General features: G+C 37.5%; 2 protein-coding genes and 1 non-coding gene across 6 annotated transcripts; 1 reads left to right on the top strand and 2 right to left on the bottom strand.

The window, feature by feature from the left end:
- Positions 1 to 870: 870 nt before the first annotated feature.
- On the bottom strand, positions 871 to 17,530 carry KLHL41 (kelch like family member 41). The gene is made up of 6 exons (XM_030327224.1): positions 16,343 to 17,530; positions 12,184 to 12,341; positions 11,932 to 12,039; positions 8,460 to 8,645; positions 6,664 to 6,810; positions 871 to 1,607 (listed from the first exon to the last, which is right to left on the bottom strand). Exons 1-6 carry the CDS (start codon positions 17,450 to 17,452, stop codon positions 1,496 to 1,498), a joined length of 1,821 nt encoding a protein of 606 aa, XP_030183084.1. The 5' UTR covers positions 17,453 to 17,530; the 3' UTR covers positions 871 to 1,495.
- Positions 17,531 to 20,024: 2,494 nt separating this feature from the next.
- BBS5 (Bardet-Biedl syndrome 5) lies at positions 20,025 to 44,250 on the bottom strand. Of its 4 annotated transcripts, none has more exons than XM_030325542.1 (12): positions 43,947 to 44,248; positions 41,796 to 41,878; positions 38,281 to 38,346; positions 37,603 to 37,652; positions 37,344 to 37,471; positions 33,381 to 33,516; positions 30,620 to 30,715; positions 28,418 to 28,480; positions 25,550 to 25,684; positions 21,562 to 21,645; positions 20,595 to 20,618; positions 20,025 to 20,440 (listed from the first exon to the last, which is right to left on the bottom strand). In XM_030325542.1, exons 1-12 carry the CDS (start codon positions 44,003 to 44,005, stop codon positions 20,339 to 20,341), a joined length of 1,026 nt encoding a protein of 341 aa, XP_030181402.1. In that variant the 5' UTR covers positions 44,006 to 44,248; the 3' UTR covers positions 20,025 to 20,338. The 4 variants fall into 4 exon arrangements, with proteins under 4 accessions (XP_030181402.1, XP_030181403.1, XP_030181404.1 ...); XM_030325543.1 differs by lacking the exon at positions 43,947 to 44,248 and adding an exon at positions 43,498 to 43,929; XM_030325544.1 differs by lacking the exon at positions 28,418 to 28,480 and having other exon boundaries at positions 43,947 to 44,250.
- Positions 36,094 to 36,200, top strand: LOC115522521. The gene has a single exon (XR_003971427.1). It is a non-coding gene; the product is annotated as a U6 spliceosomal RNA (small nuclear RNA).
- Positions 44,251 to 60,948: the final 16,698 nt, after the last annotated feature.

Genomic DNA, 60,948 nt, shown 5'->3' with positions numbered 1-60,948 from the left:
CCAAATTAGTTCCAAGTCAGATTTCTCAGAAAGTGACATGTGTGAGGCTAGAAGTCGAACATGTCTGCAAAAGCATGTGAAACCCACAAAAGACGATTACTTGGTGACTTGCACAGTTGAATGTGATGGCTGTGGACACACTGAAGAGCCAGCCTAGTGCATATACTAACAACAAACAGCTTGAGTATAGGGTTTCACATCCTAGAAAATGCAATAATACAGTCATCTTTCCGTTTTTTTTTTTTTTTTTCTTTTTCTTTTAAAAGTTTGTTTTTGAGAGAGGGAAAGCATGCACATGCACCTGAGCAGGGACCAAGAAGAGAGAGAATCCCAGGCAGGCTTTGTGCTATTAGTGCAGAGCCCCATGTGAGGCGTGATCTCATGAACTGTGAGATCATGACCTGAGTGGAAATCAAGAATTGGACACTTAACTGACTGAGCTGCCCAGGCACCCCAGTCACCTATCAGAAATTTGCAAATAGGTAGCTCTTTCATGGAATATATAGATAAAACTTAAACCGACAAATACACAAATATACACCTCACTGGCCCCAACTTCTGCCCAGCAATTAAAGAATCAGTTCATTTCCTAAGGACAGTCCCCAACCCTCCTATCACAGACACTGTAGTTAATGGCTTGAAGACTGGTTTACTGGTTTTAACTAAATTTTTTAAAAAAGTTTATTTATTTTGAGAGAGAGAGAGAGAGAGAGAGCAGGAGGGGCAGAGAGAGAACCCCAAGCAGGCTCTGCACTGTCAGCACAGAGCCCAATGCGGGGCTGGAACTCAGGAACTGTGAGATCATGACCTAAGCTGAAACCAAAAGTTGGACGCCTAACTGACTGAGTCACCCAGGTACCCCCCCAAAAAAATTAAATTTGATTTAAATCATAAACAATATACTAGTGTCACAAAAGGAATGGAGAAAAAAAGAAAGACCACTTAAAGTTGACTACTTAGAGGTTTTTTCCCCTTCAAATGAAACCCATTTATTATACTTTTTAAATAGCATTTCCAAAGTTTTCTCATGGTATGTAATCTTTAATATAATGCATAGAATCTTGTCATATCTTGAAGCACGAGGGAAAGTTTTTGACATTTTAAACATTAAAAAATGTAGATGTACATGTTTCATTCTCCAATTTCATTTATAATAGAAAATGAGTGTAAAGTTACCATAACAATGCAAATGAAAGAATTAGTAAACAACTCAAATTTAGAAAATTTCTTTACAATCGAGTGAGACAGATTAACAAAAGGTATAATCTGTTCAACTTAATACTTAATTTCCTACTAGAAAATGGTTTAAAACAATGATCGTTACATTGAAGATTCAATGACTGAGGTTTTGACACCCACTGCTAACCTCATGGACAGTAATTAGTGAATAATTTCTACATCAATCTCTGTATAGGCTTTTGAAAACATAATAAATTAAAGCCCTATTATCCAAACAAACCACATTCCATTCTATTGTGTTTTTTCACCTCCCGGTTTATAGTTTAGACAGTTTGAAGAGGTTTAAACGTGTTGCTAGGCAACTAGCTCCTGAAGCATAACGTATTTCCTTCAACATCCCAGCCCATTCTTTTTTATCATCTTCATACCTGATGGAGAAAAAAAAAGTAATCAATAAGCAGTTTTTAAATAGATAGTTCTGTACGTTTCCTTGTATTAAATATACGAATGTGGGTCTTTGAGAAAAACCTATTGGCTCTTAACTAGAGGAGGACACAGCTGACTGGTACAATATCATTTGAATTCCTCCTCAAATATGCTTTCTCTGAGCATATGTCTGAACTACCGCCATGGTATTTAATCTGGATGTTTAGGCAGTTAATTAAGCCTTCTCTGGGAATCAAAGACTGTGCAGAGATGAAGAGTAATAGTTAATCAATCATTCACATTTGGATTGATAAAGATGGCTGGTCGCTATGAGTCAAAGTCAGCAGACTCTACATTAAGAGTAAGAACTGAAAAGTCAGGGACAGCTGGTCACCTTGATTATACTTTCAATCCTTCCCATACAGTGGTGCCCACCATGGCAGCTGATGCTAGTGATCACTCCAGAAGAATCCATTCCCTTCTGCTTTATTGTCCTGTGTGAGTACTATTAGATTTTGCATTTGATGTTAGGTAAGAACTAACATTAGGTTGTTCCCTCAGGGAATATTCACGGTTATAAAGATACAGGAACTTGAATTGCTTTGAAATATGTGTGCCCCTACTCTGCCTGGTGCCTGGAATGCCTTCTCTGCATGAGGAATTCCTAAACGCTGCCCTCTCTCTGAAGCCTTTTTGTAGCTTTCCCTTGGTTTCTCACATTGTCCTTTATATAGTATCTATTATAGCAGTTACCATTCTATTGAAAATTTTTCCTCATATTTATGTCCTCAACAAGCTCAAGGGTATTTGAGGGCAAATAATATATCTTATTCACCTTAGTATTCTCCCTCCTCCAGAAGCTATTAATACTTGGCACAAAGGAAATACCCCCAAATCATTCTATGATGATGATTTAAAGTAATAATTTTTAAAAGTAGCTCATACTTATGTAAGATATGTCCTATCTGACTTAATTTAACAATAGTCCAAATTTAATTTTCAAGATTTGTACTGTACACCAAGTGATTTTTATATTGAGAAAAGTAGACAAAAAATATTCTACCACTAATAAAGAGAAGAACTTTAATTATCTATGCAAAATTTGGGGCAACAAATTAAAAGAACGGTTTTAAGTGACTTAAAGAAAAAGTGACCACATTTAAGCAATATCAGGTTAAATGAGGCTTAAAAGCATTTGCTTCCTGACAGTTATGTATTTTTTATTTTTATTTATTTTTAATTTTTAAAAATTTAATGTTTATTTATTTTGAGACAGAGAGAGACAGAGTGCAAGCAGGGGAAGGGCAGAGAGAGGGAGACACAGAATCTGAAGGAGGCTCCAGGCTGTGAGCCATCAGCACAGGGCCCGACACGGGGCTCAAACTCACAGCTGTGAGATCGTGACCTGAGCCGAAGTCGGATGCTCAACCGACTGAACCACCCAGCTGCCCCAGTGACAGTTATATTTTTACTTTCAGCTTGGTCAATCCTAAATAATGGAAAGATTTCAGCAAAAAATACGAGAATGGAAAGTTTTTGGGTTTTTTTTTTTTACATATCACACTAAGAGGGTCTATATGTTTAGAATGTGGTATACCGATAGTTCTCATCTCTGCAAATGTGAGTAGAGATTCACCAGGAAGTTGAGGACAAGTGGGCAGCCACCTTTCTGGAAGATCAGTGGCTCTCAACTTTTTTTTTTCTCTTTAATGTTTCAAGTTTTTATTTAAATTCTAGTTAGGTAACATACAGTGTAATATTAGTTTCAGGAGTAGAATTTAAGTGGCCGTCAACTTCAGTGCACATCTGAGTCACCTGGAGGTCTTGCTAGAACACAGATGGCTGGACCCCCCAATCCCAGAGTTTCACATTTGAGGTAAGGCCTGAGAATGTGCATATTTAACAAGTACACAGGTGGTGCTGATGCTGCCTTGGAAACCACAGCAGATCACTGGTTCTCAAACTTGACTTGCACATTTGGAACCACTAGAGACATTAAAAATACTGATGCCTGGGTCCTACCCCCAGAGACTGATTTAACTGGTATGGAGTATGGCCTGGGCAAGAATATTTTTTAAAGGTCCTGACGTGGGGGCGCCTGGGTGGCGCAGTCGGTTAAGCGTCCGACTTCAGCCAGGTCACGATCTCGCGGTCCGTGAGTTCGAGCCCCGCGTCGGGCTCTGGGCTGATGGCTCAGAGCCTGGAGCCTGTTTCCGATTCTGTGTCTCCTCTCTCTCTACCCCTCCCCCGTTCATGCTCTGTCTCTCTCTGTCCCAAAAATAAATAAACGTTGAAAAAAAAATAAAAAAAAAATAAAGTTCCTGACGTGATTCTAATACGCAGCAAGAGTTGAGAATTATTGCTCTAGATTTTATCACCCAAGTGGAAAACACCAGTACCTAAATTTAAAATTTTACAGCCAAGCAGACAGTAATGAATGCATTCTTGCCTTTCCCCAGTCTGGTGGTTCCCAAACTTGTCTGCATATTAGAATCATCCAGGGGTCTTTTGAAAGTTTAAAAGCCCAGACCATACTCTAGAAAATGAAATCATAGTCCATAGAGGTAGGAAAGAGGTGTCAGTACTTTTTGAAGCTCCCTACATGATTCCAGTGAGCAAGCAACTTTGGGAACCACTGTCCTAATTGCAAAATCAAACATAATCAGAGAGGATGCCTCTTTCAGGCTCTCCTCAGCAATGTAAGGGCTACTTTTAGCAGGAGATGCTTTACTTTGCTGCCTACAACATCCTCCTGCTGAAGCAACTTAGCTTTTGACCACCGTTAGGAACCACAGTGGCTCATGTGGGATTCAGCTGATTGACAGCACCATTCCCTAACATCAGTGTTTTTGACCCTGGCTGCATAGTAGAATCACCTGAGAAGGTTTTGGGACCTCACTGCAGAAATCCTGATTTAATTGGCCTGCGTTAAGGTCCAGGCACTGGTATATTTTAAAAGCATCCCAGGTGATTTAAAAATTTTTTTCTTTAATGTTTTTATTTATTTTTGAGACAGAGAGAGACAGAGCATGAGTAGGGGAGGGGCAGAGAGAGAGGGAGACACAGAATCTGAAGCAGGCTGCAGGCTCTGAGCTGTCAGCACAGAGCCCGACGCGGGGCTTGAACTCATGGACTGTGAGATCATGACCTGAGCCGAAGTCGGACGCTCAACTGACTGAGCCACCCAGGCACCCCCATCCCAGGTGATTTTAATGTGCAGCCAGGGTTAAGGATCACTGCCTATTCACTCTTTGTGCTTATCCCTGTTTTCCAAAAACCCTAACCTTCTCAGCCCTCCATTATTTCATTCTTTGTTTCCCTACTGCTTCCAGCCTTTTTCCATCTCAACTTCTCCCTAAGTCTAGCCTCTTTCCTCCCTGGAAATCTCTGGTTTCTTTTTGTTCCTCCTCCTCTTTTGGGGTGGGGAAAGATGAGTAATACTTAACTTCCCTTTATAGTTACTTTTTTTCTTGCCTTCTACATAGCTAGTTACTATTACAACAACACAAGGAAATAATGTTTGATGCATAAAATAATTCCTTGGTTAAGCCACCTGTCTTTCAGCCTTTCAGTTCACCAGGGAATAAGGCATGTGGTGGGTCAGGTATAGAAGCAGTAATATCCACTTTCTACTCTTGGCCTTGGTGGTATGCCTTCACTGATCGCTCTTCCAAAGCTATCCCTACAAATTTATTTATTTATTTTTATTATTTTTTTTAAAAATGAAATTTATTGTCAAATGGGTTTCCATACAACACCCAGTGCTCATCCCAACAGGTGCCCTCCTCAATGCCCATCACCCACTTTCCCCTCCCTCCCACCCCCATCAACCCTCAGTTTATTCTCAGTTTTTAAGAGTCTCTTATGGTTTGCCTCCCTCCCTCCCTAAAAATTTAAATGAGTGAGCAAATCACTTGTTAAAATGAAGATACTGATTAAGTTTGGGGTGAGACCTGGGATTATGCATTTCTAAGAAGCTCTCAGGAGATGCCACCACTGGTGGTCCATAGACCATACTTTGAGTACCAAGGTTCCAGACAATCTGGTGACAGACCAAGGAAGAGCATCCATCCTTGAGAGTGGGGGCTGGCCTTCAGCTGAGAGGGAAAGCATGAATTTGGCAGTTTCTGGATGAGTGTATGGTATCAACTCACTAATGCTTACCTCAAGCAACTGAGATCTGCCTCCTATAAATTTTTATCAGCAAGCACAGTGCCTGGGCTGAAGGCAGCAGGTGCCATTTGACAGACACATGTGGTATCCTAGTGGTAACCAGATATCTGCATACTGTATGCCCTGCCCCAACTATGTGGCTCTCCATGACACAACTTACACTTCTGCTCCTAAGACTTCCTGTATGTGCCTTGGTCTCCAGGGGACATTCACTGCATTAGAAACTATGGTAAAATTCACCACCCCCCACACACTGTATAAATACTACATTCATTTCAAGCCTAACTTCAAAATATTCAACTGACTAACCACTGCAAATGTCATCCTTCAGAGACCTGCCCAGCATCGATCTGAGGGGTAAAATGGATTGCTCCTTTTCACTTGTTTCTTTTTTAAAAAGCTTTTGTAACTGAATCTTCAAAAACTCAAAAATGGTTTAAGTTAGAATCAAAATAGAATTAATGAATTTGTGGAAAACTCAAGAAGTTAACTACATGTTTCTTCAGAACTCTTAGGAAATAAAGTACCCTCTGGTAGAAAGGTTTGGAAGCAGCTCTCACTCTACTGGATGCCTAGTGTAGTACACTTTCAGAGCAGAGTAGAGCTTTATTAAAGAATCAACAGTCCGAATCTCATTTTACTGATTAAGAAAAAGGCCTAGATAAGTTCTTTCCCAAGCACACAGCTAATTAGAGCAGTACTTGATCATCAAGTAAGTGGCACGTGCAAAAGTTCAATTAGGTTTGAAAAGTGTTTAAGCTACTATCAAGAAGAAGCATACATGTTGGGAAAGTCTGGCTTACTCTTTACTGCAAAATTGCTTTATCGGTTATCAGTTATTTGATTTAATCTTTGGTCCAAAAAATTGGAGTCAAAAAAACTTACTTCCATATGTCATTGACTTCAGTGGGTGCAAACTCTTTAGACTCCAGTTGAATCATGGCAAAGCCCCCGATGGCATACAGGGATCCAGCCAGGCTGACCAAACTGATGGAGCTTCTTTCTTGGGGAAATTCAGTCATTACTTCCCATCTAGGAATTATTGAAAATACAGTCAATGTAAAACCTAAGGAAATGCCAAATTTATTTACTGAACAATTATGTGAAATTATAATTTAAAAATTCAAGTTAGCATAGGCATCTAAAATTAGAAGATTAAGTTTTTCTACTGAAAAATAGCTAAATATTTCTTTATTTGAAAGATGTAACCAGATTAAATATGAAGCCCTCAATATGTCAATCTTGGACTATTTCACCTTCATCAATTAGCATGTTCAGCAATGGTTATCAAAATGTGTGCCATAAACTGGGAGGTTGGTGCACTTCTAGGGCTCCTGAGTCTTACTGTGCTGGATTTCATTTGAATGGCAATACAAATTTTTAAAAAGCCTTGTTTCCATCATTTCTCGAGAAATCTCTAAATCCTTTGCAGTAAAGGCATGTAATTAACCTAGTTGAGAAACTAGAGTTAGTAATTTTCTTTTTAATGACTTCATCTTTTTAAATAAAGGATTTAAGGGAACTTTTTAATGTTTAAAGCCATATGAAATAGGACAACTAATGATAAAGTTAATAAAATCAGTTGGAGGTATCAAGAGTCTAGAATGAGGTAGTCATTTTGGCAACTCTCTATTCTATTTCTCTGTCGTTAAAAGTGGACCTTTCTCTAAACATATTATTTGTTTTTCTAACTATAAAAATAGCACATATACATTGTAGACAATCTGGAAATACAAAAAGGTATAGAAGAAAACAAATACCACCATGATCATACCCTCCAGACATAATCATAAGCAACATTTTAGTGTAATTTTGTTTTTTTCAAAAAGCATACAGATTTATAAATATAAATGTCTATACATACACATGAAAAAGCTATGAACATAGAGTGTTTATAGTTCTGTGCGCTGCTTCTTTAACTTCTTATGAGTGTTTACCTATATGATAGTTTTCAAAAACACGATTTTTAATGATCGTTTAAATCCTGTCCCATAAAAGTTCCTTGGTGATTTTCAGATACTAAAGTGTATTTTGTAATCAGGCATACATGGTTCCTTAAAAAAGTAATGACAGTGCTCTGATTTTTCTTCATTGCTAAACTAGGAGTGTAAAAACTATGTATTTATCTAGATGAGTGAACTCAAAAATTTGAAAAAGACTAATTTTACATAAACGATATCTGTCAAATGTCTTTTCATATTAACTTTAAGCCAATAAAAGCTTATAAGTGAAATTTTTAAGAAATTATAAAGAGTATAAAAGAATTAACCATTTGAAGCATTCATGCTCTACAAATATCATAAGCTAAGTGGAGGTCTTTTCATTCTACATATTTCAAATCAAAACACCATACGGAGACATGTATATTCACCCACATGTATATAATTATTCAGAAGTATTACCTTTGCACGACTAAATTCATAACGTTAAGTTAATAACAAATAAGGACAAATTGAACACTCCAACATTAACTTGAGGACTATGTGTTCCAAGTTGCAAACACACGTAATGCATCAAAATGTTAGGCTTTTCACACCCAATAACAGAAGGAACCCACATACTTCATCTTAATCCTTGCCTCCCTGCCCTCCTCTCCCCATGTCCTAATCAGAAAGCTTCATTTTCATCCAAAGTTAAAAAGTAGAATGACTCATATGCTTTGGTAAGATACAGCAACTCACTTATTGGTTATGAGGTCAAAAGCTTCTACTGAAGCTGAAAGGCCATCTTCGGTGACGCCTCCTGCAATCACAATCTTGCCCTTATGTATGGCCACCCCAAACATGGAACGAGGGGTTTTCATTGGAGCCACATCTTTCCAGTCTCCTTTTTTTGGGTTGTAGATAAACACTCTGTTTGTACACTTTCTGTAAACATAAAAGACAACAAAATGGTCCTTTTAGAACCTTCCTTTCTGAAAGAAGCAATTTCACTAATCGTTTAACATTGCTTCCCGTCTCAGATACATAAAGCAGAATTAGAAAAACTCATAAGTATTCTGAATCTGAGCCTATGACACAAGTGAAGGACAATTGCCAATGTGGGCACTAAACCTATTTTATAACTTAAATATACTACTGGATGGTAGAGTACCTTTCCTTTCGGCAATCGCCCAGAGTGGATTTTAATCCTACCTGCTGCTAAATTCAACAGAAGACACAAACAGAGTTAAAAAAAAAAATCATAGACCCTTTTTGTGCCAAGCAACAAAAATGTTAAGTTTATCTTATTGTTTGAATCTCCTAGGAATGACTTAGTTAATTTAAAAAATAATTAGGTATGAAAGTACCTATTTTAATGTTTATTTATTTTTGGGACAGAGAGAGACAGAGCATGAACGGGGGAGGGGCAGAGAGAGAGGGAGACACAGAATCGGAAACAGGCTCCAGGCTCTGAGCCATCAGCCCAGAGCCCGACGCGGGGCTCGAACTCACGGACCGCGAGATCGTGACCTGGCTGAAGTCGGACGCCCAACCGACTGCGCCACCCAGGCGCCCCGAAAGTACCTATTTTAAATTTAACTCCATAATATGACGGCTGGTTTCATTTTAGTATACTACTAATACACCAGTGTATTTTAAGAAATCTGGGACTATAGATTAGACAACTAGTCGTCTGAATAGATGAGTAAGGAGAGCAGTTTTATATGCTAAATGCTACCAGGAAAACCTGTACTCATCTGAATTATTCTTAGTATGTTCCTCAGAGTTCCTTAAGGTTATCCATAATTTACTGATAGGAGTTCAAAATGCTAAATAATAATTCATCAACTGGATATATTTGTGGGCTTTTTTATTTTGTTTTTGCTTTTTTAAAGTAAGCTCTACACCCAATGTGGGGCTTGAACTCGCAGCCCCAAGACCGAGGGTCATATGCTGTAGCAGCTGAGCCAACCAGGTGCCCCTGGATATATTTGGTAAAGCAAAAAAGCCAACAAACAACACTCCCAACGTTTTAGGAGGACAACTTTTTTCTTTAGTCTTATGAAAGACCAGATATCTGGAGTAGAAGCATTTCCTCTAATATTTGACTATGAGTATTATTTTAAAACTTCTTGACAAGGTCATGATACAAAACCATGTTCTTCAAATTCAGTGGTGTTAACTAGTGAGATTTAGTGCTTACTTTTAGATAATGACTCATTTCAAAGTTCTTTGGCATTCATCAAGCAATGCTGTCTTGGTTAATCATACTCTCAAGATTAATATATTCTTACCAACAAGACCTGTATGCTTCTTACTGACATATCAATTTCCTGGTTACTAATACCACTTGAAGGAAACAATTTAAATCATTTGGCAGGGTCACTAGATTTTCAAAGTCAGAACACTGCTTAATACACATTTTCCATCCTATTTACTCAGGAAAAATACCCCAAATAAGATTTTGCACTAAGTTTATAATATGGCCTTCCTTTAAATTATGGGAATGGCTGGGATTAAGGAAAATATTAAAATATCAGAATATGTTATCTTTGAATATGGATAGACTGTATAAAAACCCATTGTTCTTTTTAAACAATTAGTCATTTATTTTTATTTTATTTTATTTTTAATTGAAGTATAACTGACATACCATATCGTATTAGTTTCAGATGTATATCATAGTGATTTGATATTTTTATACATTATGAAATGATCCCCCTAGGTAAGTCTAGTTACCATGTGTCACCATACAAAGTTGTTACAATATTATTGACTACATTCCCTATCCATATATTACATCCCCATGAGTTATTTTATGATTGGAAATTTGTATCTCTCAATCCCCTTTACCTGTCTCACCCGTCCCCAACATCTCCCCGCTCTGGTAACCACCCGTTTGTTTCCTATATCAATGAGTCTGTTTCTTTTCTTTCTTTTTTTTTTTTTCGCTTGTTAGGTTCCCATTGCTTTTTAAAATCACATTTCCTGTGCTATTTGTCATTTTAATTTAATAATAACCATTAATTGTTAACTCAATATAGAGTTCTTTATTTCTAGCACATTTCCATATTCTACTCTCCTTTCCTGCTTTGCCCTTATAATTCTTAATTCTGGTTCCCTTTCCAGGATTATCTCTATTTATTAAGCATCTCGGGCAAATGAGGACAAGCCAAATTAGGCAGAGTTTTCAGAGGCAGGACATTAGTTCTCACTATTTAAACTGAAAATCTTCATTTTACCAGACAGGCTCCTGGCTTAACCGACTGACTTTTGGAGCCCTCTGAAGTCACTTCTCCCTTTGAGTAACAAGATCCTTTTCCTAATTACCTATCCCTTGAGAAGTGCCTAGAAATCAAGTTACATGAACCTTCATCCTGTTTTTCTCACAAGAAACTAGGCAGCAGTGGGTGTACCAGATGCAGCTGTTCTGTTTGATCAGTGCCTCTTTGTGACCAGTTGTTGTTAAATATTTTGACTATCAAAATATTTAAATATTCTTACTCTGTCCAGGAGTAAATCAGTGAAACATTGTTTAGGAAATAACTGCTTTCTTTTCTGTCACCAGGCTCCTCAGTTTCAAACTCACCTATCTAAATTCTTTTATGAAGGTAAAGTACAAATCCATGATATTTTAATGCACTATTGGTTTAGCAGTTATATTTTAGATATAACATTAAAGAGGTACACTTAGTTTTTATCTAGTTGTGGCCAAAAGAATAAGAAAGCCCACTGGCTTTAACGTAGTGAAATATAATGAAAAAGACTTGATTATGCTCCTAAATGCTGCTTTTCAACTGTAAGAATGCTTATGAGGGTGGTATCATGCTAGTTCTTAGCAATATGCTGAATATCTACACATTTACTTTAACGAGTTTTATTTATTTTTTGATACTTTAGCAACTGTTAACTTTTATACAGTTTCCCTTCAGAAATCATTTATAATATCCTCTAATAGCTTTTCAAAATTTTATTTTGAAACTTTTACTTCCAAAATGTTATAAGTGAGAACCAAGTCTCATTTCAGTATGTAGATTCAGATGAAAGGAGGGAAGAACTCTTGCAATAACAAAATCATTTGGAGGGGCTCCCGGCTGGCTCAGTCAGTGAAGCATGCAACTCTTGATCTCAGGTTTGTGAGTTCAAGCGCCACGTTGGGGGTAGAGCTACTTAAAAAAATGTTAAAGTAAATCATTTGGATGTAAACCATAAGGAGATTTTAGGTACTTACTTGTCATCTGTCTTTCCTCCTAGACAATATATCATCCCCTTATGTGAAATCACACTATGGCCATAGACTTTGATAGGCAGTTTTTTAACTTCATTCCATTTTGCAGTCCTGAAATGAGAATATGGTAGAATTTCTATGCTTTGAAACACGTTTTCTATGCTTTCAGTTAATTCTAGGTTCTAAAGCTATGAATATGTAATGGGCATTCATATACCTGAATGCTTACGAAACAGGAATGTCATGGCAACTTACACGGGATCATAGCATAATACTGAATCCAACGAAGCCTCTGTTTGAAGGTCTTTGCCTGCAACTACATAGATTTTGTCATCTACCTCTCCCAGACCGAAGAGACACCTGGCTGATGGCAGAGGTGGAAGTCCAACCCACTCGGATGCTATGTTATCAAGCTGAAAGAAAAATATATAAGGAATTGTACAGCTTGTTAGAAAAGAGTTACAGTCGTTCCAAGAAATATGCTATATTCTATGTGTTGTTTACAATACACTGAGATAGTGGGGCACCTGGGTGGCTCAGCTGGGTAAGCATCTGACTCTTGGTTTTGGCTCAGGTCACTATCTCACAGTTCGTGAAATCAAGCCCTGCATCGGGCTTTGTGCTGACAGCATGGAGCCTGCTTGTGATTCTCTCTCTGCCTCTCTCTCTGTCCCTCCCCTGCTTGTTCTCTCTCTCTCAAAATAAATAAACTTAAAATATATATGTTAAAAAAGAATACACTGAGATAGTCAAAGATGTTGCAGGTAAAATAAAACTGCAATCCAAAAGTATCATATTTTACCTCTGGATTACCAAGAAAAATGAGAAATTCTGCTTGGTTTACCAAAATAGCTAAAAGTAACAAAATCTGGAAAAAGAAATAGAGTCACTAGAGTTTGGTTAGAACTGTGAGGTTTCTTGTCAAAGTTTCTTCCCATGTTGTCTTGTTCAGGTTCGAAAAAAGCATCCTAATACTGTTAGCTCCTTGGGGAAAGAGAAGTTGTGACTGTGGGGAGGGTGTATGTGAGTGACCCCCGAATGCTATATTTAACATGCTCCCCAAGCCAGGACAGCTGGACCTGTCGCTCAGTCCACAGACAACTGGGATGTTTGGCAATATCTTTTTTTCTTTTCTTCAAAACTGTGTAGGTTTCTCTCTGTTTCGCTTTATTATTTCTGACATAGGCAGGGTTCTGGCTATAACCTCCTAGCCTTTTGCTGGAAGTCATTGGAAAAACCCTCGCCTCTGTCTTTTTTTAAAATTGTATTAGGAAGTAACTTGCTTGTGTTTGCTGCTGCTACTTCTGCAAGCCTCAGACAGCTCTCTAGGTGCCCATGCTCTCGGGTAGGTAATTCTGATGTGGCAGGTATCAGTTTCAGCGCTTACTATTGGTAATTTTACGTTTTTCCACTTTGCATTTTAGGACATGAAGGCATGAGAAAATTGCTTTTTGAAGGAGTGCAGTTACAGATTTGTTGTTCTCTGTAGTGCTACATCTGTGTAGCAGAAGAAGGAATAAACCCCAGAATAACTGGATACCAAGAGTAGGTGCAGATAATAAGGGCTGTGGTCAAGGGAGGGTCTTTGTAGAAGCCTATGTATATTTCACCTCGTAACTTTGGTTAAAGCAAGTACTAATTAAGACTAGATAAAATGAGCAGTTTAATCCTCACATATGCATTGTTAGGTCTGCATTCACAAATTTTAACATCTACGTTGTGATCGCTAATTTTTTCATTTTTGGAAAAAAGTCCTTTCATCAAGAAAGTGGTGTGTAGTATAGTAGAAATAATGACGAACATTTATGAAGTTTGGACTCTGTGACAGGCTGCGTACGGAACGCTTTACACGGGTAATCTCATTCAGTCCTCCAGGATTGCCACTTTTATTATCTCTGTTTTACAGAAGAGAAAACTGAGGCACAGAAAGGTTAAATAATTGGTCAAGCATAGAGCTTTTAAGTGATATTCAAAAACAAGCTATATAAATCCACTGTTTTTTAAAAATGGGAACAGCAATTATAATCCCAGACTAAAGAGTTAACTGCCCACACTGTACAGGACTGTCCACATCGCCATCCTCTCCCCAATCAGGGCACTTAGTACAGCAGATGTAACAGTACTGTCTACCAGGCTCTTTTATAGATGATCTGTCAAGCTATTTAACCTGTCTGGCTCCAGTTTCCTCATCCTTAAAATCAGGGTTTGGACCTACATTACTTTAAAATGGGATCCTGTTCAAAGATTTGATGAATCTTTTAATTCTATGAAAAACAAAACAAAACAAACAACCCTCTCTTAGGTAAAAAATTCTCATAATCTATTTATAGTACACAATCAAAGATCATACTACTCCTAACTTAATACATTCTAAACAGACGGGATCAAACAGAAAAATACAATATAAAACATGAAATTCTCATTTATTTTCTTGTGAGTCATAAATAACCCTTCTTACAGTCAGGTGTTTTTATCCTGGCATCTTGTTGCACTATTTGTCCCTTTTAAGAGAAGCAAGTCATGGGCAATGACAGAGAGTTGACCTTTTCAACTTTGTGTAACTGTTTTTGTAGCTATAAAGAACATTGAACAGGTTTCTTGAACCAGAAATGAGAGTAAGAGTAGTCGGTGCCCATAAAAGTAAGAGTAGTCGGTGATCACAAAGAATGAAATTTTGCCATTTGCAACAACGTAGATGAAACTAAAGTGTATTATGCTAAGTGAAATAAGTCAGTCAGAGAAAAACACATATCATATTATTTCACTCTTATGTGGAATTTAAGAAACAAAACAGATGAACATTGGGGAAGGGAAGCAAAAATAAGATAAAAACAGAGAGGGAGACAAACCATAAGAGACTCTTAAAGACAGAGAACAAATTGAGGGTCGCTGGAGGGGTGGGGGTGGGGGGATGGGCTTGTTGGGATGAGCACTGGGTGTTATATGTAAGTGATAACTAAATTCTATTCCTGAAATCATTATTACACCGTATGTTAACTAACTTGGATTTAAATTAAAAAAAAAAAAGTAGTAACAGGATGGAAGAGAATAAAGATAATATTGTTAAGTATTCCTTGATCTATGATTTCTAGATACCTGTGTGTCCATGTGTGTTTTATGCCATTTTTACTTCCTAGATATAATGATTGCCTTTTAAATTCAATTTGGCTTTTCTGAAATTTCACTGATTTTAAAATTAGAGCTTAGGAAAATTTCTGGCATGCATTCAAACACTTAGGATTATAGCTTCTGTTTTATTTTTGTATTTCATAGTTAACATTTTTCAATGGAACTTTGAAAATTAAGAATGATTAACATATATATTACATTTTTCAAGATTAGGAAAACCTGGTTAAAGGTAGTATTTTGTGAAGGCACAGTATGTCACACACTGAGAGCACACAGTGACTGTGGTATGACATTCTACACTTATCTTTGGCCTTTCCAGTTCAAGTGCCCATAAACCTCAGGCCATGAGTAGCTATGATCTAAACAAACTCATCTGAGCTAGCTGTAGGCTACAAAGTAGCTTAAAAATTGGCATTATTAAAGATAAAGGGTAAGCCACTGATTCCTTCATAAATGGATAAAATATAATGTGTTAATAATATGAAACAAACTCACTTCAAACAAACTATAAAGAGTTTAGTTGGGAGTATTTGGTTTCTTGGACACATCTGTGGTTTCACAAAACAGATTAAATTGGAATGATGTTGAAGTACAACTCTGATCCAAATACATGTGGTCACTTGTCATAAATAAAAAATCATCGTAAATAAAAATTTCTAAATATAATTGATGAATTCAAATTAGTGACACCTTTGTAGTTTTTCCCAGAAGGTAACCCAAAGTGTGTAAATTAAGTTATATAAGTTCTCTTCATTTTCAACAAAATTATATTTTAGGCAGTAAACATAAATAACAGATAAAATACCACCCTTAAGAATTTCAAATCAGTTTAAGAAAACCTGGAAAAAGGCTGAAAATCTGACCAATTATAATTTTTGCAATGTGGAAAGTACTACGGTTTAGAGAAATACATTAACCTACTTAATGGGTTAAAAGTTTCAACTTAGGTTTTACTAACACACTGGGTTTTGAAAGATTATAGTCACCATCAGCTATAAACTTAACACTGTGGGTAAAAGAGTGTAAAGAAAATCTGAGTCATCACTTACACATTAATTAGAACCTCATTCTTCACCAAACCTTTTATTAAATATTAACAAGCAATTAAGTTAACTGATCTAAGTACTTCTGTCAGCTCTGTAAGTAGCAAAGGTGCAAGGGACTGCATAGGACATCCAGTAGAATAAAATGCAAGCAGCCTGAATGATTCACACATCAGGTAACTGGGTAGTAAACAGCAGCCTTTCCTTTACGTCTCTACTTTTAGAAAACTAGCCCTTCTTACCTGGAAGAAGTAGGACTGTAGAGGTTGATCTTTATTTTCTTCATCCACATATAGTCCTCCTACCACATACACCTGATTTTGTTGGGTAACAATGCTAGAATGATTTCGGGGAATCTGCTCAGCCAGTGCAGTGAGGTAGCACTCATTTTCTGTGGGATCATAAGCCACGGCAGCTGTGTCATTCACCAAGAGGATGAGGTCTTTGACAAACATTCCATGCCTGGGAATGTCATTCAGGTAACCAGGGAGTAAATCTTCATCACCAACATCACCGTTCACCTCCCCAGCCCCAGACTTCTCTGCATTTTTGCTAGGTTCTGGGAGTTTGCCTGCAAATGCATCTTTGAGAACTTTGATTTTTTTCTGGAGTTCTGGGTTGCTTTTAATTATATCATCTTTCTCAACGTGATCTTTAAAATATTTTTCTGTCATAAGGCGAAAACGAATACAATCAAACACTTCGCTAAGGTTTTTGACCCTGTTTTCCTTGTCTGTTCGCACCCATTTCATCACCGCCTCAAATACCGCTTCTTCCTTCTCCACATTTAGACTGTCATTTGAAATGACTGAGATCAGTTCCTGCGGAGATAGTTGCATAAAGTCCTCTTCCTTACAAATCTGTACAAAACGATCAGACACAAATTCACGGGCAGAGATAGCAAGTCTCGGGCAGTCAAGAAGAAGTCCTAATCTTAAGATGGCTAGACAGTTACCAGGAGCAAGTCTTTTCTGAAGATAGGAAACACAGACAGTGAACACCGAGGGGATCTGAAAGCGGCTGGCCAAGGCAAAAATATCTTGCACGTTTCCATCGTTGAGATCAATACTGGCAGAGTACAGGTACTTGATGATTAAATCCAGTACAGCAGGATCCACATTATCTAATACTACCTCCTTTTTTTTCCCCTCATCAATTTCAGATAAAAAATACTCACGGAAGTAAGGACTACAAGCTGACAAAATCAATCTGTGGCAAGGAAGACTTTTGTCACCTGCTTTTAGGGTGCAATCGATGAATTTTTTTTCATCTAGGAGATCTTTTAGACCATCCTGAAGAAGGGTGGATTGGTAAAGCCGCAGTTCCTCTGTGAGTTCCCGCTGGGAATCCATTTTGTGAGTAACCTGGGTAAGGAAGGGGACACTGAAGGCCTTAGCTCCTCGCAGCACACAGGTCTAGCTGTAAAAAGGCAGATCAGTGTGCTTTGCCCAGCTTGAAGCCTTTGCAATTTAATCCCACCAGCTAAATATAGATACCCACTCTAACAACGGGAATTTAGGAGAGCTGGTTTGGAAAGAAGAGTTGTTCTTGCAGCTGTTATAGATTGAAGGGAACAACTGGAACTTTTAATCACTAAGGAAACAGCTAAGAAACAGGGGATTTAAATGAAGTAGAAAGCTTTAAAATACATAAAGCATTACAGCATATGTCAATAAAGGCATGTTTAAAGAAAATGTTTATTGAACTAACAGAAAACTGACTCATAAAAAATGAGTCAGTCCGCTAAAAATGGTCTAGTGGCAAACTCCTTGGCTGTCTGAATTAATGATGCAAAGGTCAAGAATATGAGGTGAGTTCATCTGAATACTCATAAGCAAAATCCCTTTTCCAATAAGTGTTACATACGAATTTTTATTTTCTATTTAAAACAGTGGGATTTACAATTTTCTTTTAGAAGTATGAAACTTAAAAACTTGTTTATGTACTGTAATTTTATTTTTAAAAACCATCAATAATAATACCCCACCATAATTGAAATAATAAATACAGAGAAATTGCTAGTTTTCTAAGACATTCCGAATTATCTTTATTCTTAAATGGAAAAACCCTAATTTGTACTGAATTAAATGATAAAATTATTTATTCATACCCTGCCTTGCTCTACAAAGGATCTGATGTGGCAAACAAAAATAAAACAAGTAAAATAAAGGCAAAAGGTTAAAAGGAATCATCAAGCTTAGAAATAGAAATAGTTAAAAGTCAACAATAGGGAAAGAAAAAACTCAAATATAATATGATTTACTAAAGATACTCTGTGATTTTAAATGTTGAAGATAACCTTTCATTAAATAAAAAGTTAAAATACAGATATAACTCCATGAAAACAATGTTATCAACAGACTACAGCAGACTGAGGAAGAAGTGCTATATATCACCTGCATAATTTGGAAAACAAGACTATATAAGGAAAAAGAAAAGAATATATAACTGAAATCGTAATTTAAGTTCTCCATTATAATAGAACACCATATTGATTAGGGAATGCAGAAGTCATGATTTGAAAAAAAATTGATCCTTTGTTTATATGCAGATGACATTGTATACCTCTTCATGAACTATTTTATTATAAAATTATATTGTCACAGTTTCCGAACTCAGTGGGGCTATAGAAATACTGTATAATTTCAAATTTTGGTATTCATAAAAATGCTCAAAAGAATATAAGCTCCATGAAGACAGGAAGTTTTTTTGGTTTGCTTTGTTCAATGCTATAGCCCCAGGGCCTTGTGTGCTCCATTAATATTTGTCGAATGAATAAATGCCCCCAGATCAGTGAATTCTGTATTTTTAAACTTCAAGGTTTCTACCATGAGTAAAGATTTTTTCTTTTATTTTACATCACAGTGAAGTCAATGGTACTGTCAGCTGCTAAAACAACAGCTGAAAGAAGAGCTCATTGACTCTTTTTTCCATTTATAGATGTCAGTGAAGGTTTTAACACGCTAGAAAAAATGAACAGCTGCTCCCGTGTTTAAACAATAAATGACTCATTTCTCTCTACAAGTAACAACTAACATTTGAAAAGATTAATGAGTCAGATGCAAACACCATGCTATGACATTTAAGATTCCTTACTAGTAAGCAATTATGAAGTCTGTTTTGCTTGAAAAACTATTTAAATATATTCCTGGCAGCATTTTGTGACCTGTATAAATTTTTCAAACAACCTTTTCTCCCCTTAACATAGGTTGTTTATTCTAACCCCATCCTTTAAAAATGTACAAATCTTTTCCTTTTTAGATAAAGAAACCAATGTATAGCTTTTGTTCACTGATTTTTATTAAACTCAGGTTAGCATTTGGTTGTACTATGTGTTTATGGTTGTACATACCGTTGCATCTCATTTTAATGTTTCTAAAACACTCCTTTCTCTTTAGAGAAAGAGGGCTCCTTCTGCTGATTTCAATGATTTGACAAAGGTTCCTTACAATGTTTCTTTATACCCAAGCAGTGGCAAAAAAACACTGATGCCAGAGAAGTTGCCAAATCTTAGCTAACCAAGAAATCTGAGAATACTCTATTTTTGAAAACTTCAAAGAAGTTTCAATGAGTACAAACAAGGAGAAAGTCAATAAATGAACTATTTATTTACAAACTATTTAAAACTATTTCCTTACTAAATAAATGTATTCTTGTCAAATCTATATTGAAATTACTTATAAAATAGTGCCCAAAACATTACACAGGGGTTGATATACTTCAGAGTTAGCTATAATTTTTAGGTTTTACAGAAATGGTCACCTAAACATGACAAGTTTAAGGGTCATAATTTATATTAGAGTTGGTTTACATTTGGAGCTTTTTGATAATTCATTTACCAGATTTTAAAATTAAAAAAGCAGTATTTTGATAACTCCATAAGAATAATCTTATTCTTTTAAATAATGCTTTCAAAACATTAAATGGTGCTGCATAAGTTCTTTATTAACCCAACAAGATACAGTCTTTTAATATCTGCAGACTAATAATTTACAAGCATTAGATACAAAATAAACATATTTACAAACCAGATATGTGATGATTACAATTTTAAATATAATTTTTAGAAGAGAGGCAATAAAATCTTAGATAAATGAGTTTTTCCTTAATCATTAAAAAAACCCCTCTTTCTTAAAAGCTTTTTCTGTAAATGTAAAAACTATTCCATGCCTTATAGCAGGTGACTAGTATCTTTAATCTTGAGATATCTTTAAATAGAAATCCAGCTCAACTCAAGATCAACTCATCACTTCCCAAAGTCCCTGTAGGGTGAATCCATCCTTCAATTTCTCTATTGCAAGCCCCAGTTCTTCTGAAAATACAGGTTCACGATCTTGTTGCTTTTTGTGAGATAAGAGGATGAGATGGGAATGAAGAAGGTGGGCAAGGAAGAGGAAAAAAAAACAAAAAATAGGATTCACATAAGTTTTGTGAATACTAAATGTCAGAATACAGAAAGTTTTTTTTCATATACTATAGGTAAAATGTCCTTACCTTATTGCCATCAGCAAAATAAGCCTATAAGACAAAGAAAATAATATTTCACATACTCAACATGTAATAGGTGAGTGGACTAAGAAATAGGTAATTCATTTATAAAACAACTGTGTAACTACATATATTTCACATTCTGTTTCATTCTGTCTAATGCTCTTGTCATCTATCTTTACTATGCTAGCAGCAGATTTAACTTGCCAATCATTAGTAGTGACTACAAGCTTTAAGCTCCAAAAAATGTGCTTTGTAATTAGTACATAATTAGCATTGCTAACCTGAAAGGAGATAAAAAGAATGACTTAAAAGCTATAAAATTTTATCCCTACTTTTGGTTTAGAAGAAGATGCTGGCAAAACAAAACAAAGCAATCAGTGCTTCAATGTATCAGCAAATGCATACATTTGAGGTAGTAGTAGTTTATAATTAAATATTTTACATGAATTTCACACTTGTTTAAAAATACTTGTTCCCAGAGAGGTATGCTAGTCAGATTTATACACCACCATATATAGAAAGCATTATTATTATTCTGGCTATGAAAGCTAAATAATACAAATTTGCAACAGAAAAGTTCATTGTTCAAATATCCTTTTTAAGGTAATACGCCAATAAATCAAAGGGAAGTCCATCTCATAAAGACTAATTATGAAAAGTATAGATTTTTAAATTAATTTAATTAACTAGCATGTTCTATTATTCTTAGGTATGAAAAATCTTTTGCAGATCTGAAATCCTCCGAATAATTGTGTTCTCAAACTATTTCCCAGTTTGGTAACTTAAAGGTAATTTCAAAGAACAAGTTCCTAACTTAAAGAAAAAATTGCTTTCCAATTCATATGTAAGATAACTCTCAAAAAGTCTCACGTTCTATGGTGTTTTACATACTTAAGCCATTACTTAATTAAACATGACTCAGATTTTAAAAATCATAAGATTTTCAGTAGCTCGTCTTCATCATGCTCACCACAAAAGCGTCCGTGTGATCATCAGAGTCTATTTCTACATCATCTTGAATCTGTTCAACGGTCAGAGCTTCAAGGGGCTGTGGCTAAAAATCAGCAGTTGTTAAAATGCATCAAAGAGGTAATAGTAATTCAACAAATAATTTTAGTAAAATGTGCTGTGAGAATTGTAAATACTTGTAAAAGGATAAAACAGTTGCAAACTACTCAAATCTTAGAAAAATCACTGCATAGTTTATATTCTGTTTATTTACTTGTGTGTGTGTGTGTGTGAGAGAGAGACAGAGAGAGAGAGAGAGAGGAGAGAGAGCAGGGGAGGGGCAAAGAAAGAGGAAGACAGAAAATCCTAAGCAGCTCTGCACTGCCAGCAGCCTGAAGCATGGCTCAAACTCATGTGCTGTGAGATCATGACCTTAGCCGAAATCAAGAGTCAGAGGCTTAACCAACTGAGCCACCCAGGTACATGATAATTTATATTCTATTAAAATTACCTTGAGTAATCAGTTAAACATCAAGGTTTTAAATATGAAGTCAATATCATCAAAAATATTAAAATGGCAAATTTACACATACTTAATATGATACTTAGAGATATCCTTAAAGAAAAAACCTCTCATTGGACTTTATCTGATTTTCTTTCACATGGTTTAAAAAAAACTAAGTTCGGATAACAGCAAATTTTCAATTTTCCTTAAAACTGAAATGGTCATTAAACAGAATTTGTGAAAAGTAAAAGAACTATGATTTGCACGGACTATTCTAATGGTAAAGCGAAATAAAATATGGTACTGATATTCATTTTTCAAATGTTTTAGTATCTTTGGTGTGTTAGGCACTATGCTAGTACTACCAAGGGTAAAAAGCTCCTGTCCTTACAAAAGGTCTGTAATCTCGTGGGAAGGGAGCAACAGATAAAACACAATTACAAATAATTAAATACTAGGTTGAAACATATGATATTGCCATTTTTACTAGTCAAAAATGGTCAAAGATTAATATCATATGGTTTAACCAATGAAAAGTAGCTGTAACAAATGCAATTTATCTATTATAATAAAAATGTATATAGACAGCACGACTTCTGGCTTGTGAATCCCAGAAATTTTCATGAAGAAAAAAGTGGCATATAAGGTAGGCCTTTTGGGATGAAGACGGCTTCCATATAGGTAGGGTTAGGGGAAAGGGTATTCCTGGCAGAGGGGACCAGCATCAGCAAAGGTGAGAAACCACAGGATGTGGCTGAAGAATGATGAATAATCCAGTATGGTCAGAATATAAGAGTCCCATGAGACAGAAGAAGCTAGCAGGGCTACTGTATTGAGCAACCTCAAAGGAGCATCATTCACACTACACTTACCAGGTTCTTATAGTTGGGCAGTGCACAGGCTGTACAACCAGATACTGTGGCTGTGCAGATAAGGTAGGAAATGTAGACTGGTGTCTACTGAAATTCTTTAATACCAGCCCAAAGAATTTAGACTTTATCTATACTATAGGTAATTGGTGGGAGGGGTGTGTAGGGTAGAAGTGTATTACTTGACAAGAGCGACCTGATTCTTTGAGGACAGCCTGAATGTTTCAACCACATTCACAGTTGTGTAACTGTGTATAAGTAACTTAACCTAGCTAAGCCTCAATCTCCTTAACTGTGAGATAAGGATAATAATACTATACTTCAGAGTACTGTTGGGAGGATTAAATGAAATGATGCATATAAAGTTCTTAGAGCAGTGAATTGGAACAGTAGGTGTTCAATGCAGCCATTCAGCATCTATGAATATTCACTAAGAGCCTATTATGTGTTAGTTCTGATTGCTGGAGATACAGTGGTTAAAGAAAATAGATGAAAATCCCTGACTGCATGGAGATTATTTACAATGAAGACTGATGAGTGGTACCAAAAATAAAAGAAGCAAGCAAGCCAGCAAGCAAGGATAAGAGACAAAAAAGTGACGGAGGCTGCTGTTTTAGATGGTAGTCATGGAAGACCTCCCTGAAGAGGTGGCTTTTGAGTAGGGGCTTAACACAAGATGATAAGAGTGAGTCATTATGGCTGGCTATTATTATGCACTGCAGATCAAAAAAGAAGAAAAGAGAAGAAATGAAAAGCAGAGAATTTGTAGGAGAATTAACATACTGAGTGCCTCTCATATGCTAGGCATTTCATGGACATGATCAATAACTTTGTGAGAGAGATTATCTTCATTTTATAATGAGAAAATTGTACTTCAAATTTGCCTAGAATCACAAATAAATGGTGAGATGGGGATTAAAGTCAGGTTTGCCAGGTTCTAAGGAACATGCTTGTTCCACAACATTATTCTGGAAGGAAAAGTCATAACAGTAATTGTGGTGTGAGTGTAAAGAAAGGGATAGGAAAAGGGAGGAGGCTGTATGATTGACTGAATGCATGAAATAAGACAATCAGAAAAACAAAAAAAGAAATCTCAGCTTTTGAGCACGGCTGACTTTGACTAATGCTAAAAATAAACAAATAGGTCCATCAGTAGGATGGTGCTTTTGAGAAAAATGATAGCATTTTAGGTATGCCAAGTTTGAGGTATTCAATCAAGTCCCAGGGTAGCTTAGAGACTTGGAAAATTATTTATTTACTTAAATTACTCAGATAAACTTTTAAATGAGAAATTCAATTTATGTTATTTGGAACACTCATTTATGTGAATATCTTCATAAATATTTGGAGGCTTGGCAAGATGAGAGAACGTGTCGAGGTCGGAACAAAAGATGTGGGAGTCGTGTACAGCAGTGGACGTGGACGGAACTGGAGGACGGCTGACATTGCTGAGCAATGTACGGAGAAGGCCGAGTGAAAGGGAGAATGCCGAAGGAAGGGCAGAGTGGGAGGAAAACAGAAAATGATGGTTAAGGAGATGAAATACATGAACGTATGTATAATGCAGTCAGCAACCCACAGAGAAGTTTCAGCTGGAAGGGAGGGGGCTATATACAGAGTACTACAGGGAGAGAAAAAACTGCGTGCAAGGAGTGCTACCAGGCAACAAAGGCCTGGCTGAAGTCGGAGGGTGTGGATTTGAACTTAGCTGTCCGGCCCTACTTGATCTTCTCTGCTCACGCACTGTAGTCCAAGAGCAGAAGAGACAGGTAATGTATATGCTTTGTGATATGGCCCAACATGCTGAGTGCCAGCAGGGACACTACTGACAGTGGGTGGCAAGGGCACCAGTAACAGTGTACGGTGAGGGCCTGAGCAAAATAACAGATAGCAAGGGCACCTGTGAGAAGACTAGTCAGTGAGGGCACCAGAGACAGAACCTCTGGCAAGGGTCCCACTGACAGAGCAGACAGTGAGGACATCTCCGATGTAGTGGCTGGTGAGGACACCAGTGACAGACCAGATGACAAGGGTCCTAGTTGGAGAGGCTGAAGAATAAAGCCAAAGGAGAGTTCCTGTACCTGGAGAGCAGGGTGGGTTTGGGGGCAAAAGCCAGAAATCATACAGAAAGCAAAGAGCAGACATTTGGACAGGATACTCAAAATACTTCCTAACTGGTATGTCAGAGGCACTGATGAATAGGGAACGGACCTGGCCCTATTGATGGAGTAGACTCCTGGAGTTGCTATATGGTGGGGCTCTGTGAGAAAAGCATTGTATCTGTAAGGCCCGTAAGGTTTGCCCAAATGCTAAGGGGAGGTAGAAGTGGAATAAAAACCAAACAGCGTGAGAGACTGAAGTCTTTCCACATCATAGAAGCCTTGCACATGGACGCTTCTTTGAATAAACCTCTCACCTAGAAGGGCAGGAATGACGATGGAGCAGCCAGTGGACAGACAGGTGGATAGCTGCAAATTTGTGATGGCTGAGGGGGGTCAGGCTCACTGAGCAGTCTGTACATTCATCGTTTTAAACAAAGTTCAAAATTAAATTGTACACATGTATTTATGTCTGAATTTTATAGATGTGTAAAAGCAATTCAGCATACTCTGTATTTTACATACTGAACTAATTACCTTTTCTTCCATCTCATAATCCACTCCAAATATAGGACTGGCAGAATAGACTTTGTGAAGTGAATTGATTTCCTTAACTGATTCTTGTAGTTTTTCCACAGGATCTATTTTAAAGCCAAGAACATATCCTCCACTCTGTACAAAAAAAAAAAAAAAAAAAAAGAAAAGAAAAGAAAAGAAAAAACAAAAAAGAAAAAACAAGCCTGGGAATGGTAATCACAGTATATGATAAACTATAACTCTAGTCTTATTTCAGAGCACCATAGGTAAGCTGATTTTTTCATTTAAAATTTTTGTAATGAGGGGCGCCTGGGTGGCTCAGTCGGTTAAGTGGCCGACTTCGGCTCAGGTCACGATCTCATGGTCCGTGAGTTCGAGCCCTGCGTCGGGCTTTGTGCTGACAGCTCAGAGCCTGGAGCCTGTTTCAGATTCTGTGTCACCCTCTCTCTGACCCTCCCCTGTTCATGCTCTGTCTCTCCTTGTCTCAAAAATAAATAAAACGTTAAAAAAAAAAATTTAAAATTTTTGTAATGAAAAATTGAAAGCACATACAAAAATAGAAGAAAGAGTACAATAAGCACGTATGTAGCCATCTCTAGTTTTGACAAGTAGCAATGTGTGGCCAACTCTGTTCCATATTTAACCTCCCTCTCCCCCAAATCTCCTCCTCTCACCCCTCAGGATTATTCTGAAGCATAGCCAGATATCACATCATTTCATCTATAAATATCAAAGATGATATTTTAAGATTAAAAAAAAATACGCTGTATATTATGATGGCCAAGGGAACTAAGCTTTTCTTGAGCTAGACCTTGAAAAACAATAAACCGTATTAAAAGAAGAAAGGGAATGGCCTAGCTGAGGCTCTCTCCTTGAAGAATTAGGAAAGGAACCTGATCACGACAGATTGTTGTTGAAGAGTGTTAAAGAATTAAGTAGTGGTGGGGGGCGAAGGGTGGTGACTGTCTGGCTCAGTCAGAGGAGCATGTGACTCTTGATCTTGGGGTTGGTTCAAGCCCCAAATGGGGTGTAGGGATTACTTTAAAAAAAATCTTAGGGGCGCCTGGGTGGCGCAGTCGGTTAAGCGTCCGACTTCAGCCAGGTCACGATCTCACGGTCCGTGAGTTCGAGCCCCGTGTCGGGCTCTGGGCTGATGGCTCAGAGCCTGGAGCCTGTTTCCGATTCTGTGTCTCGCTCTCTCTCTCTGCCCCTCCCCCGTTCATGCTCTGTCTCTCTCTGTTCCAAAAATAAATAAACGTTTAAAAAAAAAAAATCTTAAAAAACAATTAAGTAGCATACTGTAAAAGGTGAGAGCATATACTTTTGGGTTCAAATTCTGTGTTTTACAACAAATTTACTATCTGATGCTGGGAAACATTTTCCTTAATCTTTTAAGCCTCAGCTTTCTTTTTTTTTAAAAAAAATTTTTTTTTTTTATTTTTATTTTTTTATTTTTATTTTTTTTTTTTAATTTTTTTTTTTCAACGTTTATTTATTTTTGGGACAGAGAGAGACAGAGCATGAACGGGGGAGGAGCAGAGAGAGAGGGAGACACAGAATCGGAAACAGGCTCCAGGCTCTGAGCCATCAGCCCAGAGCCTGACGCGGGGCTCGAACTCCCGGACCGTGAGATCGTGACCTGGCTGAAGTCGGACGCTTAACCGACTGCGCCACCCAGGCGCCCCAAATTTTTTTTTTTTTAACGTTTATTGATTTTTGAGACAGAGAGAGAGACAGAGCATGAACGGGGGAGGGGCAGAGAGAGGGAGACACAGAATCCGAAACAGGCTACAGGCTCGGAGCTGTCAGCACAGGGCCCGACGCGGGGCTCGAACTCACGGACCGCGAGATCATGACCCGAGCGAAGTCAGACGCCCAACTGACTGAGCCACCCAGGCGCCCCTAAGCCTCAGCTTTCTAACCATAAAACAGTTATCTAATTGTATTAAATAAAATAATGTACACATGACATTTGATACAGTTCCTGGAACATAGCAAGCACTCAGTAAATGGAAGCTACTAATCTGCAGGCCAAGGGGAAGGAGTGAGTAGACATTCATATTCAAACTTCGAATTTAGAAGAGCAGTGATTTTACAAGTAAATGTTTTATTTAAATGTATTTCTGCAAAGAACGGGCCTAATGGGACACAGCAATTATAATTAGATACCGTATAATCTCAGGGTGCATGTGTGTGTCTATTTGTATATATCTGTGTTTTCCAAGGACACTCTTGTGAATCAGTCAGACCTGAATCAAAATCTATCCCCACCACTTACTAGTTGTGAGACTATGGGCAAGGTTCCTAACTTCTCTAAGCCTCGGATTCCTTGAGTGTAAAATGGGGAAAAAATAGTAACTGTATCATAGGGTAGAGATTGAGGTAATACATGAAAAGTACAGTGACTTAACTCCGTCATTAAGAATGATAATCATGGGGCACCTGGGTGGCTCAGTCAGTTGAGGGTCCAACTCTTGATTTTGGCTCAGGTCATGATCTCACGGTTTGCGAGATGGAGCTCTGTGTTGGGCTCAATGCTGACAGCTCAGAGCCTGCTTGGGGCTCTCTCTCCCTCTCTCTCTGCCCCTCCCACACACACTCTCTCTCAAAATAAATAAATAAACATTAAAAAATGATAATCATAATGATGATAATGGTTATGTCTGCCCAACAAAGAAACAAACATAAGCAAGGTTCTTCCTATGTGGACAATTACTGCATGATTTTAAACTTTTCATATAACTTCATGTTATAGCTAATATTCTTCTTGGATGTAAACTGGTTACTAGAGAAATAAAACTAAAAATATAGACAGTCATATAGTTTAAAAAATCTATTAAAGATTAATACAAATAGAAAATATCTTACCTGCTGAGAGCTTTCTATGACAAGAGCTAAACCAAATTTTGAATCTCTAATCTTTATTGAACGCTAGATGTAAAATGAAAAAAAAAAAATGCACGTTTTTACTATCTGATAGTAGTGATTCTTTAACACAAGTTTTTCAACTTCTACACAGTAACCACTTTTCATAATCTAAAGAACAGAATTCTCCCTCTTTCCTGCATCACACTCCCACTGAGATCAAGTAAAATGAAACTGTTCATACTAGAAACAGGCAGCAAACTTGTTAGGTAATCAAAAGAGGAAATCTCTGAAATGTGCACAAAATTATCTGATTCAAATATCCCCACCCATCCCCCCAATCAGGGAGTCCACAACTTTTCTGAGTATTTGAAACCAAAGGCCAGCAACCTTTTAGTACTGGAGAGCCAGCATCTTTTGTGGTTTTTAAGGCTGGGTTAGTTTTTAAAAGTCACATGGATATGACTGTCCTAGTGACAGAGTGTGATGATATCAGATTGCAAGTTGTTTGGACCAGGCTGAATTCATTCCAAAGGCCATTTTTGGTAACTGTATTCTTAAATAACAAAAACTATCGTATTTGAAGAACAAAAAGCACAAGGTTGTTTACTACTCAGTAATTTTTTAGTATAATACAGATTAGGTCAGGCAAGCTAGAACATACATAAACGCATATAAAACAGCCATCAACAATACAAACACCAGTTTATCAAATACCTATGCAGATTCTGTCATATCTTCCCAGCCATGGTTATTAAATTCTTATACATCTTTAGATGGCCAGAAATCATTTTCTTCCTATCAGTTTTTACGATTTTCTGTTTAATGTGTTGGTTTTCTCCACCAGACTGACAACTCTTTGAAGGCAGGAACTGTGTGCTGCTTCATGGTGTTCATGACTATCTCTCTAGCACCTAGCACAGAGTGGGTGCTAAATATTTGTCACATTAACAATCAGATATTTTTAAGTAACTCAGAAATCAAACGATTTGGCAAAAGATAGGCTTGGGAACAGTTTACAAAGAACCATCCTTGTAAACTCAGAAGTCTTAAAAAATGACATTTTCCAGACATCACATACATTGTGTCTATTCAATAAATAGTTGTTAATGAAACTGCCTAGTCTTAAGACTTCTTCTATCCCACAATAAGGGTGATTACCATAGAGAAATCACACAGGATTTTCATTAACTATTTTTACGTTCCATCTAATTTGCACTAGAGTCCTATATGTACTTTCCTTATGTAAATGAAATTCTTCAGTTTATTGGAATTTACTATCTGTTTCACTGAATCACATACTTAGCAGAAGATATAAAAAGAACCGCCTTTACTCTCAAAACGACTGGTCTCAGATGTAGTTAGTTGTTATTCTGGATTTTAACAGCTTTAATTGAACGTAAGCTAAAATCGTTATCACTAAAAACCATCTTGATTCCTTTCACCAAACCTGTAGTATGAATCTAGCTGTATTAATGCTGTTTCTGTAAACAGTGAAAACAGTTCATGCACAGAATTAAAGACTTCATTCTGCCTTTAAAAGCAGAAAGTGTGAAGAGAGCCAAAACAAAGTGTGTGAAGCAGTATGCTTAAGACTTGCAAAGAAACACTATACATCTACCTCATGAAAAGGTTATGGAGAACTTTAGTAGCTAACACTCTGACTGGAACCTAAGAAAGACACGTCTTAAAAAAAAAAAAAAGAAAGAAAGAAAGACACATCTTAATCTGTATGGTAACTACTAAAAATTTGAAAATCCTGCATATTTCTCTCTTAATAGCAAGTTGATAATGCTGGGGTTTCCCTTGAATGTAAGTACTGTTGCGTCTTTTCTATGCGGAAATTGTAAATTCTCAACATTTTAAAAGTCTGCTCTTAGCTACACTGTTGCCACTTAAAGAGAGGGAGATAGAGGGGCACCTGGGCGGCTCAGTTGGTTAAAGCCCTTGACTCTTGGTTTCAGCTCAGGTCATGATCTCACGGTTCGAGCCCCACGTCAGGCTCTGCACTGATAGTGTGGAGCCTGCTTGGGATTCTCTCTCTTTCCCTCTCTCTCTGCCTCTCCTCTGTGCACTCTCTCTTTCTCTCAAAATAAATAAAGTTGGGGGGGGGGGGGAAGAGAGAGATAGAATTCATCTAATCCTGAAAGTTCCATTAACTACTGAACAGACATTAAAACAAGGTCACAAAATGCATGCACTTACAATTTGCAGATATGGTATGCTGACGTTAAAACTGTCATTCATATTTGCATGCCACACAATTCTCACATTGGTAATAAAAAAGGTTCCTAAATTTCCCTGTGAAAGATGAGAGATACATCAATGATCATTTCTTTGAATACTTACTCTTTATTTTCTAAACACCAGAGTAATTCTGATTATCACAGTAGCAGAGAATACCAGAATTGAGTATCATGGAGTATTAACGACTTCATTATTCACTGAATCGAAGTACAACTAGATGACTGAAAGCCTGGATTCTGGAGTTAGGCTCTAATCATTATGCCATCAGCACCTACCAGTTGCCCGAGCACGGGCAGATTTGTTCTTGGTGCATTGTATCAAATGTAAAATGGAGATTTGATTAAATAACCCCTATAAAGTCCTTATCACAACGTATAGCACATAGTAAGCATTCTACAAGTGTTACATCTTATTAGGACTGTTGTTCAAAACCTGGAGTAAGTTAAGACAAGGGAACTGTGGTAAGAGAGACAAAACACATGTGATAACCCCCATTAGTCCATAAGAGTTATTTTATAGCTCTTCAATGCTAACTATAAATCAAGCTGTTTTCCAATTACATGGCCCTTCAACAAAATTACTTCAGGACGATAGCTAAAAAAATCTTTAATACCTAATAGCATGGCACCAAAATTAGCTGCCTCTACCATTTATCTATATCATTATCCACCTTTACCTTTACCTTCTCTCCACCATATACTGCCAGAGGAATTTATTTTATACTTTGAGGTTGGGCATAAAACATTAACTCACAAATCCAAAATCTAAAAAGCCCTCTTCTGGGATAAGCAGGTTTGAAACATCAGAAAAGGCCACTTATTGGGACACCTGGGTGGCTCATTCGGTCAAGTGTCTGACTCTTGGTTTCGGCTCAGGTCGTGATCTCACCACTTCATGGGTTCAAGCTCTGCATCAGGATCTGCTCTGGCATCACAGAGCCTGCTTGGGATTCTCTCTATCCCTCTCTCTCTGCCCCTCCTCCCACACACACTGTCTCTGTCTCTCTCAAAATAAATAAATTAATTAAAAAAAAAGACCACTTATTTCTCAGTTATCATTGTTAATAAACATATATATAAGTATATATATTTCCCTCATCCACTCTCATTTTGCAAGAAATTGGTATACAAAAAATTTCAGCCTCCTTATTCCTGGTGCACATCCCATTAAACAATACTAAGTCTGAGTTTAGAAGGAGTAATTATTTATGTCATTCTTTCCTCTCATTTTAGAAGAACAGAACAACTTGCAAAATTCCTAAGGATTTTTTTAAAAGAATAGGAGGGCATATTTTATTTTATTTTATTATTTTTCAATAAACATAAGTTAGGTTACAATAACATCCATATTTTCAATAAAATATTTCTGATAATCCTGAACATCTTAATTAATTAATTTAAAATGCCAGGTGTGGTGCTAGATGGTAAGGATCTAACTGAACAGAGTAATTCCACCCCTACTTTATAAAGCCTACAATCTAATGTGAGGGTATAGACAAGCTCTGTATTTTAGAGCAGGAATAATTTGAGGTGGCAATTAAGTACAGACTGCATAGGCAACACAAAAGGAAGGTTTCAGAAAGTGACATCTAAGCTATTACCTAAAGCAGGGGTTTGTAAACTACAGTCTGTGGGACAAATCTGTCTTGCTGCTTCATTTTGTATGACCTAGAAGCCAAGAATAATTTTTACATTTTTAAATGGCTGGAAAAAAGTCAAAACAATAATTCATGACACATGGATACTGTATGAAATTCAAATTTCAGTGTCCATAATAAAGTTTTATTGAAACACAGCCATGCTCACTTGTTTACAAGTTGCCTATGGCTGGTTTCCTAGTACAATGGCAAGTCTGAGAAGTTATGACAGAAACAGTATGTCCTGCAAAGCCTAAAATATTTACCATCTGGCCCTTCAGAGTAAAAAGTTTGCTGATTCCTGATGAGTAGTTATTCAGATGGAAAGCTGTCTATATACTATAGAGCCATTATCAGAGTTTAAAACTAGAAATTAATTGTAATTTAAATTTATGATTCAGTGTTTAGCAAAAAGCTTTTCCTTCAAATGCTATAGCTTTAATCCAGTGGTTATCAGTCTAATCTAGGTTATAACACACACAAAGGCTGGAAACTATTCTTAGTAAGACACAAATTTTTCTCTAGAAATTGGTTTGTTACTTATTCCAACTATTTGTTGCTTGTATGTTTCAACTGGTCTTAACTTCAGGAGCAAATGAGAAGTTACAATAATAGATGTAGGAATCACCAAATGAGTTATATGTTTAATTCCATAAAGACCAAATGAAAAGGCTTCCATGACTGTCCACCCATGGCTCTCCTCCATCAGCATAAGTTATCAAGAATTGGAGGGTAGTACAGCACAGGGGGAAGAAGATAGCTCTCAGACGAACTAGATGTGTGAGGTCATTTAATTTTGGGGGCCTGAGTTTTTAATTTATAAGTGAATGGAGACTGAACTAGATAATCTCCAAGGTCTACTCCAACTGTAAATTCTACATAGAACAAATGCTGCTAAACTAAAAAGAGCACAAAACCATGAAAATATGAAAATCGGAATATTATTTTATATTGAGAGCTAATGCTAACTTATCAGATGTAATGCTTATTTTAAGAGTTAAATGAACATACAAACTCAATGATAAATGGAAAAGTAATTACAAAGCACTGACCCAAAAGGTTCATTAGCTTTTTGCACAATACCTGATCACTGGATAAATTCCATACTCCATTGATTTTATCATATACATGTTCTTGTGGTAATAATCTTAGTTGCTTGTTTTGAATTAGTGCACTTCTCAGTTTAAAATCACGATACATTTTAGAAGTTTCATATGCTCTATAAAAAAGAACAAACAAAGACTAACCCACCCTGAAAATGTGGTTTTCCTAAGTTATTTTACCTACCTACCAAAATATATAGTTAATACTTTATGTACATCACTCAAGTAATTATTATAATAAATTTAAAAATTTGCTTTTCAGTAAGTTTTGGGGATCAGTCTTTTAGTCTTTATCATTTTGGTATAGCATTTATAAATGTTTCTTTATTTTAAAAATAAACAGGTTTATTTTTAGATGTCTAATTTTTAAGACAGCACATATCATACAGCACAAATGAAAGGAAACAGATTTTCCCTCTAAGCTGAAAAACAATGCTTACCTATAATAGACATGGAAATTCTTTTCCCTATCAAACAAAATGCTTCATTCCATTTCTCTGTTTTAGTCAAAGGCACCATTATTCTTTGGACATAAACAGGAGTCCAATTACTTTTCTCATTGCAACCTGAGAACATTATGATCACATCCACCTCCATACAGAAAATTGGAATGAATGTGTACCAACTCCAAAAGGGACCACAGGACAGTGTGTATCTGTGTGCGAGTGTGTGTGTTTTATATATATATAAAATCCCTTTGTTTTTTTCTCCATGCTTTCCTACTGATAAATAATAAATAATTTTCTTCTGTATTTCTGTAATATAATTATTCTGTAAATAATTCTGTATTTATTATTAGTTTTGATTAGTTTCATTATACCTATTTGGATCTCATTTGATTGTTACTTCTAATTTTACTCCACAAAATTATAGGCTAATTTACTCATTTAATAAAACTAAAGGGTTTTCTTAGCCTGAGTAACTTTAGAAGTTATTGACATAAATCATAATACTCATTGTCAAACTTATGGTTTTTACTTTAATTAATCTAACATATAAGTCGTGAAAGGGGAGGGGTGCCTGGGTGGCTCAGTTGGATGAGCATCCAACTTTGGCTCAGGTCACAATCTCATGGTTTGTGAGTGAGTGCCCCACAAATATGCTCAAACTCTGCTGTCAGCGCAGAGTCCATTTTGGATCCTCTGCCCCCTCTCTCTCTGCCCCTCCCCTGCTCACCCTTGCTCTCTCAAAAATAAACATTTAAAAAATTGTGAAAGAGGAGGATTTGAGCATTTGCCTATAAATCTTAATTTCCTTTAGTGCTATAATCATCCATGTTTAACCAGTGGAAAAAATGGAAACTATGCTGTGAGTTATTTGTGGGGGAACTCTTATTTTTTTAATATTGAAGAAAAGCAGTTTCTATGCTTCCTTCAAACTCCTTTTCGTATTACGTCTCTAAGTAAAGTGAAATAAAGAGCTAAGGTTTAGGTATATGTCCAACAGAACTGGGAATTGGGCATATATGTCCAACAGAATTTGAAAAATATTTAAAATAGCTAAAAAGTAGAAAAGACCCAAATGTCTATGATTTGTGAGTAAACAAAATATATCCGTACAATGTAATACTATTTAGTTATAAGGAGTGAAGTCCTGATACATGCTACAACATGGATGAATGCTGAAAACATTATAGAAGTTAAATATGTCAGATATAAAAGGGCACTATATTGTATCAGTCCATTTATATTAAATGTCTCAAATAGGCAAATCCATAGAGACAGAAGTAAAACAGTGGTTTTTACAGTGGTAAAACAGGGGCTATGAGAAGGAAGGAATGGGGAGTGACATACGGACTACAGTGCTATAAGGGTTTCTTTCTGGGGTAACAGAAATATTCTGAACTGGGTAATGATGGTGGTTGTACAATCTTGTGAAATACTAAAACTATCAAACTGTAAACTTTAAAATGGTAGATTTTATGCTATATGAATTATATCTCAAAAAATCTAAACCATTATGTAGATTAAAAAATTGAGGAGCCTGGGTGGCTCAGTTGGTTGAATGTCCAACTTCAGCTCAGGTCGTGATCTCATGGTTCATGGGTTCGAGGCCCATATCGGGCTTGCTGCTATCAGAGTGGAGCCTGCTTTGGATTCTCTGTCTCCCTTTTTCTCTGCCCCTCCCCCCCCTCAAAAATAAATAAACGTTAGGGGCGCCTGGGTGGCTCAGTCGGTTAAGCGGTTAAGCGGCCGACTTCAGCTCAGGTCATGATCTTGCGGTCCGTGAGTTCAAGCCCCGCGTCGGGCTCTGTGCTGACAGCTCAGAGCTTGGAGCCTGTTTCAGATTCTATGTCTCCCTCTCTCTGACCCTCCCCCGTTCATGCTCTGTCTCTCTCTCTCAAAAATAAATAAACGTTAAAAAATTTTTTTTTAAAAATAAATAAACGTTAAAAAAATATTTAAAAAAAAATCATCAACAAAATGCAAAATCAAATACTATACTAGGAAATTAAGAAATAAATTTGCAACATATGTAACAGATGAGAGCATAATTAAGAAATTTATAATAGAAAACTAAATAGCCAAAAACATTTCAACATCACTAGTAATAAGGAAATGCAAATTAAAACAATAGTATATATATTTCTGTGTGTGTGTATAAATATGTGTATATGTATATTTTGCCTGTCATCTTAGCCAAGATTTAAAAAAATCATAGCACTTAGGTCTGGTTAAAAATAAAGAGCTACAGTGCTCGCTTTGGCAGCACATACACTAAAATTGGAATGATACAGAGAAGATGAACACGGCCCCTGTGCAAGGATGACATGCAAATTCGTGAAGCGTTCCAGATTTTCTGCAGCTTCTTAGCAAACTGCCACTCTTTGCGGATTCACGTGGAGGAAATGATATGAGTCAAAGCACAACATGTGGCGCTGAATAATGAACTTGTGATAATTTACTAGAAAAATATTCCAGTAAAGCAATCTATGACATGAGAACGAAGTTGAGTGACACCTGAAAATCTATGTGCACATATGTTGTTTCTACATAGCTCGGAAATGAGAAAGTGTAAACTTGCATTTCTTTATAGAATTAAAAAAAAGAAAAAAAAAAAAGAAGGGTGCCTGGGTGGCTAAGTCAGTTAGGCATCCAACTTTGGCTCAGGTCATGATCTCACGGTTCGTGGGTTCGAGCCTTGCATTGGGCTCTGTGCCGACAGCTCGGAGCCTGGAGCCTGCTTTGGATCCTGTGTCTCCCTCTCTCTCTGCTCCTCCCCTGCTCGTGCTCTGTCTCTCTGTCTCTCTCTCTCAAAAATAAATAAACATAAAAAAAATATTTTTTTAAAAAGAGCTAACATAGTGAAAAGAATTTAGCAAATAATAAAACCAAAACAACCACACACACACAAGAAAAACAACAATAAAACTCTTTAGGGAAAACACCCAGAATGCCTTCTACTGCTAGAAAAACAATCTTTTTAATTCATTAACTGAATTATCCAACTTGGTTATCTAAATTGAATGAACTCTCTATTTCACTGTCACTTCCTTGGTAGCTAATTTAATAGAATCTTCAGTAGAATTTCTTTTTTTAATATTTTATTTATTTTTGAGAGAGAGAGAGAAAGCAAGCAGGGAAGGGCAGAGACAGAGAGAGACGAGGACTCTAAAGCAGGCTCCAGGCTCTGAGCTGTCAGCACAGAGCCTGATGCAGGGCTTGAACCCATGAGCTGGAAGATCATGACCTGAGCTGAAGTTGGATGCTTAACTGACTGAGCCGCCCCTTCAGTAGAATTTTTTTTTTTGAATTTTCAGTAGTCTTATGTATTTTATAAATACTTAAAAGTGTTTATTAAATTATAATGCAGTATGTTCTTCTATATATCCTCAGGATATTGTAATTTCTTGAGCTTGCAGGAAGATAAACTTTATCCTCTAAACCTCTATATCATAGAATTGCCTTAAAATTATTCAATAATCCATAAAGTATTACCATACCTGTGTACTGCAATCACAGAAGTAAAAAGTCTAGGACTTCCAGGAACCAGATTTGTAAATATAAACTCAAAACGAGTACTGTTACATTTTGTTAGTATATAAAGAGCTTCACTTTGGCCTCGTAATTTCTGTAAGAACAAATTTATTTAAAAGTTCAGACTTTAGGAGCAACTCTCATTTACAGTGAAAACAAAGTCCAACCTCAAAATAGTTAATGTTTCTTCAGTACATACATTTCAATAAGATTGTTCAGACTTACAGAGTTAGCAGTCCTTGTTGTAATGTTCAATATGCAGTTGTAACCGATAGCTAAAATTCAAGCAAAGAATTTCAAGAACATGATACAATCAACCGAGAGAAAAAAAAAATTAAATATATATAAAATACTTTAAAACATTTTTAAAAATTTGTTAAATAATTAAAAGAACTAGAATATCAATTCTGCCTCTTTGCACAAACAACGTTCACAGCATGGGAGAAAGGAAGTTTGCTTCTCTAAGACCTATAAAACCTGAACAGCTTAGTACCACTACCTCAAGAGAAAAAGTCTTGCTGGATAATCTAAAATAGTTTTAAAAAATAAGTAAAACGAAATTTAACACAATGGAAGGTTGCACTTTTACTAGAATTTAGATCCCTCTTTTTTGGGATTAGTTTAAAAAGGTCATAGCAAGTTGTCAAAGGTAAGTAAAGAACAAAAACAAAAGCGAAACCATTCAGTGTAAAAGCACTAATCTCATGTCCAAGAGACAAAATGGACAGACTGAAAAACATTTCTTTTGCATAATGATACAGTCTATACAGGGCTGCTCAAGTTTTTATCAATTTAAGTTTTCCACATATTTCATGGTACAGCTTTTCTGGTATCAAAAGCCACTGTGCAAGTTCACTTGACAAAGTATTTTATTGTTTAATGTCATCTAACAAAAATACTCACAAAGATTGACTCTGGGTAATGCCAAAGAGTGCCAGATAATTCTTAAATTTGTTACTAAGAGTCTCCCTAAAAGCAAACAAACAAACAAACAAAAATAGGTTACCTTATATAAGGACCCATTTTTGCAGCACAGAAAGAGGTAGACGTAGAACTTCTGGCTCAGTATCAGCAGTAATCCTCACAGATATTTTCATACATTTAGCAACTGAATGTGTTTATTGTTCGTATCTATCCTATATAAAGTATACAGTGCATGATTTGGAATCCCAGAGAAACAAAATCTGATAGTTACAGAGGGGATACAGGGTATCCAATGCCAACAGCTTGGTTTAACTCAGATTAAAAGAGAGAATTGGGTCTTGGTGGAAGTTGCTCTGGGAGGTCCCAGCAGGTCAAAAATGTACAAGTGAGAATGAGTATGGGATGGCATAATTACAAACTCATTCAGTGAAATCACCCTTCTCAAAGGACTTTCATATATACACTAATCCCTGCCACAGGAGTACTCTCTTAAACAGTTCTCATTTATATAAGCCACACTTATATACCCATTTTTTTTTTTTTTTTGCTATAAACAAAAATTTTTTTGCTCATATGAAGTTATGGCCAGGCTAAATTCTGCTTAAGGCTTTATGCTTTTCATTCCTAGCTTCAGACTGACATTCTTATACTGAAATATAGAGTTAGATAACTTCCTTTCTCAAAGTGTGTCTTATGAAATAGTCATCTCCATAAATGCTCTGAGGGAAAAAAAGTCAAGTAAATCTGAGCATGGTAAACTATGTGTCTTACAGATTTAGAATGCAATTAGCATATTAGGATAGTTTTGAGATATCCTGAATAAAACTCCCTTAACTTTGTTTCACCCCAATATTTCTTCAACAAATTATAACCACAGAATTCTCTTGATGAGTAATCTATAGCCAGGTCATGCTCTTTCCTCTTTGAAAACCCCTTCCCAAACACCAAAATGTAACTGTCCCTGTTCTTCCTAATCTCCCAAACATTGAAATATGGCTGTTTCATTCTCATACAGCTTCAGTGTGCAAAGCTAATCTGATAATTTCACGTCAGGCTACTTAGTTGAAATGGATTAAATGTGCTAATCTTTTGGGGTATTTATAGTTTGGTGTGTTTTTTTTTTTTTTTTAATTTTTTTTTTTCAACATTTATTTATTTTTGGGACAGAGAGAGACAGAGCATGAACGGGGGAGGGGCAGAGAGAGAGGGAGACACAGAATCGGAAACAGGCTCCAGGCTCTGAGCCATCAGCCCAGAGCCCGACGCGGGGCTCGAACTCACGGACCGCGAGATCGTGACCTGGCTGAAGTCGGACGCTTAACCGACTGCGCCACCCAGGCGCCCCTTTTTTTTTTTTTTTTTAACGTTTATTTATTTTTGAGAGAGAGACAGAGCGCGAGTTGGGGAGGGGCAGAGAGAATCGGAGACACAGAATCCAAAGCAGGCTCCAGGGCCTGAGCTCTCAGCACAGAGCCTAATGCAGGGCTTGAACTCACAAGCTGTGAGATCATGACCTGAACTGAAGTCAGACACCTAACCGACTGAGCCACCCAGGCACCCTGGGGTATTTATAGTTTTAACATGAGTCTCCTGAACTTTGTAATGCCTTAATTTGGTCATTTTCAAACTGCTGGGAAGGAAGGGATGGAGATGGCTAGAAGACAGGAATCCCCTTCTCTTTTCTACCTTCTTATTAATCAGCAGCTCTGCACACTCCTGTAAAATGCCATTTTCTGGGGAATTGTTTCTGAGATGTGTACAAATACAGTTATTTTTATTAATAGGAAGATTTCAGGCACTATGATGGAGACTTCTGGCAGAGAGGTGTTTTGCCCTCCCTACTCTGAAGTGCTAGTATATGATTCTATACTTAATGAGTGCTCAATGAATTAAAAAATGGTCTATTACCCGTAGTCTTTGTTTGGACTGGTGGAGGGACTGTCACATAAGAGTTCCTGCCAGTCTGTATGAGAACAACTAAACCTTCTCAGGGCTTCCTTAAGTTAATTCAGGTTTGTCAGGATCTAGCCATCTAGAGATTATTATTCCACCCTCAAAGGCACAAACTAAGACTTCTTATTTGCTGCGAAATCTTCATACCTCACTCTCACTTGGGCCTGGCTGACACTAGGAAGCATTTCATAAATGTGATCTAAGCAGTCTTTCAAGGATGGGCCCTCGCCACTGACAGGATGTACCTATAGGCTGCTGGTTATGACAGGTTCCCTTCACAGGGAAGAAAGGCCCACAATTAAACTTGCTGTTCACATACCACTCCAGAGCAGACCAGAAGAAAGACCCAAAGAGCAAGTGGCCACTTGAAAGGCTGCAGTGTTGGGGAGCCTGGGTGGCTCAGTCGGTTAAGCGTCCGACTTCGACTCAGGTCATGATCTCATGGGTTCGAGCCCTGCGTCGGGCTCTGTACTGACAGCTCAGAGCCTGGAGTCTGCTTCGGATTCTGTGTCTTCCTCTCCCTGCCCCTCCCCTGCTCATGCTCTCTCTCTCTCTGTCTCTCAAAAATAAACATTAAAAATTACAAAAAAAAAAAAAAAAAAAAAAAAAAAAAGAAAGGCTGCAGTGAGCATGTTCTGCCAATAAGGGTTACTGTTCAGTCTCTAGGATTTACTGTTCCTCCTTATCTGTTCTGCTAAGGGTTACTGTTCCTTCTCTAGGATTTACTGATCCTTCTTACCTGAATGAGGTCTGCTCCTTTCCCCCCCACTTACTCTTCTCTTGAATAAGAGGTTTATGACCCATCTTCTTAAACCTCCTTTCCCCTAAAAAGCCTTTTCAGATATACTAAGCTGCCTACTCATCCCCTATTTTTTTTCTTAAACAACAGTAGTGACGCTTATAAGACCTGGTCACTGGACTTGGCTCCATTACGGCTATATGAAGCCTGGGACTTTTCAAAGTTCAAGCCTTTGGGATTTGGTTTGGGGTGGGAAGGACTCTAGAGTCCAACTCTGGCTACTCTTCAGACATCTCACATGATTCTTCATTGCTTAACCTACAAATAAACTTCACAATACAGCCCTAAATTTGTACTCCATATGTTCATCTCCAGGTGTCAGTCTTGGGACATTGTGAGTTACTTTTGGAGTTCTTAAAAGGAAGCATGGCTCCAGATAGCAAAGCTATGACATACTTATTCTTTTCGTGGGGAGGCAGATTCAAAAGTCAGAACTATCCCATGCTCCTTACAGACAGGAATCCTGGAGTTTTAATAGTTATGTTGGAGAAAGCTGATTTCAAAACTGGGATTTATTGAAGGACCAAAGTTCTGAGGAAGAACCTGTATTCCCTGGGCTGCAGGTTTCATACCTATTCTTTCTTCTCTTTAAGTGTGACAAAAGTCTTATGTAGATTTAACTCTTTCACTTTCACAATTATATTTACACATAATGCTGTCTCACATCTTATTCTCCAGCTGATATGACTTATCATTTGTAAATCAAACCAGAAATATAAAAAAAATTAGGAAATATACTCACCTCTATCCCCATTATTTCCTTTGGTGTCTTCAATTGAATCTAAACAATCAATAAGGGCTTCTCCAGGTCTTGTTTTCATTTGTCTAAGATAAATATCAAGGCTTTAATTTTATAGCTACAACTATACCCACTTACAATCTAGTTAGAGACAGAAGAGACATATGCAGATAAAACAGCCAACAGTATAAATGATACAGTACCAAATACTCGTGCATTTGAAAATAAGGTCTTAAGAACTTCTAGAACCTGGAGACTAGTGGGGCCTGGAGTGACCAGGGACATGCAAAGAAGTCAGAACCAGAATGAGAGGTAGGATTTGGAGAAATAAGAGAGGGAGAGAGTCCATGATTAAAGACCAGAAATAAAAAAATGATGAGGGAATGTGGGAAGATCGATCTGGCTGGAGAAGATCTATGTTAAGAGGTAGTGAAAAATGCATGCCACTACTTTTGAATGCTAGTCGGATAGATATGAGCCTTGTCCTGTGGATGACGGAAAACCTTCAGAGGTTTCTGAGTAGAGGAAAGGAGGTCAGGCAGTTATGGAAGGAACAAGCTAAAGCAAAGCATCGTTAGGACTTGGTAAACAATTAGATACAGGGAATAAAAGGAAATAGAGTGAAGTTTGCTAACTGACAGAATGCATCTAGAGTGTTCAAAAACAAAAACCTAGCAGAGTATGTGGTACAGCCTAACACATTCTCCATAGCGCTGGCTTAATTACCTATTGAAAATGCAAACATGATCATATATCTTCCCTGCTATCTTCCACATCATCCTACTGCCTAGAAAATGAAGTCCCAAATCCTCAGCTAAACATTTTATAGTCTGGCTACTCTATCTTTCTGATTGTTCCTCCGTCCTCTACCTGCCAATTCTGCCTTCTAGCCAATGACGTTTGTACTTCCAAGACTCTGCTCCTAATGTTTTATTCTTTTTTTTTTTTTTTCCTGGAATACTCTCTTTCTGTCTACCTGATAAGGTCCTGCCCAACCTTCAGGGCTGAACTCAAATATTATTTCTTCTTTAACGTCTTCCCTAAGCAGAATGAACTATTCTGTATTCAGGATGGCATTTACCATGTTAAAAAAAAAAAAAAAAGTTGTTTATGTGTATCTCCTGCACCAAAATGGGGGTGTGGGTATCATTATCCCTAGCTATCAGCACAGTAAGTAGCACATAGTAAGTATTTGATAAATATTTAATAAAGTGGAAATGTTCATGAAATGGACCTTTGTTTGGATTAAGAACCCTCCAAGAATAATAGAAAGTCATAGGATGTGAGCAATATGTAACTGTCGTTTATAATTTTATAAATTCCCTTCCCTCACAAGTTCTTAAAGGATCTAAGACCATGTTAGAATTAGAAGTTAATATTTCATTGGCTATCCAAGGTTTTGTTCATGATAAGGAATCATAAGAAGTGGCTAAGAAGCTTCATTCATATCATTAACCCAAGAACCTTAGCTTTACTGTTTTCCAACAGTTAATATCCCAATGGGCATTTTCCCCGGGGACTTTGGGTAGGCAGATACTATTTTCTCTTTAAGGCATGGAATTTAAAAAAACCCAAGGTTTCTGTTGAGAGGTTCCAAAAGGTAGCTCCTTCTTCCTATTGGTGATTTAAATGAACAATAAGATGGAAACTTATCATGGAAATAAAGTTTGCGTGGTTAGGAATTTTGGAAAACGCTTATTCCCACCTCCCTTGTTTTACAGACGAAGAGGCTCAAGCTCAGAACGGTGAAGTCTAAGGGCCCACAATGTGTGTCGATATTCCAGGCTTAGTTTTAGATCCCTGGGCTCCTGAGTCCCTGCCGAACGTTCTTCCATCACACGAAACTGGCACCCCAAGCTCACTTGGGTATACCGGACGCCCAAGCCCTGGATGGTCCTGGACGTATTTGGGCTCAGCTTTCTGATAGGTGCCCGGGGTCAGGACGGGGTCAGGACGCGGCCACGGATCGCACAGGACTGAACCACTGTAATTCACATGCATTCCCGCAGTGGCCGAGCCAACCCGGGGTCTCCCGGGTAGCGGACCACAGGCGCAAACCTCCTCCCGCTCTCGCGAGGCCCGTGAGCTGTTGGGGCGCAGGCTCCAACTGAAACCTCGCTGCGGCGCCCTCTACAGGCCCCGGGAGCGACTCACTGCGAGGAGACGTCGAAGCGGACATCCCGGTCCTCCCAAAGCGCGTCCAGCACCGACATGGTGACCGAGGCCCAACGCTGGCACTCTCGGCAGCAGCGGAGGCCGAGTGGCGTCTCACTGGTTCCAAGGCAACGGGTCGCCTGTGTCACGACGTCTACGGCGGGCGCCGAGAGCCAAGCTTCCTGAGGTAGGGTGCGCGCTTTCCCGGGCCTGTCGCGTCACTAAGCGGATTTGTGGCTCCAGGCGAGATGGGGGAGGTTCAAAGAAACCAAGCTGGCTCCGGCCCAGGAGTGTGTGCTTGACTTCTGACTACTTTCCTAGCCTCCAAACACACATCCTTAAGCCATTCCACCACCTTCCCCCATTTTGCTACAGTCAAGAAATTTAGACTTAAAACTCTTAATTCTTTACCTGGCCCCGCCGGATCAGGTCCCGCCCACCTGTCCTATCTTTTGCTACCCTCTCCTAATGCCTACCTTCCAGGGAGGCAGGGCTCCCTTTCCCTGCCTGGAACTCTCTTTCCCCAGATTTCTGCATGGTCTGCTCCCTTAAGTCACTTAAGTCTCAGCTCAAACGTCAACTGAGGCGGTCCCTGATCTGTCACTGTATCCTGAGCACCCAGAGGACAAGACCTGATCTATCTAGTTCACTTTGAACAGTGTCTGGCACAGAGTAGGCACTCAATAAAAACTTTTTGAATGATTCAAACGCCTTCCTTTCCTCAACTTATGACAATTCTTTAATTCAGTGGTTTTCAAAGCGTGATCTGGAGATCCCCAGAGTTCCTTAAGATCCTTTCAGGGCACCCACAAGGTCAAAGTATATGCAGGATAACAGGAAGACCTTATTTGCCATTGTAACTCTTATTTATTCGTTGAATGTACAGTGGTGTTTTCCAGAGGTATGGGAATCTAGCTGTCTTCTATGAAGCCAAACATTATAAAAAAAATTTGCAAACTTGCAAATTTGCAAAAATGTAAAACAATGCTACTCTTCTCATATTTTTGGATAATATAATTATTTTTTAAAATGTTATGTACGTTGACATACAATGAGCTTATTATTTTTTAATGAGTCAGTAAATGAATTTTTAAATGTGTCATTAAATATCAATAGATATAACCCATATAAACAAAACCTCTTTCAGCTGCTCAATAATCATTATTGTTTTTAAGAGTATAAAGGGGTCCTGAAATCAAAGGTTTGATAACTACAGCTTTAAATGATCTAGAGCTCCTCTGTATTAGGCTCTGTGCCAAATACTAGAGACATGGAAGACTATAGGAGTTTTCCTCACGTTGAAGAAAGTAATGGAGACATTGGAACATATGGTGGACATAAACTAAGGTGGCCCCCAGTGAGTCATATTCTTATATAATCCTTTCTCCTTAGAAGTGGGCATAACCTGTGACTTGCTTCTAGCCAACAGAATATGGCAAAGGTGATGGGATGTAAAAGTGATGGTATATCATTCCCATGATTATGTGGTTATGTAAGACTTGGTTTTAGTTGATGGGAGCAAGACTCTCTTGCTTGCCTTAAAGAAGCCAGCTGGTATGATATGGCCTTGAGGGACAGCAGCTTCAATCATATAAATGCAAGGAAAGGGAATTTACCAACAACCTAATGAGCTTGGAAGCAGATCTTTCCCTAGTAAAACTTCTGATAAGGCCTTTGCTCCAGAAAGGGTCTGGATTGCAGCCTGGTGTGACTATAAGCAGAAAACCTGGAGAAGCCATGCTTGGAGTTCTGGTCTATAGAAACAGGTAGATTATAAATGTCTGTTGTTTTAAGCTGCTGAATTGGTGGTAATTTGTTATGTGGAACAATAGAGAACTAATACAGGTTGTGGAATCAAGGGTGGTGCTACTCTAACAAATAGCAGAGGCTAAGACCAGCAAAATTCTGTTAGGAAGCAGGCTGATTACTCACTTGCAAATATATGCTACCTTTCATGAAAAGGCAAGGATAGAAGTTTTGAACTGGAATATCTCTGTTTTCCTGTGCCTGCCTGGCCCAGCATTTTGTGATGGGAGTGTTGGGGACAGACACCTGGTCTCTTTAGTTTCCCAGGTCTGCCAAGAGGAATTGTGCTTCAATGAACTGTACTTAATGGATTATACACAGGAGCATCATTTGCATCACATATAGATGATTTAGATGATGAGATCATGGGTTTTAAGCTGAGGGTGTAATAGTCTGAGAAGGGAACCTTGGGAGGGAGCACTTTTTTTTTCCTTTGGGAGGAGCATGAATTGTTGAGTGCCAGAGGGCAGACTGTAAGCAGAATTCTAAATGGCCCCTAAGATACCTGTCCTCCTTCTATGCATACTTTATCTAACCCCATTCCCTTGAGCATGGAAGAATCTATGAATATCATAGGATATCAGCCCTGTGATGAAATTACGTTATATGGCAAAGATGAGATTTTTGCAGATATTTAATGTCCCTTGAATTCATCACAAATGGAGACTCTCCGTGGTGGGCCTGACCTTATCAGATGAGCCCTTAAAGGAGATATTCTTTTCTGCTGGTTTTGATGAAATGGTAGCCAAGTTTGTGAGAAAACCACACAGCTAGGAGCTGAGGGCAGCCTCTAGGAGATGAGAGCTAGCGAGAAAACAAATTCCAGCCATTGAACCACAAAGAACTGAATTCTGCCAACAGCCTGAATGAGCCTGGAAGAGAACCCCAAGCCTCAGATGGGATCTTAGTGAGATGATTCAGTCATCTCACTGACACCTCCAGTTTAGGTGAGACCCTAAGCAATGAAGTCAGCCCAGACTCCTGACTCACGGAAACTGTGAGACAAATAAATTTGTATTGTTTTAAATTTCTAAGATTGTGTAACTTATTGTAAAGCAATATTAAGTTAATACACTGACATCACAATAAGACTTTCATAATGAAGACTGAAATGAAGACCTACTTTTCAATGTGCTTATAACTGGAGATTCATATTCTTTGTTTCCCAGACTTTCTTTTCCTCCTGTCTTTGTAAGGAAAGTTTTTTTATGTGTATATGTTTTTACTTTTTAAATAAATTGTACCAAAGTATAATTTACATTAAAAATGCATCTATTTTATTTAGGTGTGCTCTTTGATGAATTTTGACAAGTATGTGCATCGATGTAATCACTCCCATAATGAAGCTATAGAACATTTCTGTCACCCCAAAAAGTTTCCTTGTGCCCTTTTGCAGTCAACTCCAGGTCCTAGGACATCACTTGTTTGCTTTCTTTTACTGTAGATTGTTTTCTTCTTCATTATTTTATTGTGGTAAAGTAATTATAAAATTTGCCATACTGTATACTAATTTTGAATGTTCTAGAATTTTATATAAATGGCATAATAAATTATATGTACTATATAAGAGTACTATATATACTTTTCCTGTATCCGGTTTCATTTATTTGGCATAATGTTTTTTTTTCTTTTTCAAGTTTTTATTTAAATTCCAGTTTGTTAACATACAGTGTAATATTAGTTTCAGCTGTAGAGTTTAGTGGTTCATCATATGCAACACCCAGTATTTGGCATAATGTTTTGAAGTTCATCCATATTGTTACATGTATCAATAGTCTGTTCCTTTCTAGTGCTAATATCACATTTTTTATTTATTTAAATTTTTTTATGTTTTATTTATTTTTAAGACAGAGAGAGACAGAGCATGAGTGGGGATGGGATAGAGAGAGAGGGAGACACAGAATGTGAAGCAGGCTCCAGGCTCTGAGCTGTCAGCACAGAGCCCAATGTGGGGCTCGAACTCATGAACTGTGAGATCATGACCTGAGCTGAAGTCGGACACTTAACCAATTGAGCCACCCAGGTACCCCTAATACCACATTTTTTAGATATGTTGTACTTTGTTTTGCCTTTGGACATGTGGGTCCTTTTCAGTTTTTGTCATTAACAAAATTGCCAAGAACATTCATGCACAAGCCTTTTTGTGGATGTAAGTTTTCATTTCTTTTGGGTAAATATACCTAGGAGTGGATTTTCTGGGTTATATGATAGTTGTATGTTTAAGTTTTTAAAAAACTGCTAACTGTTTTCCAGAACAGTTATGTCACTTTACATTGCCACCAACAATGTATCTCTGTTACTTGTCAATCTTTTTAACTTTAGCCATTCTAGTGGGTATATAGCATCTCATTGTGGTTTTAACTTGTATTTCTGTAATGACTAATAGTATTGAGCATCTTTTCATGTGCTTACCAGCCACTTGTAAATATTTCTTTTGTTTGTCATTTCACAGTTTTTAATGTGGTTGTTTGTTTTCTTATAACTGAATTTTGTAAGAGTAAAGTCCTTTGTTACGTAAGTATGTTGTGAATATTTTCTCTCAGTCTCTGGCTTGCCTTTTCATTTCTTAATGTTACCTTTCAAAGAACAGAAGTTTTTAGTTTTTAATGTTAATGAGATTTAATTGATGACTTTTTTCTTTTCTATTTCATGGTTTTTTGTGTCCTCTCTGAGAAATCTTTCCTAGCCCAAGATCACAAAGATTTTTTTCTGTTTTCTTCTAGAAGTCTTATAGTTTTGGATTTTCATTTAAGTTTATGGTCTGGTTTAGGTTAATTTTTATATCTAGTGTGAGGAAAAGTTCCCCAGGAGGTTCCTTTATTTTGTACATGGATATTCAGTTGTTCTAGCACCATTTGTTGAACTACTCTTGCCTGCTCATGTCTTTCAAGAACACCTATTTTAATATAAAGTTGCATGTCAGTTATACTTCTTAAAAAAAAAAAGCGTGCCTGTTGAAATTTATATCTAAAAGCACAGTTAAGGGCTTGAGGGGGGAAATGGCTGATGACCTTAGAGCCTAGTGCAAGCCAATGCATAGCTTGGGTAGCAAAGAAGCAGAGTAAAGTCAAAACAAGAATAAAAATTAGTCATTACCTTTATGTCACTGAGTCATTGCTTCTTCTCTCTACTCCACTCATCTCCTTTTTAAAATGATTACTTTTATTAATGTTCAGAGTTCATGGATAATGATAATCTTTCCTTCAAGGTGTCAGCTTCTACTTTTATATGTGTTCATAATATGTTGGATACCCCAGTGCTTGGTATTCTTCCTGCCAAGAAGATACATCTTACTAGGAAGACATTCAGTAAGCCAAAGTATATTTTATAATCTTAATATTTATTTATTTATTAAAAAAATTTTTTTAAGTTTAGTTTCAGAGAGAGAGAGCATGAGTAGGCTAGGGGCAGAGAGGGAGAGAGAGAGGGAGAGACTCCACACTGTCATCACAGAGCCTGATGTGACACTCAAACTCACTAACTGTAAGATCAGGACCTGAGCCGAGATCAAGAGTCAGATGTTTAACCAACTGAGCCACCCAGGCTCATAACCTTAATATTTAAAAAATCTAAGATCTAGAATTTATATAACATAAAATATGCATTAGTGCAAGTATTTTACTCTGTTCAATTAGATGTCAATCAATATTGATTGAAATATATTTCTATCTTAAAATTATTGCACTTAGAAACAACTTTTCAAGTGCAACTAGTAGAGAATGGCTACTAAACAAAAAGACGTCAGAGAAAGAAGTAATTATATTTGTGCTTTTCCAAGTGTTTGATCCGTTTCTTAACTCTGAAATATGCCTTAGCTTCTATGTGAAGACAGTCATTAAATACATGTCACAAGTTCCTGAGTAACATTTATTACAGGCTGTTTTTTAACATTAATTAATGAGCTAATTAATATTTGAGAGAGAGGGAGAGCATGTGCGAGCAGGGGAGGGGCAGAGAGAGAGAGAGAAAGAGACAGAGAAAGAGAATCCCAAGCAGACTCTATGCTGTCAGTGTGGAGCCTGACGTGGGGCTCAGTCCCACAACTGTGAGATCATGACCTAAGCTGGAATCAAGAGTCAAGACGCATAATTGACTGAGCCACCCAGGCACCCCTACAAGCTGTTTTAAAATGTAAAAGAGCTACTAGATGGTTTTAACGTTACTACAAAAATTTTTATTTTGAGTTAATCTGTACACTGAAAAAGTTAAATTTATGTAATCCTTTGTTCTTTTGCTGAGAACAAGAAGTTGTGGGGGCGCCTGGGTGGCTCAGTCGGTTAAGCGGCCGACTTCAACTCAGGTCATGATCTCGCGGTCCGTGGGTTCGAGCCCCGCGTCGGGCTCTGGGCTGATGGCTCAGAGCCTGGAGCCTGCTTCCGATTCTGTGTCTCCCTCTCTCTGACCCTCCCCCGTTCATGCTCTGTCTCTCTGTCTCAAAAATAAATAAACGTTAAAAAAAAAAAGTTTTAATAAAACGTTAAAAGTTGTGGAATCCATTTAAGGATTTTAAGCTTATGCAAAATAAAATGAAACATTATGGTTTATTTTCAAAGTCTTCAATGAGATGTATTCCTGGACATCATAGAGGATGCATTAAGAAATGATGTTTTCTTATATTACTGAAAAGGAATGTACTGCTTAGCACCTGGGTGAAACACAAAAATTCTCTATTTGTGAATATTCATCAGCAATTAATATATGTTGTTAAGAACAGTGTGCTATGCTTAAAAGCTTGTTCATTTTTTTTGATGTACCACATCCAAAGTAGATGTATTTCTTGATCAGGTAGATTGAGTTGAGTTTAGTGTAAAAGGCTGGCAGTAGATTATGCAGAGGAGGTGAATCTCAGCCTTAATGGGGACAGGAAAGGGTAGGGTAGGGAAGAGAGGAAAGCTATGGACTCCTCACCTCATGTCTTCTTATGTAGTTTTCTTGGTAATAGCTATAGCCCCTCTGTTTGGATGCTACTAGTAATAGGAAGTATCAGGCCCCTTCTCTTCCCAATGTTAACAGCCTCATTGACCTCCAGTCTGGTCAAACTGGAAACAAACCAATGACTCCAAAGTGAATCACCCTAGTTCCAGTCATCATACTTCAATGTGTTTTCCCTAAGCTGTAAAAGGATGCATTCTCTTTATCATTATCATTATCAAGCCAGATTACCCCAGAATTCTAGCATTACATCTCACTATTTACCAATGGCCAGGAATTCTGAACTATTGAACTGATTCCTACTGTGTACCTGTGCTTTTCTTTCTGCCATTCCCTGCCTGGGCACACCATCCTCCCCAATCTAAACCTATCATATATCAAGTTATACTCCAAATTAATATTTATATTACCACAACCTCCACTAAATACTGGGCAAGCCACTATATATTGACCATTGTTGCCAAAATGATAGACGTTTCTGTGGCAGCCACCTTTCCAAAACTAAGTATAGTCATTTATATCCATACTGTCGTGCAAGTGTATTACACACATTGCAAGGCCTTGACCTAAGTTGATAAACATCATAACCCCTGTGTATCTTCTGTATAAAAAAGAACAAGGAAAATGTCTATAATTATTTATATTTCAATATTAATCATTTTTATAAAACATTTTACAAACATTTTTAACTCACACCTCCAAGTAGATTTACTGTGCTGCCCAAAGTTATTTTAATAGCATGCCATTAAGAGTACATAGTAACGCAGTTAGAAGGTTATTATTTTGTTTTACAATATGATTTGTACACTCAAATTGAGCTTCAATGCTCAATGAGCTGATAAAATAGCAATTCCTCACAGCATTAAGCATAAACATTATGAATGGAATGGGTTTCATCGTTATTGTTCTTTCATGTAAATCCAAAACACAAAAACAATCTGATGACGTTGGAGCCATTTACAGTACATTAACCATCAGGTTAATTTTAAAGATTAAAGGGGTTACAGAAAGAAGAAAAATGTTATTGCCTATTTCTTAGAATTTCTGTTATCTGCTGATTGTAACATAACTAGTAAAGCTTAGAAAATCCATTTTGTAAGCTATAATATTATCTGTACTAATAAAGTAAACAGTATAAAAAATGCTTTCCAGAAGACTGTCAGCTTACATAGCTTTAGGATACATTGTGAGGGGAGAGGGAGAATAGAGGGAGAGGAAAAGGGAGAAGCCTAGAGGGAGGCTGAAGTAGAAATTGCAATTTCAACATAATAGCAGAAAGTCATTTGAATGGCATGGATATTTAACCCTGGATTTTAAGTTATCTGTAGAATTGTGATGTAAACCCTATTCATCTCACAAAACTTTACAACACAAAGGCTTTGTGTGAGTATTTCTCCCTCGGTAGATATCAGAAAGTGATGCCAAATTCCATGGCTCAGAACAGGGCCAGGGGGTTTGTGAAGAAGGGGCCATCCATAATATTAACCAGTTAATTCAGAGGGAGTCAGAGGTTGGAGCTGTAGGTAACTATGAGAAGATAAGCCCTCTGAGATAACACAGACACCTTGGGGATATTACTGGATATTGTATAGAATGTGGAGTGGATGTTTCAGCCAACCTTATTATTATTATTTTTTAATGTTTATTTATTTTGAGAGAGAGAGAGAGAGAGAGAGAGAGAGAGGGGCAGAGAGAGAGAGAGGGATAGAGAATCCCAAGCAGGCTCCGCATGGTCAATGCAGAGCCTGTCGCAGGGCTCAATCTCAAAAACCTGAGCCAAAATCTCATGACCTGAGCCAAAATCAAGAGTCACTTAACCGACTGAGCCACTCAGGCGCAGATATACATATATACTCACACATACATATCCATAAACTGTGGTAAGTGTGTAAAGAAATAAAAGGAATTTTTTACATATTTTTAAAATTAAATTTCTTTATATATATTATATAATTCTGTGATGCAGGTATCAAATGATCAGGGGGTAGATAATATCAACATGACTTATTACTGATAATGCCAACCTTGATCACTTGATTAAAGTGGTGTCTGTACTAGGTTTCTCTACAGGAAAGTTACTATTTTCTCTTTCCATGCTCTGTTGTTTGGAAATAAGCCACTAAGTCCTGCCCATATTTAGGGGAGGAGAGTTATGCTCCATATCCTAGAGGGGGAAATATCTACATTTATTATTTGGAATTCTGTAAGAAAGATGTTCCCGTTTCTTCCATGTTATTTATTTATTCAGTCATTTATTTATGTCAGTATGAACTCATAAGTATTTAACTTATTCTCTGGGTTATAATCCAATACTATAGTTATTTATTTTGTTGCTTAAATTCAAATGCTTTTTAACTCACTCACTCACTCACTCGCTCACTCACTCTAAAGGCATATGTGAAAGGGGAGCAGACATAATAGGATTCTATTTATGTTTTTGGCTTCTTAGTCATTCCTCTCTGAGTCACTGTTTTTTAATGTCAGCCTTCTGAAGAAATGAGAGTCAGGTGGATGATAAACAGTGTATGTGGCACAGTTGAAGCTCAGGGGAGGTGGCATTAGGTAAGTGCCTGGAGCTCTATATGCACCTCACCAGCCCACACCAGACACCTATGACAGACAATACCAGCGACTTTTTGACTCTTCAATACTGTCCATTCCTAATCGAGAGTCCCAGAAACAACTTAACCAGGTTCCCAGAATAAACTGGGACTAGTTTATAAAAGTTTCCTCTCTCAAGGACTGGACCCAAGTAACCAACCAGTGAGCTATCTGATTTTAGCAGTTTGGATGAAAGTGAAAAAATAAACTGAATTGACTAAAAAAGAATCTGCAAGTTTTGTCAAAAAATACCACGTTTCTTTAATTAGATTAATTATAATCTCTATTGTAAAGAATTTTTAAAAAGAAACAAATTTTATCATTTGATCACCTCAGGCCATGTTTAATTTTTAGATCGCCAAATGATTATATATATATTTTTTGAGCTGCAAATACAAGTTTTTCTTAGGTTAAAAAAAAAAAAGCCTTTCAGTATCTCATTTTTTCAAGTGCATTTTTTTATTTTTAAAAAAAAAAATTTTTTTTTCAATGTTTTTATTTATTTTTGGGACAGAGAGAGACAGAGCATGAACGGGGGAGGTGCAGAGAGAGAGGGAGACACAGAATCGGAAACAGGCTCCAGGCTCCGAGCCATCAGCCCCGAGCCTGACGCGGGGCTCGAACTCACGGACCGCGAGATCGTGACCTGGCTGAAGTCGGACGCTTAACCGACTGCGCCACCCAGGCGCCCCATCAAGTGCATTTTTTAAATTGTTTTTCAAAACTATATTTGTAACTGAATCCAGATATAAGAATGTATTTCAGACAGCAACTGAATTCACAATTAGGAGCTTTAAATATAGTGGCTATAGTAGTTATTTCATCATGCCATTGAGCAATGTTAATATTAAAATTAAAAATTAAATTAGAAATTTTATAAATTAAGTGGAATTTTATAAATCAAGTTCAAAATGAGCTTCTACAAAAATGAATTGCTATAATTTAAAAAAATTAAAGTAATGGGTTTTAAATTATTGAGCATTGCTATATTTTATATATCCTTACTTATAATTTTAGGTTTGGAGGACAACCATAAAATTATCTTAGGGAAGATGTAAATAGAGCATAATAAAAAGGGGATAGGAAGGATGAAATATATAGGCAAAATTTAGAATTCCTAAATATTACACCTAATTTTACCTACTCCAACAGAGGTAGCTTTACTGTGACTTTGGTCACTTTGAGTCTGATCCCCACCCCCCATCCCCCATATATATATATCTAAGTAAATAAATTTAAAAATTAAATGTAATAAGTGTATTTTAAATTAAAAGGTTAAAAAATGCTGCAGCAATTGTTCTAAAATTTTATCACACATTTGTATGGCCTCTGGGTTCTATAAGAAGCTGGTCTTGAATTTTCCCACTTAGCTTTTAGGACCAGGTTTGGTAATAAATAATGAGTGTCCAAAAATCAATACGTGCCAAATAGGCTATACAGTTTAGAATTTTTATTTAATGTTTATTTAATTTTGAGAGAGAGAGAGAGAGAGAGAGAGAGAGAGAGAGAGAGAGAGAGAAGGAGTGAGGAGGGGCAGAGGAGAGGGTGGCACAGAAACTAAACCAGGGTCCAGGCTCTGAGATGTCAGCACAGAGCGGATGTGGGACTTGAACCCACCAACTGAACCCACCAACTGTGAGATCATGACCTGAACCCAAGTCAGATGCTCAACTAACTGAGGCATCCAGGCGCTCCAGGCATCTGACTCTTGATTTTGGGCCAGGTCATGATTTTACGGATCGTGGGTTCAAGCCCTGTGTTGGGCACTGCTGGCAGCGGGAGCCTGCTTGGGGTTCTCTCTCTCTCCCTCTCTCTCTGCCCCTCCCTCCTTAAAGTAAATGAATAAACTAAAACAAACAAACAAACAAACAAAAAGAACACCTATCTTAAATAAAAACATGTTCTCCTTGGGGTGACTGGGTGGCTGAGTTGGTTGAGTTTCCGAGTTTGGCTCAGGTCATGATCTCGCGGTTCATGAATTCGAGCCTCGCATCAGGCTTATTGCTGTCAATGCAGAGCCGTCTTCGGGTCCTCTGTTCCCCTCCCTCTCTGCCCCATCCTTGCTTGCACTCTCTCTCTCTCTCAAAAACATGTAAACATTAAAAAAAATGCAAATAAACCCCCCATGTTCTCTTTGCGGGTTTTTATGGACTCTGATAGAGTTGTTTTGCTCAGAGAATGATAAGGAATAATTTGAACCTATTTAACAAGCTGCTCTATTTATATAACCGTAGACTCTAGGAAATGTGACCAGAAGCTTCACTGTGATAAGGAGCTGAAAATCACAGGATTCCTTCTATCACTGTTTCCTACTTTCCCTCTGGTAAAGTCACAGTCATTCTTAGAGTAATGCAAAAGTGGCAGTAATAACGCTGAGGTTTTGACCCATGGGCCAATTTCACATTTGGCTCAGAACCGAGGCGGAAGCTGGAATATGATTTTTTATTATTTATTTATTTCTTAAATGTTTTATTTATTGTTGAGAGAGTGCAAGCAGGGGAGTGGCAGAGAGAGGGGACAGAGGATCTGAAGTGGGCCTGTGCTGGGGGTGCCTGGGTGGCTCAGTTGGTTAAGTGTACACTCTTGATTTCAGCTTAGGTCATGATCTCACAGTCTGTGAGTTCGGGCCCTGCGTCGGGCTCTGCGCTGACAGCATGGAGCCTGCTAGGGATTCTCTCTCACTCTCTCTCTGTCTCTCTGCCCCTACCCCACTCATGCTCTCTTTCTTTCTCTCTCTCTCTCAGAATAAATAAACATAAAAAAACATAAATAAAATGAAGTGGGCCCATGCTGACAGCAGCAAGTCAGATGCAGGGCTCAAATTTGCCGAAGTCAGAGACTCAACTGACTGAGCCACCTAGGTCCCCCTGGACTATGATTTAAAAAAATTTTGTTTAATTTCTTTATTTTATTTGAGAGAGAGGCAGAGAGAGAGAGAGAGAGAGAGAGAGAGAGAGAGAGAGAGAATGTTAAGCACAGGGCTTAATCCCACGACTCTGGGATCGTGACCTGAGTCACCCAGGTGCCCCAAGGAAGCTGGAATATGATTAAGTGAGGCCTTAGCCACTATATTTTATTATTTATTTATTTATTTGGATTGCTCATATCTTAAAAATTTAGCTAAATCATCACCTCCACCTGAAGGCTTTCCAACCCCCACCTCTGTTCCCCTCTTTGAATTCAAGGCTCCTTCTCTGTTCTTCCTTTCCAGGTGAGCACTAACCATAATATATTGAAATTATGTGTTTCCACACTAGATGGTTAGCCTCACAAGGATCATTTTTTGAATCCTGAGTACCTAGCACAGTGCCAACCACTTAGCTGATGCTTTATAAATGTCTGTTATGGAGTGAAGATGATTCCGTATTCGTTCTCATCAGCCCAATCAACTTATGAGATGTTCTGGTTTTGCTTGGTAATTTCCATTTGATTTCCAACTTTCTATGACAACAAGAAAGGAAGTACACTGCTTAATAGTTAAATCACAAATTTTCATCATGCTATATATTTATATACGACCCTATGCTAAGTAACATAATTCTAGCTTACAGTATTAAAGGAGAAGGCAACAGAATTGAACATACGAATATAATTTTTAAACAATCTATACTCATTACCAGAACTAAGATTCTAGTAGTTTATAATCAACCTCTTCCTTCAGCTCATCTCTGGACTTAAGTAAGTATCAAGTTCATTTTAGTTGAGATTGTAAGAATTCTCGCTATTTCATGCTCACTTAGAAGGCCTGTCCTAAAGGCTTGGGTTGGGATGGCCTGAGATAATATGTAGATCATGGGGCATATAAAAACTTAAAAGCCACTTGGTAGTGGAGGAATCTCTAGGGACACCTGAAAATACAGGTAGCCATCCTCCAGAACAGCTGAAACTGACACAGGACCAAAGGACATGTGACTACAAACCGAGCACTGCTTCTAAAACAGTTCTAAAACAGCGACTCATAAGGTGAGAGCCTTTGAAATTCCTGATGTCTAGGCTGCACCCTGGACCAATGGAATCAGCATCTCTGTGGGCATAGCCCATTAATCTTCATGTGATTACAACGTATAACCAAGTTCAAGAATTCGTTCAGTAAAGAGAGATGCGCTAGGCATGTACAGAATAATGAAACAGGTTTCAAATGGTTCTCCCGATTGTAGATATTGGATTGTTAACGAGCTTCTACTTAGATGATCCACCCCACAGCAGAAATCAGGTTTCAAACAGTGGGACTTATTTATTTATTGACTATTAGTTTTTCTCTAGAATTATTCCGGAGAGGTAAGTAGATAATTATACAGATAAAGAGATAATACATTTTGTTAAGAAAACTTAAAATTCAGGGTGCCTGACTGGCTCAGTTGGTAGAGTATATGATGCTTGAGTTCAGGCCCCACACTGGGCATAGAGATTACTTAATAAAAAATTAAGGGGTTTCTGAGTGGCTCAGTCAGTTAAACTTCCAACTCTTTGTTCCGGCTCAGGTCATAATTTCATGGTTCATAGGTTCGAGCCCTGCATCAGGCTCTGTGTTGATAGTGTGAAGCCTGCTTGGGATTCTCTGTCTCCTTCTCTCTCTCTCCCTCCCCCACTCGTGCTGTCTCTGTCTTTCTCAAAAATAAATAAATAAACTTAGAAAAAAATTAAAATTCAAGTTTGCTCTCTTTATGTTTTTTTAGGGAATAGCTTTTTTTTTTTTTTTTTTTTTTTATGAGTGCCTTCCTTCTCCCGGAAATCTAAGCAGACTTGTAGGACTAAAGGACCTAGTCCTCTTAAAATAAAGACAATTGCTGTCAAAGCCAGTAATGGTAGCCCACTGTTGCCGTAAATCATCTTAATTGTCCCCTTGCTTTGGGATGTGGGCAGGACAACACCTTCCTGGTCATTAGTTCATGTTATCACTTCATTGGCCTGGTTTTGCTTCTCTTTTTCTTGAAAGTGACACTGAAGTCTTATTATCCTACTTCTACAGTGTTGGAAAGAGGCACCCGCTCTCACACCTTTTTCCTGCATCCTTATGATGTATAGTATTGCAATGCAGGCCAGAGCTGTGGTATCTGCGTAGAGTGTGTGGGCAAATAAGATGCAGCAGACATGGTCTGGAGTGTCAGCAGGATGTCATCACCGATGTGCTCACTGTACTGGGCTTGCATGTGGACAGAGAGGCCACATTCTGCGCACTGTCAGTTCAGGTCAGGACACAGACCTCCTAACCCTGCAAAAATATAAGCATGGGTAAGCATGGAGAGGCATGGGTTTTCACCAATGTCAAGAACTTTAAATCCAGGCAAATCTGGATTCTAATAATAGTAATAGTTAATACTTTTATAGGGCTTTTCATTTGCCAGGCACTGTTCTAAGTGCTTTAGGTACTTATCTGAACCGTACAACCTCTCCATAAGGTAAATATTGTTAGTATCCCTTCCTTACGGGGGCCACCTCAAGCACAGAGAGGTAAAGGAACTTGCTAAAGGTCACACAGGTAGTGTGCTATAGAATTCAAGATTTGAACCCAGAAAGCGTGGCTCCTGATCCTGTGCTTTTATCCATTACTAAACACTTCCATGTATCAGGCATGTAACCTCCCTTGGGCAAGTTACTGAATCTCACTGAGTCTCCTTTCTCATTCTTAAAGTATTTATCTCACAGAATCAGTGGGAGGAAAATAGCTAGCACAATGCCAAGCACGGTTTTCTCTCTGTGAATGTTATTCTCCACCACCAGGCGGGTGATAGTTGGCTCATTCTATGCTATGGGCGAGGACTGGGTGGGGGACTCGTTTATTTATTAATGATTAATTAAAAGAGGCTTAAGGTTAGTTTGTTTTTGTCTCCTACTTCAGAATATAGGATAATAAATGTAATTCTTGTGCCCAAGAATTCTCAGGTGGAGAATTCTCAGACCATAGTGAAAAAAATAATGATTTCAGAAGATGACTAATTTCAGCCGCTTTTGTCCTAAGTAAAACCAACTTCACTTCAATTCGGATGTATTGTTTAGCCAAGAAATCCACCCAAAGGCTTTCATGATGTATATCACATATTGGGCACTACTCTAAAAGCACTTTACTGGAAGCAGAAATCTACTCAAACTATAGTAGTTGGAGTAGAGATGACATAAGAATTGCTTTTTTTTTTTTTGCCATTTACAAACTGTTCATATGACTCCATTTATATGAAATGTCCAGTATAAGCAAACCCACCAAGACAGCAAGTAGACGAGTGGTTGCCAGAGCCTGAGGAAAGGGTGGGGGTGACAGCTACTGGGTGTGCAGTTTTCTTTTGAGGTAACAAAAATGTGGAATTAGATAATGGTGATGATTGTACAACTCTGAATTTGCTAAAAACTACTACTTGTATACTTTTTTTCATTGTGCAAAAAAGCATATATAAATGGCCAATAAACATCTGAGAAGAAGCTCAATCTTGTTAATCATTGGAGAAATACACAACTACAATGAGACTCCTACCAGAATGGCTAGAATTAAAAGTTAACAATGCCAAGTTTCTGATAAAGATTTGAAGCAACTTTAATTTTCATAGGCTTCTGGTAGGAATGTAAAATGACACAAACACTTTGATAAACAGATTGAAATCAGCTAACACAGCTGAAAATACAAATACCTTATGGATCAGCAACTTCAGTTTAGATACATATTTAAAGGAAACACATGCATCTGTATACTAAGAGACATACACAGGACTTTTCGTAGCAGCATTATTTATAGTAGTCTTAAACTGAAAACAACCAATATCCATCGATTTATAAATGGATAAATAGTGATATATTCATAAAATGGAATACTATCCACTTATGACAAAGAAAACTACAATCAAGAGCAGCAACATGATGTATTCACGTATGTTGAATATTGCACAAAAATTTATAATGAATATAATTATATCATTGAAATAGGCAAAACTAAACTATAGTATAATTTATAGTTCACTGGAAATAAAAGTATAAAGAAAAGCAAGAAAGTCATAACTATAAAAGTCAGGATTATGGTTACATTTATCAGAGAGGGAAGAGATTATAAGTGCCAGAGGGCAGCCAGGAGCCTTCTAGAATGCTGGCAACATTTTCTTTCTTGGCCTGAGGGAAGATTATATGAAGGTTTACTATATGGTAATTTATTAATTATTACAATTATGTTTTAATGCATTTGCAGTAGGCATGTTATACTTCATAATGAAAATGTTAAAGAGACAGCGAGGCATCATGGGAGTTCAAGAATAGCAATTGTGGGGAAAAAAAATAGCAGTGTGACTCTGTTGCTGAAAAGCCAACCAGTCTGTTACTGTTCCCTCTGTATTACCACTAGTACTTTGTCTATAAAGTAAAAGGCTGGTTGACAGATGGCTCTAAGTCCTCCTTTAAATGTTTTTTTTCTTTCTTTTTAATTTTATTTTTTTTTAATTTACACCCAAATTAGTTAGCATACAGTGTATCAATGATTTCAGGAGTAGATTCCTTAGTGCCCCTTACCCATTTAGCCCATCCCCCTTCCCACACCTCCTCCAGTAACCCTCAGTTTGTTCTCCATATTTATGAGTCGCTTCTGTTTTGTCCCCTCCCTGTTTTTATATTATTTTTGTTTCCCTTCCCTTATGTCCATCTGTTTTGTCTCTTAAAGTCCTCATATGAGTGAAGTCATGTGATATTT

This window comes from Lynx canadensis, chromosome C1, assembly GCF_007474595.2.
Source record: "Lynx canadensis isolate LIC74 chromosome C1, mLynCan4.pri.v2, whole genome shotgun sequence".
NCBI lineage: Eukaryota > Metazoa > Chordata > Mammalia > Carnivora > Felidae > Lynx > Lynx canadensis.
Note: the sequence above shows the minus strand (reverse complement) of the source record. Positions and strands in the feature narration are given on the sequence as shown.

What these genes read in the sequence shown, in the direction of transcription:
- KLHL41 (XM_030327224.1), bottom strand. Translation starts at nt 17,452, where the DNA reads ATGGATTCCCAGCGGGAACTCACAGAGGAACTGCGGCTTTACCAATCC. An exon ending in TACAGTCCTACTTCTTCCAG is followed by an intron (nt 12,342 to 16,342) that starts GTAAGAAGGGCT and finishes TTTTTCTTTCAG; the next exon opens with CTTGATAACATAGCATCCGA. An exon ending in TTTGACCTCATAACCAATAA is followed by an intron (nt 6,811 to 8,459) that starts GTGAGTTGCTGT and finishes AATAATTCCTAG; the next exon opens with ATGGGAAGTAATGACTGAAT.
- BBS5 (XM_030325542.1), bottom strand. Translation starts at nt 44,005, where the DNA reads ATGTCGGTGCTGGACGCGCTTTGGGAGGACCGGGATGTCCGCTTCGAC. An exon ending in ATTACCCAGAGTCAATCTTT is followed by an intron (nt 37,653 to 38,280) that starts GTGAGTATTTTT and finishes CTTGAATTTTAG; the next exon opens with CTATCGGTTACAACTGCATA. An exon ending in CAACAAGGACTGCTAACTCT is followed by an intron (nt 37,472 to 37,602) that starts GTAAGTCTGAAC and finishes TTGTTCTTACAG; the next exon opens with AAATTACGAGGCCAAAGTGA.